At 41.9% G+C, this 72,089-nt stretch overlaps 1 pseudogene; it reads right to left on the reverse strand.

Annotated features, from left to right (window-relative positions):
- Positions 1-25,708: 25,708 nt before the first annotated feature.
- On the reverse strand, positions 25,709-27,951 carry LOC148094404 (large ribosomal subunit protein uL23 pseudogene; annotated as a pseudogene).
- Positions 27,952-72,089: the final 44,138 nt, after the last annotated feature.

Below are 72,089 nucleotides of genomic sequence, written 5' to 3' on the forward strand. Positions count from 1 at the left end.
TGTAGTGTTCATTTCTAGCAGACTGAATAGACTAAGAGTGGACACTGGATAGATACCTGACTCTGGCTCCCATCTCTGCCACCAATCAGCCATGTGACCCTTGAAAATTACTTCTCTGCACCTCAATCTTCATTTTTAAATTGGGGCTAGTAAGAGCACCTAACTCGTGGACTTACAGTGAGGATTAAATAAACAAATAAGTGAAATTCTTGAATACAGCCTGGCACAAAATATTGGCTCAATAAATGCCAGCTTTTACCATTAGTTTGGAGGCCACATACCCTTAGTCACAGGCCTCATCAGTCCCAATTGCCTCAAATTTGCCAGATTTATGCGGTTCTTGCCTGGCCTTATAGGCCTCTGGGCTATGACAGCCTCCCTTAAGTCATGATTGAGTATGCAAGCCTGTCACCCTGAGCCCTGCCAAAACTGAGTTTCCAGCTCACAGAACAAACCCATCCACATTTGAACCCAGAATTTCCCCATCATAGTCACACTAACAAGGAAAACGGGGTCCACCTTTGCTATAACATGCATGAGGGTGGAGAGCTGCAGCTGGCAGCAAGGCCTGTGTTTCCCTCTTTCCAGGCAAATCTCCTCTCTGCAACTTGCAGCAGCTGCAATGATAACAATGTCAGGGCAGAACCCAGAAGATTCTAGCAGGACAGGGGAGGCAAACCTGGGAGAAGATCTGGTCTGTCAGCAAAAGAGCCAGCAAAGCAGCAGACGCCTCCTGTCACCCGCTTCCTCTGCCCTGCGGGTCCTGTTTGATGCATTTCCATCCTGTTCCTTTCACAGGATGGAAAAGGTTTCCTCTATCATGTCCTTGCAAAGGTATCCTTTTGAGAGGGCAAATTCCCCTTTCTCCCTCCCTTCCAACACCTCACACTTCACACCTGACAATATATCTGTTTAAAAATATGTGGAGCCCGGCCAGGCATGCCTCAGTGGTTGAGCATCGACCTAGGGTCCAGGATCGCTGTTCCATCCCCAGTCAAGGGTGGGCAGGAGGCAGCTGATCAATGACTCTCTCAGCACTGATGTTTCTATCTCTCTCTCCCTCTCCCTTCCTCTCTCTGAAATCAATAAAGATACATTTTTTAAAAAAATTAAAAATAAAAATATGTGGGGGTTTTTCTTTCTGAGTAACTTAGGATAAACTGGTCAGCCTAGGAAGTTGGGTGTCACGAATAAACAGCTCTGGGCACTAACATGGGGAGCAGTGCCACCAGTTTAAATACAGAGTCAGAAAAAGATAAAAAGAAGAACCTGGACCCCCAGTCTGCAGCCTGTCTCACAATCCCCACCAAGCAAGAAACCCCCTGGGAAAAGCCACTGTTGCCATGGAGACCGGAGCCCTGGCGCTCTGCATCAGCTCATGACTCTTTTCCAGGCCACAGGTTTAAACTTGTGAGGCTTGGCTGGCACTGCCCTGGGTCCCAGACAGCAGGGCTTTGGTTTTGCTTTGTTTTCTGCCTTCTTTTTTACAAACTCCTAGGACCTTAAATGTATACTTAATGAAACACGAGCAACACAAGCCCCCACCTGGATAAACACGCTGTGGGCAGACAGTACAACCTTGAGCAGGTGTAAAGCAGCGGGCCATCCGCTCACAGATTTAACTGCTCAAGGGCGAGTCCAGCCTTCCCTTGTGGCTACTGGAGGCTCTTTTTCCCAGACGGATAGAACTTGCAGGCCATGGATGCTGTGATATTTCCTAGAAAAGTCCAGTTACAGAGACACCTGTGATCAATTATTTCTGCTGATCTAGAGCTGAAAAAAAAGGCCCCAAGTGCCTCATTGAGCCGTAATGAGACGGTGCAGTGGGAAACTGCGCCCAGGCTGTAGGCTAAGCCGGGGACACGCTGCTCAGAGCCAAGCGGGAGCAAGTGCCTCCAGCTGCTCCTGCTCTCATGCACCATCCAGTGCAACCCTGTTTTTAAAAGACTACTTTTAGAGCAGTTTTAGGTTCACAGCAAAATTGCTGTGGAGGTACAGAGATTCCCATATGCCCTCTACACATATACAGCCTCCCCCATCGTCACCAATCCCCACCAAAACGGTACATTTGTTACAACTGGTGAACCTGTACTGACAGGTCATCATCCCCCGAAGTCCATAGTTCACATTAGCGTCCCTCTTGGTGCTGTACATTTGGTGGATTTGCACAAATGCATAATGGCATGTATCCATAATTTAGATACAATAAAGAGTATTTTCACTGCCCTAAAAATGCTCTGTGCTCTGCCTGTTCATCTTTTTTCTCCTCCCAACCCCTGATCATTTTACTGTCTCCACAGTTTTGCCTTTTCCAGGATGTCACAGAGTTGGAATCATACAGTATGTAGCCTTTTCAGATCGGCTTCTTTCACTCATTGATACACATTTAAGGTTCCTCCATGTCTTTTGAGGGCTCAATGGCTCATTTCTTTGTAATGCTGAATAATAGTCCATTGTCTGGATGGACCACAGTTTATTTATTCACTTATTGAAGGGCATCTTGGTATTTTCCAAGTTCTGGCAATTATAAATGAACTGTTATAAATATCTGTGGTCAGGTTTTTATGTGGACATAAATAGTCAACTTATTTGAGTAGATACCAAGGAGCTTGATTCCTGGATCTTAGGATAAGAGCATGTTTAGTCTTGTAAGAAATTGCCAAGCTGTCTTTCAAAGTGGCTGCACTCTTTTGTGTTCCCACCAGCAGTGAATGAGAGTTCTTATTGCTCCACATATACTTGTTTGTTGGTTGGTTGTTTGGTTTTTACCATTTGCCCATCCTCTTTCCTCAAACAAAATATATGTGGATGGAAGTCATTTTAATCAGAATCATCCAAAGAGCTATGAAACTTTAAGCTCATTTGCTGTGATCTGATAATCTCAGTCAGAAAACTCACTCACCTAGGAAGGAAAATGTATTTCTTGCTAGAAATAAAAACATAAGGCATTTTGAATATCAACATCGTTCTGCACTTTAATCAAATAACTCAATCTATTACTTACAATTTCTGTATTTATAACATTCTCAAATACCTACTTGATAGCAATATAATCAGGGCATTTTAAATAATAAGGTGTCTTTTTGTTGATGAGACAACTCTGCTAAATATTATCCTGAGAGAAATGTGGTATATGATAGCTTATTGGAAGCAATGCTTTTTTAAGAATCTGATTTGAAACTGTTCCTATCTTTGCTTGGACAACTATCCACTGAGGTCAATAATCCAATGCTAACCTGATGAGGAGTTATGAATGCAGCGTTAAGAATCTCACACACAGTCCACTCCTGAACCTATTTTATAATGACAGCTGCTGTGATCCTATAAAGACCTAAGCTGCCCTGTTAAAGTAAAGGCAGTAAAACTGGGGCAGATGGGGCAGAAGTGTCACTACAATGGCCCCAGCTTCACATGACAGGACTCTCTTGGGTTATACACAGACAGTTGCACTTTTGCCAGTGAAAATCCTCAGAGTGTGCAATGAGTAGAAATGGACAAATGTAAATGGCCTGACAGAAGCACCGCTCTGGTTTGTAAGTAAACAGAACAGCAGCTTTCCGTTGGCTACATTTAGATAACACCAGGTAAGAATTTTAAATTACTCTTTAGCTGCATTGCAGCCTAACTGGAACATACCCGGTAGCTTTTTAAGTGTCTCCATTTTGGCCGTAAGTGTTCAAACCAGGGGGGTTGGAGCCCAAGGTGTCCTGAGCTGTTTCCAGGACTGAGAGAAAGGCCAGCTCTCTGTGTGCCTCCTCCAATCTGTGTGACAAGGAGTCAAAGGGAGGACGATAATGGCACACCACGTCCTGGTTGTCGCCTTGTGGCATGAACATAGACCAAGCACATGAAGATGATCACGTGATGACATTGTGCTAGGCAGGAGACTTCTAGACCTGGTCTCTAAGTTTAAGAGGGGAGGGCACAAAAATCCACTTACATGAAAATTTGAAAAATAAAATAGGCATGAGAGGGTACAGAAATAGATTATTTGGGACTGATAATAATAGGAGGAACTCAAAGAATTAGGAGGCATGAAAACATTTCCAAAGTTCCCACGTGGTCAGGTACTTCCAGAATCTGGACACTGACCAGGAGGCCCCACCCTGGGGTGCCCACCAGGGACATTCCTCAGAGAAGCAGGTCCTGGCCACAGGGCCCCTGATAGCCATGGCTCCAGACAGAGAAGATAATCCATGCTAGAAACTTCTTAACCAGTATCTGTGATGTCACAATTTCCTGCAGGTTCCAGCAAACAAAACCTCCCACCAGCATCTCCAGGGTATCTCTGAGGAGGTGACTCCAAGAAGCTGTGGACTTCCTTTTCTGAACTTACTATTTTTCTTTCCTATTTAAGTAAACTTACAAACTTTTTAAGGAATAGAGCATGATAATTTTAATTAATGCAGGCTAGTTGTTGTTGTTTTTTTGAAAACGGAAGCCTTTTCACACACATTAGATTGTCTATCTCAAACTCTCCCGATGTTCCTCACATTCTTCCTAATTTCAGAGGGACAGGATTTTTATTTCCTTTAAGTAGTTCTATATAAAAGATAACTAAGAAGGAAGTCATGTCTCAATTAACCGTTTGACCAAGATTTCAAAAGTGGTTAAATGAAGTAAAAGTAAGGGTTTCTTTCGGTGGTGAGGGCGGGAATACAGAGAGAAACTGCACACTCCTTCCAGGCACTTTATGCAAGTAATTCCACTTTTTTCTTTGTGCTAACAGTGATCTACTTAGGGGGCCTACCCTACCTCTTTCTATTCTACCGCTGGCCCTGGTTACAGCAATGCACACTTTTCAGACACTACTAAAATACTCAATTATAATCTTAACATTATCTTTACACACGCATTCTTTCGTTCCCTGTAAGTTAAAAACATTTTTCTATTTAAATCGTGTTTATAGCTCCTAACCTACAGCATCTTCCTAAATTGCTCTTGATTTCTTACCAAATGGCATTTTAAAGGTCTGAGTAGAGCCCAAAAGACAACAGCGAAGGGAAACTGCCGAATGGAAGTGGGAATATCAGTCTGGGAATGAAGCCGGTCATGGTAAAGGTAGGTCCCAAGAAACCACAGAAATGGGAAATAACAGGTTCTTCAGCACAAAATAGACTTGTGAGAAACTAGATGCTACAGACTTCATAAAATCCCAAAATAAAACATGGGGAAGATCTTATGCGCATACCACAATGCATAAAATCTTGACATTCGTGAAAAAATACTCAAAATATACACGGGGCGGTTGGAGCTTGCCTTCAGTATTTAGTTCTTTAAGTTATTTCAAACAGTTGGCCGTGTGTGTGGAGTCACGTGGACTGGGTGTTGAGAGGAAGAGAAGCAGCAGAAATAGAACTGCTCCCCCTGAAGAATGCATGTCCCAGAAGGTGGCTTTTGAGCAGCGAGGGAGCAGTGGGCGGTTGTGTGGAAGAGCCTCATTTCTCAGATGCAGAAATGGAGGCCACAACAGAGGGATTTGGCCAAAGGACCCCCTTCCTGGAGGCAAAGACTCAGGACTTCTATGACACAGCTCTCTGGGGCAGGGAGAGGCTGCTATCTGCAGTGATCACAAATGATTGTTTATTATCCTGGAGTTTGGGGGAGGCCCCTGTGAAGATTACATTCCAAAGGCTTGATCACTGGAAATGCTGGGGTTGAAACTATAATTAGCAGTTTGCATAAACTCATGGCCTGGAGCAATTCCTGAAAACAACAGTCCCCTCCTTGTTGTTTTCCTGCATGAAGAAGGCTTCCCAGGCTAAGGCTTGGGCATAAGCTTACTCACCAGCCTCTGAATGGCAATCGCCTTTTAAAAATAAGCACACAGCATTTTGTTCCTCTGTCCTTGATTACAGAATATCCAGAATAACCTAGGGCACCTGCAGAGGATATAAGTGAGGTGACGCTAATTCAGTCAGTGTCCATCGCACATGGACAGTGGTGATAGTACGATTGGAACTCACTTTATTTGAAACCAGAAGGTGGAAGAAACCAGAGCTGGGGGTGAGGGGTAAACTTCAAACAGTCTGGAGCTTGGAATCAGAAAATACAGAATTGGAAATACTTAATTGATTTATATTCTAATAAACCCTCAGAACCTTTCGTGATAGAGCATGGAGAAGAAAAGGTGAAGAAAGGTACGGACTGGGACAGCCAGAAGGATTTTTTTCTTGGTGGCCCCAAAAGACAAAGTGGAACATCAGAATTTGTCCATGACACACAGTCTTACAGCTCCCTTCCTACCTCCAAAGTCGCTGGTGCCTCAAACTTGAAGAGGTTCTGTGTGTCGAACAGAGCAGCCCAGTGAGAAGAAGACAGGTTTTTAGGAAAGATCTGGATGGAGGGGTTAAATGGGGAGAATCTCCCCTTCTCCTACACAGGTGTTAGCCAGAAGGTGATTCCCAGGTGAGATTCTCCTAGGCAGGGGCTCCTCCCCAGGCCTATCACAGTTCCCAGCTCCTAGGTGCTCCAGAGCTTTCCATGGACTTCTCTTCTCTGACTGAGGGACCTCCCAGACATGGCCTAGCGATAGCATGTCCTTTATTATAACTCCTTTTTCCAAATCCTATGCTGACACACCCAGCATTCAAACTGACTTCCTGAGCACCCCTACATTCAGAAAAGAGACTTCCAATTCTTTACATTAATGTAACATCTACTAATAATTGTTTGCTTAAGAACCCATTTGCCTCCTAATTTCCAATCTCATAAGCAAGGAATATCTAGCTCACCAGTCCTAAATGACCTGCAAAAGCTTCTGAGCTGCTAGATTAACCTCAACTTTCATCTTCAGTCAACTCGCCATGGGACACTCTTGAATGACACCAGTGGATCTACAGCAGAGTTAATTGCACGTAAATTTACTACATAAGTACAGCACAATTAAGGAAGGCACATGAGTATTTCCTGAGCTAGTGCTAACTCAGGTGTTTATCCAATGGCACAAGAAAGCCAAAGTCCATTATAAGCACATTCATTGCAATATTATGTGATTGCTGTAAAAGGGGATCCTAAAATACCCAGCGACTTAGGCTTGAAGGAAGCATAACCCACTGAACATTTTCCCCCTCTTGACTGTGGCATGTAATAAATGACCTCAAATTCTACACTCTGTATTTTAGTAAGATTTCTCCTACATCAGTTTTATTTAACCATGCATGATCATTCATGGCAGGTTTTTCAGGTTCTTCGGGGCAATGGTCTAATTACAAGCCCAGTGCAAAAACAGGGCAGGTTACAACAGGTTAGAAATTATACAAGTAAGACGCGCGCACATTTTTCTGACTGAGGTGTGATAGTAACCAAGCATCAGCTGACCACAAGAGCAGCACTCTTCCACGTTTCAGGGCCACCACAACGTGACTCCACATTCCTTTACCAACAGTCATCTCATGCTCTGCCTGACAATGCGAACTTTGAAGCTTAAATGGACAATGCTGGCTCTTATATTCCATTCATCACTGTCTGGGTTGTGCTGCTGGAAGACAGGGGGCCTCCTCAGTGAACATGGGCAGATGGCCCATCACATTCTCCTTTGTAGTCTTCTGGGGGTGACAAAGTCATCCTTGATGCTCTCGCCTGTCAGATTCCTCAGAAGAATGGCTGAAATAGGTCTTCTCCAGGGAACAGGAAGGCAAAGAGTAGACACAGCTGCACCAGACCTCCATGGAATTCCCACCGTTCCCACCTTCAGCCCACTTCCCAATAAATTTTCTAACATATTTATCCAAATCCATTAACTAAAAACTAAACCAACTATCCCAAGTAAATTATCCAATATGAGTGGTGTCCCATCAGAAGAGGAGATCAGGGCACAGACACAGAGGGAGGACCATGTGAGGACACAGGGAGAAGACAGCCATCTGCACACCTAGGAGAGAGGCCTCAAGAAAAATCAGCCCTGCCCACACCTTGATCTCAGACTTCCAGCCTCTGGGACTGTGAGACAATAAATGTCTGTTGTTAAAGCCGCCCAGCCTGTGGTATTTGTTATGGCGGCCTGAGCAATTTAACAGAAGTACCTAAGGTGTACCAGGCATTGTTAGAAATTATGGAGGTACATTGGTGAATAAGGCAATGAGAGCTCTCTCACCCCTTCCTCCACATGAGTACACAAAGAGAAGATGCCCACTATGAACCAGGAAGAAAGGCTTCACAAGGTACCAAATCTGCTGACGTCTTGACCTTGGACTCCCAGCCCCCAGAACTGTGAGAAATAAATGTCTATTGTTTAAGTCACCCAGTCTAGAGTATCTTGTTATGGCAGCTTGAATGGACTAAGACACCCTCTCCTGTGTATTTATTTTACAATTCACAAAATTGTGAGTGAGATCTTAAAAACGAAGTCACATTCTACTTGATGAGTAATTTCAGTGCTTTTGTCATTATGACTTGTGAAAGGTGGTAATCAGGTAGTCCTTTTGGGAAGCCAGATGGTTCCATTGAGTTGCCATTTTGACGAAACCATAATTCCCATGTTCCTTCTGGTTATACTGTGGACTAGAATAGTGGTTCTCAAGTTGGTTTCACTGTGAAGGCCCCCCAAGCGGGAGCTTTGGTGATGCTGATACTTAGGTCCTTCCTTCAGACACCTCAACTTGACTGGTCTGGAGTGAGGCTGAGGCACAGGAATGTTTAATATTCCCCAAGGATTTCCAACGTGCAGCCAAGGCTGAAAACTGCTCTGGAGCACTCTAATGAACCCATCGGCTTCCAGCAGATTCTGAGAGGGTGCTTTGCCCATCTCCTCAGAAACCCAAGGTGTGGCCGTTGTTAACTAATGACTGAGTGAAAATCCCATCCAATTCAACAACTGTTTCCTTAGAGCCTGTGCTAATGGACACTTCTGGGTGTGACCCAGAACTCAAGGCCTTTACAGTTTCTTTTCTGGGGGAAGAAGGAGTGTAGGCGGGTGACATGAAAAGGGGTTTAAGCATATGCAGTAAGCACTCAACAGTTTGGATGGCATCTCCAGGATGAGATTTATTTGGGGGAGATACTTGCTCTGCATCCACAGGCTCACCTCCGCTTTGATAGATGGCACTTGTTCTGTGAAGTTGCTGTCATTGTCAGTACTTCACACTGGAAAACGAAGGCCCAGGGACTTTTCCAGAGTTACATGGCCATGGTAGCAGAGCTAGGCTTGACCTTGGGTCCAAGTTACTTCAAGACCTTGCCCTTCCAGTAGGATATGTTGGTAATCATAGTAGGTTCTAGAAGAGTTCAAAAGAGAAAGTCACATGTGCAAACAACTGGCCTGCTGCATCGGCTCCTTTCTTTCTAACTACTTACCCATAAGCCTTCTTAGAAATATGTTCCAGTCCCAGAGATGGCAGGCTGGAGGCAGCGGTCATCTCCCACCTTCCTGGGTGGATCTTGATCCAATTGCACTCCTAATGTAACTAGCAAACACCCAACAAGGCATTCAAGAATCTTCTCAATGAGACTTTGTCCCCTGCTCCAACCTCCACACCTAATCTTGAATGACCTGCCCCTCAAGTCTAGTTCTTCAAGTTTAAAGTTGTGCTGGACCCATTCAAGGCCTTGCCTGTGTGTCCCAGGTCCATGCAGATGGTTCCAGTTCCACTCCAGCTACTTTCTCATGAGACAACAGTCCTATTCATAATTATAGAACTGAGCACTTTTCTGGCCTTTTGGTGGCTCTTCACTGCACTCTTTCCATAAAGTCCAAATACTCAACAATTCATGTGTACCACCAAAATGACATACCCTAATCTCTCTTTTCTGGTCTTTATAGGTTAGCCATTCATCTTCTTTCTGGGGGAACTTGCTCACTTTCAGCTTTGACTTATGACACTCTTTTCTGTCCCTGAACTTTCAAAGTTTCAGTGAAATATTAGCTGATTAAGCCCTCTACTTTATTTAACCACCTTTTAATTCCTACTCTCCCATTTCCTGGGTGGAGCTTTCTCAGGTTACCAGAAAGGACACGGTGCCTTATACAAACACACAGTCCCCATAATTATCCCACAAATTCATCCACTGTGCATCTGGTCTTAAACAGATTGATGATGGCATACAGGTAACAAAAATAGGTTTACAGTTGTTCATATGGAAAAATAATACAATAATAAATAAATCATACAAGAATAAACTCTGCTTTGCATTCTTATAACTGTAAACCTACTTTTGCCCACACCTGTATAATAGTTTATCAATGTGTGTCCTTGTTACTATGTTCAACAGGCAATATGACCTTTGTATCAGCATGTCTTAGATTCTGAGTTTAGACACAAGGTTACTCCCCCACTCTTCACAAGGATTCCTAAACTTTGTACAGAATTGCAATATCAGTCATAGGTCCCACTGGAATTCCACTCAGATCATTCAACTGAGAGGCCTTTAAACTTTAGACTCCATCACAAAAATTCTGATTAAACCTTATACCTCTCTCTGTACCAAGCTTTAGAAATATTATTGTATAAAATAGTTGGTTACACATAAATGAGATTTCCCTTGTGCTATATACCATGTAATTTACTCATATATTACATTTATTGTTGTCTCTGCCTCCATCACCACTGCTCCCTCATTCTGCTTGACACAATGTAAGCTATGGGACGGTGCAGAGTTTGACTCCTTTGTGTAATGATGTATCCCAAAGAACTAGAATAGCACCTGCCTCACTGAATGTCAGCAAGAGATATTTGTTGCACAAGTGAAAGGATTCTAGTGTTTATTCCACATGAGACGTCCAAAATGCAATTGGTACCACAGTGAGAAAGACACAGCCCGATTTTTCAAATGTGTGCAGTCTAAGGTAGTGGGAAAAAGAAGATTTGATTCTAAACTGTCCCCTAGTTCCTGCAATAAGAGAGAGGGTGAAGTAGGAAAGTCAAAGGGAAGAGGAAAAGAAAGGTATGTAGGCATTAGGGGTACTCTGGAAACCCCAGTGCATGAGCTGCTTGCTGGCCATTCCTCAGCACCAGTTCCTGGAGACCTATTGTTCTCACCTATTCGGTGTTGGTGGCAATGCTCACTGTTGATCTTAGTTCCCTCTCTCCACAGCTCCTGAACACCCCATCCTACTCATATTTCCTCTCTCTGAATCCTTGTCGCCTCCTTCACTTTTATTTACCCAGCAAACTCCTATTCATTCTTCAAAACCCTTCCTGATATGAGAGTCTCCATGCTGCCTGCTCATATAAGACCTTTCCTATGACTTGTCTTGCCTATAAAATAAAATTTTCCTTAATTCAGCTAATCTCTATCTCTAAATCTCCCTGATTCTACAAAATAAGAAAGAGTACCTATTCCAGGTTGGTGTAAAATACTCCCCTCAGACAGTAGCTCACATCAAGGTGAGAGACCTGTGTTGTGGGAACAGGGAGGAGCTCTCTGAAAAGGTGTCCTGAAGGACACTCCATTCTCACAGCTCTCCCTGTGCTCCTGTATAGCTGCTGTCGCTGCATGCCCAACAGCTTGGGAGGAAAATGAAAATAAAGAAGTACTATTTTTTACCAAAAAAATGTATAAAATGTATATGTCAGAGGTACCTGAGAAGGACTGTCCCTTCTGGTTAGCATAAGAATTCATAGGAGAAAGTTGCATTCATCCTAACAGTGGACGTAGACAGGCAGTCACCAAAATCAGGATTTTAAAACCATCTAGAGAATCGAGGATGCAGAAATCAGAAGCCCTTCCCCGAGGGTAAGATACTGGCTGGTTTCATGCCTGCACAGTAGGAAGAAGAAAGGGGAGCAACCTAGAGGTGAAGGAGGAGCCACCAGCCCGTGTCTCTGGCATTGGTGACCAGAGTGGGCTGGCCTGATGGGCCAGAATCCCAGGGGGCCCAGCCCCACCCGTGGCTCCGGCCCCAGCCCTCCACACGGCAGTGAGAAGGAGCACACTACCCAAGCCTGCAGCAACCCAGGCCCCTCCAACGCATGTGTCCAGCACGGGAAAGCCAGTGGGAAGGATGCCAAAAATGGTTTGGGGAATTTGCTGGAAAGGGGCACCGGGGAGCTTTTCTATGTCCTATATGTGGTTTGGTGTGATGGCTACACAGAAGGTAGTTATACCGCATTTTGTCACCTATTACTTACGCTTCAATAAAAATGAAGTGTTTGGGCGTCCTGACAGTTGGATGTTGAACATCTATAAAAGTACAAGTCAATTTTTGAAATTACTTAATAATAATTCATTAACTGCTCACTTGTTTGTATTCTTATAAAAATGGCATAACGATTAGGGTTTTGATGGGAAATTTTTATTTTCCAGATGTGCTATTAAACTTTCACTTCCATATTAACGTGTTGATTTCACCCTCTGACACAATTTAAAAATCCATCATTTTATTTCTCTTTTCACTTGTAACTTTGTCTCAGTAGCCTGTACTTAAAGTTAACTTAACTAACCTCCCATAAATATGAGCCTGGTAGAGGAGAGTGTGAATCCTCATAGAGCCCTCAGGCAAGTCACCCAGTAAAATGCAAAGATGTGTTTGTATGCAAACTGTAGCTGTATAACTTTGAGTCACTAAGAAATTCAGTGCTTTAATGAGAAACAAGCCAGTTCAGAAAGCAAGCTGTAAGTTGTTGGAAGAAGAGTGAATAAACATATTAAGCAACGTGACAATGAAATGGAACATGGAGATTCCTAAGCCATAAGACACTGAATTTAAATTTCACGTGGGAAGGAATCCACCAGAGATTTTTTTTTTTTTTTTTAATTCAGTATGTCGTTTTAATTAAATCACAACTCTGAATTAGACATAAATCAGCCAGACCCATTTGGGTTTCATTTTTAGCACAAAGATCCTATCATCTTTAGCATTTCATTCAATGCTAATTAAATATGGATTTATGACTCTTGGTACCTTGAAACAGAGGAGGATCGTCCAGAACTCCCTGAGCCACTGAGAAGGGAGTTATTTTGGGGATAGCAACTGAATGTCAGACATTTGCCACAGCATGCTGCTCCTGAAAGCTAAACGTATCTTCTGGATATGTAAACAAGCCTCATAAAACTCTCATTGTTTCCATCCCTGGTAACAGTGTAAATTCACCACAAACTGAGTGTCTCTGTTTGCCGCCAACACTATTTCAACACAACGTGCCTGCTCTCGCTTCCAGAACCTTCTCTCCAGCCAAGCCAATGTGCATAGGATTTCCTTATTCAGACGGTCCCGTTCCCCCGACTCCCCCTCCCAAGTCCCCAGAAAAAATTTGCTGTTGAGGATTTTCAGTTCTGGCTGTTGGTTAGTCAGTATATTTTAGCAGAGTTTATTGGATGCCTTGAAAACCAAAATGCCAGCTTCATCTCCTAATAACGATAATGTTTTCTCCGAAGGTGCTCTGCTGAGTTTAGCTCACAATTTAACACTTTCAGGCTGGAGAGAAGAAATATAGCAAATAAAAACAACAACTTACTTCTTTAAGCCATTTACTGAGCAGAAAAGCACTCTCCTGGAAGTAATGGGTCCAGGATATAAAAAGAAAAGTACTGTTTTCAATAACTAATGGAAACTAAGAACAGAAAACCATTTTTTTGAGAAAGGGTTTTGGTGTGCGTGTTGGCGTACGTCTTGGGCGGGGGGGGGGGGGTGACAGCTTTGACACATTTGGAAGGATTGTCCGTGTGAAAACAGGCAGCGAGCCCAGCTTCCGGCTTCCGCATGCTTCCTTACAGTTCTTGAGACACTCCAGGATGCCTATAAGTAAAACAGTTTTGGATTTTTAAAAACTGATTAAGAGCATAATCAAAAAACTTTTGATCAAAAAGAGAGACTTGGTTGAGAATCCATTTGAATAGGGGAAATCGCATTATGGGGCGAGGGATGCAATGTGACAGATAGTGAGATCAGATGATCTGCTTGGAAGAATATATGGACCCTGGTTTGGTCAGTGGGTGGCATTTAGTGGCGAGGCATCCTGAGCCAGGATCAGGTTGTTTGTCACTTGGTTCTGAGATACAAGGTTACCAAAAGGCATGTATTAACTGTTCTATAGTTTTGACTTCACACATACACACACACTCACTCTCTCTCACACACACACATGCACACACACACAATTTTTTTTTAAAATGGTTTTTTTGTTGGTTAATAAAAAATAAAAGTATTGATTCCCTTTTGAAACTTAACGTAGATCCTGGTGTCCCCGTTCTGGTTCTGGGGCTGTGGCACAGGAGCCCCTCTCTGGGCTTCACTCTCCAGTAGGTATGAGCTCACCCGGAACAAGTCCTTGTATAGAGTTGGGACATAAATCCTGGTGACGGGGTGTCTAGTTTGGCTTTTGACACCACCACGCCATCATAGCACCACTCCCCAGCGCAGATCCAGCGCAGCACCAAGAGTGACCTTCAGCATCCACTCTCCATGAAGAAGTTATGGTGAAATGCATGCAGTGCTTGGCTGGGGGCACGTTAGTCACACTTGTTGTTCTTGAAGCTAAAATCGGCCACCCTGAGGAGGGATTGCTGTCTTGCCTGTGTTCACAGAAAGGCAAATAGGAAAGCACAGGTCTCTGACAGCACAGGGCCAGCAACCTATTTACGCCACAGTGTGGACCACGATGGGTCATTGGGCCAGCATCCATTTTCAAGGTGGTATCTCGGGCTGTGTGAAGGGAAGATCTTTGATTTTTTTCTTTCGGAGCTAGAGACAAAGCACTTTTTTACCTTGGGTTCACGCTGTCGAAAAAACCTGTTTGTCTTTTTCTCTCAATAACTGAGGTGTTAGTATTCCTCTCCCTCCTCCGCCCACATCATGCTTGGAGCCAAATTCTTCAAATAGAGAAAGCTCTGCCAAGTGGGAGAGTTGGAGGCAGGATATGAATGTCGGTCATGGAACGTGTCATAGAATTCTCTCTGTTGGGTCTGTTTCTGTTGAACACAGGGAACAATGTTTAGGAATGGAAACAGGGACCCTCTACTCCCACCTCTTCTGGACCGGAGTGGGAAAAACTGGCTCAGCAAGTGTCTGAAATATTAGACTCGATGTGGTTTGTCCTGCCCTGTACTCTGCGGAACTTTTTTGGCTGTTCGCAATAGCATGATGAGTCATGCATTTCACAAGCATTTTTTGAAAAGGGGAAACACCTCCCAGCTTGAAATGTGACTCTCCTATGAAAAGAGACAGTGTCCAAACACCAAACAACTCATCTACTCACAGTGTTCCCTGGCCTTTCCTCACTGATTCTATTTTGATGACTAGTTTGAACGGTTAGAAGCCTGAAATCCAATCCTGTTATAAATCAAAAAGCCAAATTCTCTTTAGGCTTGTGTTTGAGCAAACAAATTAACACCTCCTCTAATCTAAGGATCAGGTCACAGGCCAAAAGAAATACAACCTGCTTTGCGGATTTAGAGAAAAAGGTGCTGAACCTGAGTTAAAAAAAAAAAAGACAAAAAACTAGCTTGGTCTGTACCTTGTGATATGATGACATAGAGATGGATGGAATGCAGCTCCCTCCCCATAAATTGTCATTTTTAGCAACAGATTCTTAATACAGTCATCTTTCCATTAGTATCTCCATTGTGGTCTGAGTCTTGAGGCCCTAAAGCCGTGGGCAGGTCCTATCTCTAGAACTTCCCCCCTCACAGTGAAAAAGCCCTCAGGTTGGAGGTGCTCATGTTCTGCTTGGGCTTTCCTGCCTGACCCTAAACCAGTGTCTGCATCCTGTTCTTGGATCTGACTGAGGTTGAGGACTTTCTCCCAGGAGACAAAAGAGCCAGATTCGGTCAGATGTGGTACGGGCTCTTTTGGGTTAGATGACTCAGCCCGTTTTTGTGGATTTCCCAAGATGCTTTCTGAAACTCTGTTGAAAATATCCTGTGTGATCTTGTAGCAAATTAAACAAAAGACAAACCACCAAGTGCCTGCCTGTTTGAATAGCGTAACCACAAAAACTGTGATTCACGGCGACCCGTTGTGGAGGAAGAGAACTGGGGCTCCTCAATTAAATTCTAACGTTCACACGCCCCTGCTCACCACATTCCTCTCCGGGGTTTAAATGAAAGATCGAGGGAGGGTTGGCTACATTTTTAATTGCCCTCAGGATCGTTACACTAAATATTTGTAAAGGTTTTAGGAAGCCTGCCCTGCCTCAGCTGGCCGCACCAGGATGTACCCTTTGGCCATTTTTTTCTTTGAAATGCATTGGGGGATAGAGGATACATGCTTATTTGTTGTTGTTTTTTTAATTTGGTTTTCATTTTAAGAGCTAAATAATCACTTCAGACACATCCTCTTTGACGCTGAAGCCGACGGTTCTCACGTTTTGTTCAAGTCCATACCCTTCCAGCGGGCACCCGCCCGCGTTTCTCTGCTGACTCACTCGGAGCAGCCCAGCGAGCAGCGGCACATGTTCTGCTCCAGCCCATCGCTGGCCGGCTCTCCCCGGCATTCTTCATGCAAATGGAATTTTAAACACACCCACTGTTCCTAGCTTCTTGTTGGTGTTGATGTTGTCGCTGGGTGTTTTCCTCTGGGCTGGAGAGGAGGGGCGCTCTGTGCTCTCACCACCTCCAGGGAAGGACCATCACAAAGGAGCATGTATTTCCAAGAGGCTCGGCCCTGCCCGGCCCAGTTCTGTAGCTGATCCAAACAGAAGACACAAACAAACACTCTCGTTCACACAGGACTTCCTTTTCTGAACAATGGCTCCCTCCCACTGGGAAGATGATTCCCCATGTCTGGGAAGTGTCCTGTCCCCAGGTGGGTTTGGAAATGAGCACTGTCTTGCCAAGGAAGCACAGGGACAGGACTCTCTGCTCATCCTCATGAAGACTGCATGGCTGCTGCTAGTATCCCTCCTTATGGAATGGGAGTTTCTGACTTAGAAGGAATGCGCAGACGGGGCAGACTTTACCACACACTGAGCGGAGGCGGGGCACCCTGTGTTTTGCCAAAAACCATCTAGAATTTCCTGTTTTCCAAGCCTTAGATGTAACTTTACCTTTTTGGGTCAAGCTGTCTCTGTTCCTGGGATTCTGGGACTTTCTATTCCTGATTCCTCTAAGGATCCCTGAAAGATATTCAATGAGCTTCTGACAAAAAGTTCAAAAGTGCTTTTTAAACACAGTTCTTTGTGAGCCAGACTCAGTGGATCTGAAACCATATGCATTTAATTTCCACTTACGTATTTGTCAACTTATCGTAACAGTGAAAACAAATCTCAAACAAGGGTATAAAGAGTTTCATTTTATCCTTAAACAGAAAGAAAGAATTTCAGACACTTAATAGTTTGTGAACAATTAAAATGTTACACTAAATACCTTATATTTAAAAGGACTTAAGTCAATAAGTCAATAGAAACTGAAATATTGTAATTTTCATTTCATATCATCTTTAGCCATGTATGAATGTTAGAATATATACTATGCATACATATTCTATAATACTTCAATAAGCATAGAGGGGAAAATAGCAAACAGTTATTTTTATGTTTTAGAAAATAAAGCGTCTAATAGTTCCCCAAAGATGTATATATAGTTAATTATCTGAATAGAGAAACGAAGGCAAAGACAAACTCTCAATGATATAAAACTGGATTCTGGAGAAACTTCCAAAGAAGTCAGTCTCAGGTCTACAGTCTGCTTACTCCTTCCTGCAAATCTCCAACCAACCTAATACTAATTTTAGTAGAAATATAGCCTTACTAGCAAGACCATCTAGTTTTACATTTTCCTCCATCACACTCAGTCTAAAATAGAAACACTGTACACTTTCCCTGAAAAAATCTCTCTCCTAATTACTCTGGGAAAGGCGCAGACTTGTCACCTATGGTTAGAGCAACACAGCCCTCGGAGAGCCCGTAGTAATCTTCTGCCCGCCAGCCTGCTTGAAAGTGGGAGATGCAAACACTCTGTGACAATACCATTAGCTGCGGTGACACAGAAGTCTGCCATTTGCATTCTATCATTCTCATCTCCTGCACGGGACCCTAGTGAAAGCTATAATCGACTTTTACAGAGACCCTATTTATACACATTCATAGCGTTCCTGTGGAGTTTCTATTCCTGAAGTTTGCTTCATGCTGAAGTTGGATTTTTACAAGCAACATTGAAAAAGGCTTCCTGCCTTAAATCTCAGCTTGCTGCTGCACGCTCTGTCTTATAAGTATCCATTTGCTTTATATCTGTGTGGCCAGGAAAAAGTCTGTCTTAAGAAACTGTTATTAAAAATGCGTATCAGCCCCGCCTGCATGGTTCAGCAGTTGAGCATAGACCTGTGATCCAGGAGACCAAGGTTCAATTCCCGGTCAGGGCACATGCCCGGGTTGCGGGCTCAATCCCCGGTCGGGGGCATGCAGGAGGCAGCCGATCAATGACTCTCTCATCATTGATGTTTCTATCTCTCTCTCTCTCCCTCTTCCTTTCTCTCTCTGAAGTCAATAAAAAAATATATATATATATTTTAAATGCATATCAACTATAAGACTATAATATTTGTCACTTCACTTTGCTGATGACAGAAAGTTAGAATTTAAAAAGGAAATCTGTTAACTTCTGATGTGTTCCATACTAGTCAGATATACAAACCAATCCGGGTAAACTCCAGAGCTCAACTGTCGGTCTGTCTCCAGGCTGCTTAGAGAAGGTGGTGGAGTGAAGCTGATGGCAAGGCCAGCACGGAGAAGGGAGGGTGATGGATGGGAAGGAAGGACAGACAGTAGAGTGAATGAGCAGTTAAGCAGCCACCTACAAATAAGGTTCTCTTTCCAGGAGACACAGAAATTCATATGTGAAGTTTCTGTGCATCACACTTTCCTTCTTGATGAAACCTTGATAACCTTAACAAGGTTTGCCTTAACAAAGCCTAGAGAGGTGTCGAAAGAAACCCACGAGCTAATGGTTATGAAAGCACTTTTTGAAAACGCTGTATAAATACAATGCTGTCACCATCTATGTGTGAGATTGGGGAGGGAACAACCGGTTTCAAATACCAGGTTGATTTAACCTTCAATTAGAACTTCATGCCACAGATACTAATAATTTCTGGTCATTAAATACACACACACACACACACAGAACTAAAAGATAATTTTCAGGAAAAGGTAAAATCATCTGAAGGGGACCGAAAGTTTTGCCTTTGGCATATTGAACTTAAGCTGGTTATTAAGAAACATAAGAATCAGAAAAATCCTTTGGCCCTCCCCTTTTTTCCTGCCCAAGAGATTTGGATAGAAAAATACTCTCCAGAAAGGAAAGCTCAACATATTCGCCTCAGCCTAATTTGCATTGCGTATGGTAGATCGGAATGTGCAAGCAGGTGCCTGGTAACCAGACGACCCCGTCTGTCCCACTGAAGGCAAAATTTGCCTGCCATGTATGTTCTGTTCATCCTCAACAACCATAAATTGCCCATTCTCACTTCTGAAATCCAAGACCTCGTTCCCAACTTTTTCTCCTTTGCCCAAAATTATATATGCCCAATGTTATGGCACCATCTTTGGAATTTTCATGCTTATGTGAATTTCCCACACACGTATTAAAATTTGATATTCTCCTGTAAATCTGTCTCTGTTTATTTATTAGCCCAGCTAGAAGAACTTAGAAGGTGGGAGAAAAAGTGTTGTTTTTTAACCTCCACCCATCACTCTATACAGATGTATTTATTTATTTTTTTAATCCTTACCTGAGGATATGTTTTCCATTGTTTTTCAGAGAAAGTGGAAGAGAGAGAGAGAAACATGGATGTGAGAGAGACACATCAACTGGTTGCTCCCCCAAACCACTAGCCCCGACCAAGGTGGGGGATCAAACCTGCAACCGAGGTGCGCACCCTTGGCCGGGATTAAACCCAGGACCCTTCAGTCCACAGGCCAACACTCTAACCACTGAGCCAAATTGGCTAGGGCTATCCAGATTTAAAATAGATACATGTTAAAACTTTTATTTAACTCACATGATACGAGGGAACCAGGCAGATCTGACAACCCATCTAAAGGAAGTCAAAACAGTGTAAATGTATGTGGAATAAAGTTGAGATCAATAGCAAATGGGGACAAAACTGGAGGGGAAGGGATGGGAAAAAGAAGTCAGTTAAATCACTCCCAGATAGAACAGAATTTACATATTGATCAATTTCCTATAATTTACAAGGAAATGCAAAAACAACTGAAAGACAATGCACAGTTAGAATCTAACAATCTTGACGGGTACTCTAGACGATGTATAGTTACCATTGAAACAGGTATCTTTTTCTACACAGACAGAATATAGATTCTTTAGGCCAGGGATCAGCAAAGTAAGGTACATGGACAAAAAAAAAAAAAAGGCCCAGGGCCTGTTTTGGTAAATAAGGTTTTATTGAAAGACAGCTACTCCCGTTCATTTATGTCCTCTCTGTGGCTGCTTTATGTGTCAAAGCACAGTAGTTTCTACAGAGACCATGTGTCTCACAAAGGCTGAAATACTTACTACTAGACCCTTTATAGAAAAAAGTGTGTTGACCCCTGCTTTATATCAATACATAAAGTTCTAAACCATATTGAACTAATTATGCACTTACTTCTTAGTTAAGGAGTATGCAGGCAGTAAAATTTTCCTTTGCAGTGGACATTTGTCTCCAGAAAGGCAAACATTTGTATCATTCTCTGTAATACTACGTAAACCCAGCTGTCACCAACCCCTTTTATTAGTTGGGGTTTTGTTAAATGTTTTGTTCTTAACAAATTGGCAGACAAAGATAAGGCTGTCTGAGGTCTACGGACATTCAGCCAAGTGTGGGATTTCTACTCTGAATGGCCATAGTTAGGTAATCCATTAATCCTAAAATGGCATAAATTATGTCCTTAAATGTATGGAAGGTATTTGAGCCACTAAACCTATCTGTTATCTTCATCTCCCTGTATTCTTCATTTTAATCAACTTTATGTTTTGCTCTACGACAAAAAAGAGGACTCTAAAATCTCTACAGTGCCTGTCCGGACGTGGCTCAGCGGCTGAGCGTCGACCTGGGATCCAGGTGATTGGGGTTCGATTCCCGGTCAGGGCACATGCCCGGGTTGCCGGCTCGATCAATGACTCTCTCATCATTGATGTTTCTATCTCTCTCTCTCCCTCTCCTTTCCTCTCTCTGAAATCAATAAAGATATATTTAAAAATAAAATAAAATAAAATCTCTACAGTAAATTGTCACCTAGATTACCAAGGACAGAGTGGAGGCTTTTGAGGAAGTCAAGAGACAATCTCGCCTTCCTGCAAGCTCTCTCCTAACCAATACAACGTACTTGTAGAAATGAGAGTAGGCTAGTTGCTGTCACAGGTAGTGTCCAAAATATATAAAACAGCTTAAGCACAAGAAAGTAACGTAACAGAATTAAGTCAGTGAATGAGTAAATGGATGTTCAACTTCCTCAAAAGACTCAGCCTTCTTCCCGTTAGCTTCCAAGTCTCCACGTGGCCATGGTCGTGTTTGCTAGCCAAAAGGAAAAAGAACATGGAAGGTGCTCATGAAGTCTTTATGAGCCAGGTCCGTAGGTGCTCATATCCCTTCTGCTCACATTCTTTCCTAAAACTCTCCAGTGTGGATGCCTCTAACTGCAAGATGGGCTAGAAAATATGATCTCGGCCAAGAACAACATCATATTCTGGTGGACAATTATCCCACTTCTACCACAGTGCCCACCATACAGGCAGGTGTCCTGGCTCCCAAAACCATTTCCATGTTACCCCATAAAGCTTGAGAGTCTCCAGTTCTACCATGAGCAATGCTGATTTTAAAATATAAACAAGCCTGAAGAGGAGAGATCATAATAAGAAAATCATTCTCATTATGGTACAAATGCCTTATTTTAGTTTCCAGTTTTGATGTGACACCATAGATTTACAGGGGAAGAAAAAAGTGCTGGGAGGCAATTCTTCATGGATCCCTTGAGTTCCTGCACATCCTGTGAGACAATATGTCCCACTGGTTCTGTTTTTCTGGACTGATCAGCACTAATGCATATGCTGGTATCTCCTGGACCTGTTCATGTGCCTCATAAGAACCGGAATTTTAAGGAACCCACACAGGAAAAATGATGATATTCAGGCAGCTGTAATTTCTGTGAGTAATAAATCGTCCTTTACCTTTGACCTAAGAATGTCACACCTTCTGCCAGCAACCATGAAGCTGTAGCAGGCTAACATTATAGCTTTCAATTTGGGTAAAATCACAGACCCTTTACAGCTCTTGACAAGAAGGAATCATCACAGAAACAGGAAAAAGTGACACAGAAGAGGCCTTTTTTATTCTAGAGCTAGACTGTCCCCACACCCATTTTAAGATAAATGTTTCGATGCATATTTTGTCTGCACACTTGGATAAGAGCTGAGATTCACCTTTTTTGCTTAAGGGCACAGAAACAAATAATGCTCCCAACATGTTATTTGCTATGTATTCTTATTTTAGAGGCAGCCAATTATACAAGATTACTTGCTTAGAGAAAGACTAGTAATTTCATTTTTATATTTCTCTATTACAGTTGTATGTCTATCAGAGACATATAAGATTCCAAATGATTCTTTAGAAGTTAATGAAACTCTGCTACACATGATGCTTCTTAAGTATGGACCTACTTAAGAGTATATAAAAATGCACAGGGACACTAAAGCCTGGAATGGCTGTAGGACTACCTCTCTTACAGAAAGAAACAAATAGCAAATCAAAATACAGGGTGTTCCCAAAAATGTACACACACTGTAACAGCTGATAATTTACTGATTTACACTCCTTTTCACGTTTAATTGATTTGAAATAATGGGTGAAGCCAAATTAAACTTTGAACAAAGAAGATTTACCCTAAAATGCCACAAAAAATTTTTATGGGGATACATAAAAGATAGAGTTTATGATACAAAACCAGCAACAGTTGATGAAGGTGCAAAAAAACAAACAAAAAAATGATTCTTGATGTTTGCCATTCCATTGCTTACAGTTACCAGCTGTGCCTGGACTTGAAGCATCATCAGTTTGAAAACAGTCATTGCCAAAAAAATGATTCATTTCTGTAGATTCTTTTAAATTTTGAAAATGAACTGTTTGTTAATAAACCCTGACTTTATAATCATTCAAGGTGTGTATACATTTTGGGGGGACATCCTGTATATCACCATCTGCCATGTATATTCAACCTTATTGAAGGTGTGGGAACTAGATTTTAAAACAAATTTTCAGTCCCAATTATATCATATGTTGATGACATCACATCAAAACAAGGATTGTGCTAAATATTAAAAGTGCAAATATAAACTTGGAGTTAAAAAATTTACAAAGCTAACATCACCATGCCTAGTACAACAAATGCCACCTCACCAAGGTGACTCCAAGAAAACTCCTGGGCTTCTAGTGACAGAATTGGTTGGCTTAGAGTAACAGCAGTAAGGAATGGCTTCTGGAGTCCTGTGGATTCAGTCAGTTAGTTAAATGGAATTCCTGCTGGGCTCGCTCCTCTAGGCAGCTACTTGATATGTGTAAGGACAAGAAAGGTCATTTTCCATCAGCAGCTTCATTGTTTTGACTTTAATCTGAAGCAAATTATCTCTCTTTAGTAAAAGTGAAGAGGTTTAACCATGCAGGGTACTTTTCAAAGTCAGAAATATTATATTATGCCAGCATATTAAAATCACATTTGGCTCATGTGTCTTGGTATATTTGGTTACAATATGGCCTTTTTCAGTGTATATAATCACTAGATAAGACAACTGTGAGCTTATCGTCAGCTAAGGAAACAGAGCCAGGACCTGTGTATTGATAAGTCTGAAGCTATGACCTCTGATCTTAAGAGTGACCAAGGCCTGCATCTCTCATTTGATGAACATTCTCTTAGCATCTCCAGCAATAATGAGCATTCATCAGGACAGCTTTCTTTCAGTGTCACCTTGAGTTTTTATCAGATCTAGTGCAACATCTCCAGTTGATCAGAGAGTCTATCCCAGTGATGTAGGGATTCTCCCACAAACCTGTGAAATCAGTCCTGGGATTGCCCCTCATTGCCAGTGGAAACTAAGACACAAAACGATGAACAGTGTGCGAAACAAGATTCACATCCATGTCTTCTGCCTCCTAAGCAGCATAGACTCCAGAAGGGGAAGGGCAGTGATATCTCTGGAGAAACCAGAGCGTGGTATCTGACAAGATGACGGAGGAATGATGGGAAAATGGGAAGAGGTTGGGAATGTAAATTCACATCCATTTGCCATCTGTGGAGTTGACAGATCTCCCTACTTGCCCATTGAGGATCACCCCATGAGAAGACAAGGAACTGAGTCACCAAAGACCAAGATGCCCTTTTCAGGCGGGCCTCACTTAGGGAATGCGTTGGGCATTGCTTTAGTGAAAAGCAACGTCGCACTGGTTAAATTCTTTAACAGTGAATGAAATGTGGACAAGTGCAGTCTGGAAATACATCTCGCTGGGATGGTGAAGACGGTTCTGTTTGGGAGTGAAGAGAGCACTGTGTCCTGAGCTCATCTCTGCAGTGGCTTAGAGTGTGTCGCCATCCCCCAGGGCCTCTCAGGCGCACCTTCCAGAGAAGGTCAGAGAACCTGGAGAGAGGATTCAGCCAGGAGATCTCTGGAAGAGCTCCAGGTGTGAATGTACTTCAGGATTAAAGAAGTAGGAGGACTGATGTTCAAAAATTTCAGTAAAGAAGGCTGCGACTCTATAAAGCTCCTTCACAGGCTTAGAGTGAAGTACCATGCAGGAAGGTTGCAGGTTGGAAGTAAAGAACAAATACCATAATAGCCAGGTTACAGTGAGGTGAGGGAAAACCCTGGTTTCTGGTGCAGGGACATTTGCCCAGGGTACAATTCAAGCTTCCTGCCTGGAAAGAGCTGTGTGGGGTTTGAGTCTGAGGCAGGGCAGTGAGGGCAGGAGTCAAAGGAAACACAAATGCATGTTACATAATGGCAGAGGGACAAGCGAAAGAGACAGGCAGTTCCCTGTTCGGGGCTCTCAAATCTCAGACTAAGCCATGGTTTGGGGAATGATGGTGCCACAGCCAGTCACAGGACTGGTCAAGGGCAAATCTCACAGCAGCTGGATTGCACCTTCCCCTCATCCTGGGAGGAAGAACTGCCCCACAATCTAAGACACTTTCTCAACTATCAGGAGCATTTTGATGGCCCTGAGCTGCTGGGAGATGATAATCAGGTTTTTACAGCTTCTTTGTTAACATAGTTCTCTTGGTTTCTTTAAATTCTTTTTTTTTCATTGGAAAAAAAAAAAAAGTCTCATTCAGATGTGAATTCCTTAATTTGTTTTAAGAATATTTCAGAAAAATACCTCTCTACACTGGTAGCAGATCTAGCTACACCCCTCTGAGGTCCCCGAATCGTAAACAACTCTCACTTGATCATTGAAGAAGATACAGTCTCTCTACTCTGACAGAGATGTTAATTTTCCTCTGTAAGAAGGTATAAAGGAGGAAAAAGCACTTGAATTTATTTAGCATTTTCTCTACTATTTTTTCCTTTACATGTGTGGAGTATTTTAAAAGCTTCATCTATAAAATTGGGGGAGGCGGAATCAGAGCTACAAAAAGCTAAAAGCATCCACTGAATGACATCTAATTTATGGGCTAAAACTTTGATTCAAAGATCTCAGGTCACTTTGAAATGTTTAAATAAATGATTATGTTTTGTTTATTTATTTTTTACAGTGAAAAATATTTATATTTAGAATTAGCCAGCTAAATTCGGTTTAGATGATCTCGATTCTGTTGGCAATATCCAAAACATCATAGTCGGGAGCCAGTCAAACATAAGCCTTCTTCTCTCTGTCAGGCCTGATCAGGGTGTTGACCTTGGCCATGTCATTGTTGTAGAGCTTCTTCTGTTTGATCTGGTGCTAACTGGCTTTGACATCTGCAATGAACACAAGTGCATTGTTGTCTTCTGTCTTCTTCATGGCTGACTCTGTAGTCAGGGGGAACTTGATGATGGCATAGTGGTCAAGCTTGTTTCTCCTGGGGAGGCTCTTCTGAGGATATTTGGGCCTTAGGAAGGTGGGTGATGCACGGATCTTTTTTTTTTTTTTTTTTTTTTTTTTGGTGGCTTCAAAACCTTTGCTTTGGCTTTGGCTTGGAGGAGCAGGGGCTTCCTTTGCTTTCAGAGCCACTTCATGAAAAGCTAAATGATTATATTTTAAAACAGCCTTTTGAAGGACTGGTGCTATCTAAGGGCAATGTTGTTAGAATGAGTGTATACAGATGTTCCTTGACTTACAATGTGTTCAGTTCCAATAAACCCATCCTAAGCTGAAACTATCATTAAGCCAAAGATTGCATTAATACACCTAATTTACTGAACATAATAGCTCAACCTCGCCTACTGTAAGCATGCTCAGAACACTTATATTAGCCCACAGTTGGGAGATTATCTTGAGTTTTATCTCTATAGTATTTGCCTTCCTCTTCTCACCAGAAGCAGGAGACACAGATGGGAATTTTGTAGACATTGTGGGATGGAAAAACACAAAACACAGTATCCAAAAAATGCTGGAAACACAGTACACTGTGGAGTATCAGTTGTTGACCCTAATTATTGTGTGGCTGACTGGGGAGCTGCTGCTCTTTGCCACTGTCCAGGATCAGGAGAGAGTATCATACCACATGTCACTAGTCCAGGAGAACACCAAAATTAAAAATGCAAAGTATGGCTCCTACTGAATGCATGTCACTTCTGCACCATTTGTCAAGTCAAAAACCATAAGTTGGCCTGGCCAGGGTGGCTCAGCAGTTGGGCATCAACCTATGATCCAGGAGATCCTGGTTCTGTTTCCAATGAGGGCACCTGCCCAGGTTTCGAGCTCGATCCCTAGTAGGGGGCGTGTAGGAGGCAGCCAATCAATGACTCTCTCATCATTGATGTTTCTATCTTTCTCTCTTCCACTTCTTTTCTCCCTCTAAAATCAATAAAGATATATCTATTTTTAAAAATCATAAGCTGAACAGTCATTAGTTATAATACAGGTCCACAGTCCTCTAAGCAAAACCCTTAAGCCCATATGTGTTTCAAAGTTCATTTTTTGTCTAATTTTAGAGAGGTAATGTGGTGTGTTCACCATATTTTATATGACATCACCAGCAGGGGCTGAGGCAGTATTCTGTATTCAAAACACATTAATATTCCTGTACCTAATTGTATACACATTCAGAAAAAAGGCCTCAAACGATTATTAGAAATATGCTCTAAATTCTGGTTGGTTTTTGCTGCCAACTTAGTTTTGACATGAAGTGAACTGTGTTTTCATGCTTGTTTTGATTCCAGGGTTGTTAATGAGCAGCCATGGTTTAGGTTTGGAATCAGAGTTTCATTCTCGCCTCCCCAGCTAATGGCTGTGTGTTCTTGGGCAATCTCTTAACTGCACTTTCCTCACATGCAAACAGGAGTTGCTACTAAATATCCCTTCAGGATCTTAAGGTGGGGCCAGGAGAGGCTAAGACGTGCCCCTGTGCAACAGCAAATGGCCAGAGCTCCAGCCTGAAGTAAAAGTGCTGTGTTTACACCGTCAGAAGGAAACAGGGCAGCTCACCCAAGGACACACGCCTTCCTGAACCAAGAGCTCTCGGAAATGGCATTTGTGTGATTCTTGTTTGTACTCAGTACTATATACTCTAGTTTTCTTAAATGAAATTGAATTACATGGAAGAAAGAGAAATTCGGTCAAGAGATGAAAAGCCTCCTGAGCATTTGCAAGGCTCTTCTAGAAGGAAGCCCTGGAATCCATGTGATAATGCCCTAAGAATAAGGCCTTTCTTGTTCAGAGTGGTCCTGCCAGGCAATTGGTATTGGAAATGATGACATTGGGGCCACTTCTATTCCTGACTTTTTAAGAATTTTACAGTTTCTGGACTTTGCAGTAGCAGGTGGCAAATTAATAATAATGATAGTAATAAAATAAAGATGATCATGATAACAATAATAATACTAATCATAATGATGAAACTAAAGACCTACCTGATAGGAGGGAATTGCCAACACAATACAAATATACATCTCAAATAGTTTGTATTGAATGAGGTGATTCACTTTGCACCAGTTTTCTGAATAGCTTGTTATGCTTATTTTTAAAATCCTTTTCCCAAAGCTGGGTGTATTTATTGTCCTACTGCCTTTGACATAGAGAAAAAAGTGCTGATCTGAAGCTGGCTCTCCTGTTGGGAAGAGAGGACAGTCTCTAAGGCAAGACCTTCCATCAAAGAGAAATTCATGTTGCCTGTGAGATGGGTTTGGGAGCTGAAGGCCTGCAGAAGCTCTCTGTAAACCTGGCTCCCTGGCTGGATTAAACATTCAGCAATGCAGAACATACCCCTAAATGTTATTGCAAGAAAAGCCTATTTTAATCTGCCCTCCTGACTCTTGGAATATTAAATTTAACTGAAGTTTGGAAGCTCCATGCCTTTGATCTCCCCTCACTGTAGACTTGCCCATTAAGTAGAAGTTGGACATCTTCCAACCTAATCTTGTACATCAAGTATACTAAGCACTCTCGCTGATAAGATAAAAGGCAAGTTTTCATCCCTTGGGGTCCCGTGTTTATACCAGGGCACAGCAGGCAGAGGAGGATGATACACAGCACAGGGGTGGGTTCCCCCGAGAGTTCAGGGAAGGTGGTCAGGGTACCAGCAGTATCTCTGAGCTACCTGCGGCGGTGAGTGTGCCTAGTGTGTGATCAAAGCCCTCACTAGCAAATCACAGATTCTGTGTGCTGAGAGTGACTCCCTTCTGTTTACAACCCATCAAACACAGCACGGCTAACAAACCACGTCAGTTGAAATGCAGGCTGGTCATTTATTGTGCTTTTCACAGTGTAGCCACTTCAAGTGCTAAGATCTTTGCTGAGATCCACAAAGGAACCCTTTTCTCCCGGGACATAGGGAGAGTTCTGAACTAGAAAAGTCAAAACCAGAACATGGCATCTGGAGGAAAAAGGAGGAGGGAGGGGAACGGGCCAGGGACAACTTCCTAGTATTTGATATGTCCTGTGATTGCCAGTCTCACCCTTGGCACAACTCCAGACAGGCTACAATCAAGCTGAGCCTCTGTGCAGAGGTCCCTGATTCTTCAAGGTTCTGTGGGTCTTTGCAAGAAGGTGCAGGATAGAAGAGTTGTTCCTCTAAGATCCTGCCAGAACCTGCCGGGGCCTTTCGTTCCTTCAGTTCCTGGGTAGTTAGGGCATGTGGCCATGCAGCAAGTGATCTCATCCAGCTCTGTGAGGTTAATCCCACTTTCCACAATGTGACTCTGTTCATAGGTTTGCGACCTTCCACGAGAAAGTGTTTGTTTTGCAGCTGTGATTACAGTAATGACTCTGTGCTCCTCCGTGGCCACTTTCATCCAAGGAACTTCAAGTACCTTCTAAACAATAATTAGCCACACCACTGTGTGGCCTTGACAATTGAATAAATGAGGCACAATCAGCCTGAACTCTCTGAACCTTAATGACTTGCATTTAGTCGCAAACCAAGAAGAACAAAGGATGTCAGTGTCCAGTCCCTCAGTAGCTAGGGACAATAGTAAATTGGGGGGAAAAAAATAGTATTATTTGAATTCTATTTTTAAAAATATGATCTAATGACACCGTTTAGAAAAGGATGGTTCATTGAGTTTTCTCTGTCTTAAATGTGAGAGAGAGGGAGACACAGGGGAAATGGAGGGGGGAAATAATTAGGAGGAAGGGAAGAATGAAAACCAAATGTAAGTTGAATAAAAGGAAAGAAAGAAAGAAGGAGGAGAGGGAGGGAGAGAGGGAGGGAAAGAAGGAGGGAAGGAGAGAGGGAGGGAGGGGGGAGGGAGCGAGGGAGGGAGGGAGGGAGGGAGGGAGGGAGGGAGGGAGGGAGGGAGGGAGGGAGGGAGGGAGGGCAGGCACCTGGTGGGGCAGCTCTACCGTATCCTGGCTGTTTTTCCAAGTTATAGAGCTTCTCTCCCATCTCAGTTGCATCATCAGTAAAATGAAAATTATAACAGTATCTTCATTTTAATGATGTTTGAAAGGTTAAATGAAATAATATAATTCTTAGCCTACTGATTGGCACACAATTTTAACCATTGTTTCTATCCATATGAACCAGAATAATAAATAGTATACTTACTAGCAGTGCCTTAGATATTATACTTCCCTGCTGAATAATTTTAACATATACTCTTATAGCAGCTAAATGGAAACAGGTGTCCACAGATAGACTTTCAGCAGAAGCAGAGGCAGGTAAATGGGGAAAGAACTTTGATGGAGGAAGACTTCTTTTTAGCATTTCTCAACCCTAGGCAGATATAAAGTCAGCCTTGAGAAGGAAAATAACATTAAACCAATGAAATATGCTGTGGTTAATAGCTCCAAGCAAAGGTTTTTTGAGCTGATATAGGTTATTGACTAAAATGTAATTCTGAGATATGGGTAGATTTTGCATAACCTCTATATGCCAGGAAATTCAAAAGCAGACAATGATTCAGTGAGTGTTTTATATATATTAATTGATAATGATAAATCTATGTAGAGATTTAGATATTCAGAGCATTGAGGCATCTTATCTTACACTGTAAAGCTTTCCTAGAATAAAAAAGACCTAGTTTTATTGTTTTCTTTATTTTAATTTTCTATTATCATTCACCTGTTTTCTAACCACCCTGAAATGATGACCTCATTGGTGTACAGGGTTTCTACTTGTCCAGGAAAGGCTAATGTGTCCAAGTTGCTCAATTCTGGGTTGTCATCATGAAGGATCTCCACACAAACATGAGGTGGGGACAGTCCTTCTGCATAGCTTCTCCTATCTGTATCTATCTGTCATCTCAATTTAAGCTTTACAGCCAAAGGTGTCCTACAAAACCCCAAGGAAAGACACAGCCAGTGTCTCAAGGCAATGGATTAATTGGACCGTCTGCACATAAAGAAAGCTTAGGTGTTGTTTTCATGACCCTTTCATTGAATCGGGGGTGACTTTTTTGTCTTCAAGGGTAGAGAGGATGGTTAGATTTAACTCTCCATTTGACCTCCAGACTGTAGCTTTTCTCAGGAGTTCACGCCCAGATATTTTCAACCAATGTTAACCCTTACATTTCAGAATGCTAAGCTATCATGGGCTCACTGCTATTCCTGTCTAAAACTGCCAATTACGCAGTCCAAAACACAAACTTACAAGGAAACACTTTCCATCAAATGCTGTCTATTAGCATTCTTCATTAAAGTCAACTTTTTTCAATTTTAATAATGCTATTATGAACAACAATCAGCTATACCGAGGCTATTTACAATGTTTGTGAAATGTTCAAAGTCTCCTCTAATAATGCATGAGCACTTAGCCAGCTGGAGTCCTGTCGACAGCAGCAATTAATGGGAATATCACTAATAAACTGCAGATGCCCGCTCTCTGGCATGCGTGGGAGTGGACTGCTAGGACCTTCCCTGACATTCTATATGGTACTGCTGGTGCATGTTTCAAACCGACGTGCCCTGCTTGCCAATGAGTGATATCTTGAGTTTGGGAGCTTTATGTTTATTTATTGTTAGAACAAAAACAGTCTCACATATTTTGGCTACTTAAAAAGAATGACTGCTTCCACTTTATGGGTGAAGGGGGTGGTGAGAAAGTGGAGATCATAGTCTCTATCCTTGATTTCATGATTTCTGTTATCCTTTGAAGCCAAATGGCCACTTCCTGTCATTAAGGCCTAAGTTGCTGAATGAGGGTCCTGAGAGGATCCATGGGAAGCCCGGGCTGCCTGGGGTTTTCAGAGCAGATAGTCATCTTTGAATAATGAGTACCCTTGGAAACCACACCAGCCTCCTTGGGCATATATGGAAAGTGGAGGTGCCCTTCCACTGGTGAAGGTCATCCTGGGGAGCCTGTGGTGCCAACATCCTGGTGTTGCGTTAGCATAGCTGTGCCAGCTTCCCAATGCCAAAGATCCAAATGACTAAAGACTGCTGCCATCTCCACCTTATTTCCAATTTATTTGGATCAGCCAGTACAAGTCACTAAGCTATGAGAGACACCCCTGAGGTCATTATTTTATGCTCTGCTTCAGCACATTTTAAGATATGTTGTTAATCTGCATTGTAAGAAACCATGGGATAAGATTCAGGGCTCCTGGGCTCGAAGTCTAGTTCCACTTTCTGACCTGGGCAAGCCTCACTCTTCCGAGCTGGAGAACAGAAATGACCACATCGTCGGGTCAGCCTTACAGGATAGTTGTGATGGGCAACTTCAGAAATGTGTATTGCTGTACATTCAAAGTGTATGTTGAAATATCATAAGTCATTAAACAAATGTGAGGTCTTGTTTATGTTCTTTCTTCTGAAGGGGGACAGAATATACCATCTTAAAGTACACCACTTGGGCATAAGGATTATTTTGAGCCATAGGCACTTAACAAAACATCAGGGGCAAGGAGAGTGCTCAGTCCTCACTCTTCTTCTCCCTGGATGCAGGAGATAAGACTCCCACGAGGAAGGTGTCTCCCCTGTACCAGAAGGAACATGGCATTCTTATCATCCAGGATAGGGAACTAAAGTCTAGAAAATGCTGTACAAACAGACCTTGTTAAAATTATGTTTGTCTTCAACCTCTCATATATTATTTTTCCACAGTTGCCTCTCTGTCCAATCTAGTATAGAAGCATTTAGGTTCTGCCACTTCTGTGAGTCTTCATTTCCCTATGAGGTCTCCCATGCCACATAAAATGTATGTTAAATGGACCTGTATGCTTTTTTCCTGTTGATATGTCTTGTGTCAATGTAATTCTAGGCCTAGGTGAAAACTCCATGAAGGTACAGGTTAAATTTTGCCTCCCCTACACTTTCACCCCTCCTCCTCATTAAACCAGCCTACATCTTTTCTCCTAATAGAGGCATGACATCCACCCATTCTTCTCTTCTATCCTACTCCTACATAGAAACTGTTGAAGTTAAAATGGAATCAGGCATGTAGGGGTGAGACTGGCACAGCCAAGTCCCCAAAGCCCTCGTGGAGCACTGTTGACTCAGGCAGTCCACTCTTGGGACTATTGTTCTGTGATGCAGGATCAGATGCCTAATCTAACTGAAGGCATCTTTCTTCAAGAGCAGACTCATGCCAACCAAACTTTTAGGGGTTGAGGTGGACTCCGGCTTACTGCCATAAATGTCATATGTGACACAAGACATCAGTTCCAGCTGGGCTGATGTACAGGAATGGACATGACAGTCAATGGGTGGTTTGGGAGACACAGAATCTGAGCAAGATGGGGGAATTGTCAGTTCAACTATAAGTGGCCTCAGGTGAGTCCCCAAGACCCCAATGGAGATATGAGAAACCACGCCCACTCCCTAGTGGTCACAGCCAGCCTGTGATGGTCTTCTCTGGAGAGTCCCCTGAACTATAGTTCCAAGGAGAAGAGACTTCACACTGTAAAATCAAAAGGTCACCCTCTTGGCCTATTGCCTTTTCAAGGAGACAAGCTAATGGGAGAGGGGGGAGGGAAGAGGGAACCACTGCCTCTTCCAATCAAATGCCACCATGTACACTTACAGAGTTATGGTCTTGTTGCTTTATATGATGGAAGTATTGATTTACTCATTACTGCCCGGAAACCCACCTTCCTCTTTCCAGATTTATGTCATCACCCAGCTTCAATGAATGTGATACTTGGTTAAAATGAACAATAATAGAGCTGTGAGTGTTGAATGTTGCCCTTGTCTCTAAATTTCGTATTGATCTCTGAATAACTACCTTCTGAGTGGGACTTTCTTGGCATTTCTTCTATTAACAAGCCTATATTTCTTTTGAGAAGAGCTTTAGAATGATCTGTATTTGATAGTAGCCTGGGTTCAATTTTAATTAAGCGATAAGTGGTGAATATTTGTTAGTAGACTTGGGGTGAATAATTAATTAATATAAGATTGCTAAGTACTGACAATTTATATGACTTAACTAATAGATCAAATCCAATAAAGTCTTAGTAAAGTAATTCTTTCTGCCCTAATTGTTGAGAATTTAAGGTAGCTACAAAACTGTTGTTTAAAATAATAATTGTGATTTTTTTCTTTAAAAATTTATTCCTATTTTAATGGCTTATATGAAGAAGATATCCCTTCTATTTTGCTTCATTATTCCAAACAGCTATCCTATTAAAACATAAAAACTAGAGTGAGACAAATTCTGTATTTTGTTCCTTTATAGTACTTGAGTGTATTTCTTTAAAAGAGGCTAGGTTTTATTTTACTCTTCCAATGTATAAAGCTTGTATAACCTAGAAGTCCAATTATTTTTTAACAGCTTTACAGAGGTCTAATTTACATACCATAAAACTCACCCATTTTAAATGTACTATTCGATGATTTTTAGTAAATTTACAGAGTTGTGAAACCATCACCACAATCCAATTTTAAAATCACAAAAGGACCCCATTGCCCATTTGCAGTCACTCTTTATTCCCACCCCAACCCCTCTGAATGCAACCAGGAATCTATTTTCTGTCTCTATTGATTTGCCTTTTCTTGGATATTTTACATAATGGGAAACATATACTATGTGGTCTTTTGTGCCTGACTTCTTTCACGCAGCATGTTTTCAGGGTTTATCCAACTTGTAGCCTTATAAGTAATTTTTTTTTTTTTTGCTAAATAATGTTCCATTGTATGGATCTTACACATTTTGTTTATCCAATTACTAGTTGATGTATATTTGAATTGTTTCCACTTTTGGGCTATTATGAAGAAAGCTGCAATAAACATCCCCATTTAAGTCTTGGTGTGAACATATATTTCTATTCTCTTGGGTAGAATTGCTGGTTCTCATGATAAATTTATATTTAACTTTTTAAGAAACTGCCAAATTGTTTTTCCAAAGTGGCATTACAATTTACATTCCCATCCACAGGATATGAGAGGTTTAAGTTTCTCCACATCATCCCCTGCATTTGTTATTGTCTGCCTTTTTGATTGTAGTCAGTCCCGTGGGTGTGCAGTGGCATCTCATTGTGGTGTTAATGCTCATTTCCCTGATCACTGGTGATATTGGACATCTTTATATATGTTTGTTAGTCATTTTATATCTTCTTTGGTGAAATACGTATTCAGTTATATTTATATAGTATTAGATAGACGTGACATTAATAGCATCTCATATTCCAGATTTTAAAACTGCACTTGATTATACCTGAATGAACATTTACTGTGTGCAAAATGCTGGGCTATTTGTAATATTAAATGAGCATCTTTTATGTGAAATGTGTTGAACTAGTTGCTTTGTCTCATACTTAAAAAAAAAAAAATCCTTAAACTCTTGAGAAATGTCTAGAAACAACCCACATCAAAAGGTAGACAATTCATGAATGTTGAGGGCTATCAGAGATAATTTTATACTGTGTTTTGGTAGTTCAAAGGAAGAAAAATATCTCTTCCATCTTGATAGGAGAGAGGTATCAAGGAAGGATTAGAGAGGAGGCAGCATTTGGCTTCTATTTGTAGAAATGTTAGAAGTTCAGACATATGGAAAGTAAGATGGAAAGAAAGTGTATTCCAAGTTGGGCAAGTGACAACACCTAAAGCAGGGAGAAAACACTGCATATACCAAAAAAAGGATAATTCAGTTTAGCTGTACCACAGAATACACAAAGGGAAATTGTTCTAAAGTTGGATAGGATATGATCTTAAAGTACTTTAAAATTCTAAGCAAAGGAGTATATTTTAGTTTCAAGAATGGAGAGCCAATCAAAGATTTTTCAGCAATTGAGGGTCCTTCCTGAGGTCATTTTTCTGGAATAATTATTCTATAACATATATAAAAACATATATAAGCAAGGCTGGGTAAGGAAGAGAGTGAAAAAAAAGATACCACCTGAAAAGGCATGACTTATGAGAGTGTTGTTGGAAAAAATAATAGAGAGACATGGGATAGAGGTTAGAGTTATTGAGTCCACAACACTCAGCAGTTGATTTACTTATGGAGACAAGTGGTAAGAAAGCCAGAGAAGGCCCTGGGGTTTGAATGGTTGATGAGAAACTGAGTGTGGCTTTGGGTTTATAGAGGGAGACATCATTAGTAGGGGTTTCAAAAAGCAGGAAGAAAACATGATGAGTTTGATTTGGAACTCTTAGACCTAAGATGTTAGTGAATCACCATGTCTCTGTTGAGCAATGCTACAATCCTGCAACCACAGTTCAGCAGAGCCATCAGGGTGGTGACACTCTAGGGAGGAAGTCACTGAGGCCATGAGATTAAGAGAGAATGTGTAGACGTAGAGCAGACCCCCAGGCCGTTCTTCATCTGAAGTCCAAAATTCCATTTATACCAGATACTCTCAACACTTTTTGCTGGAATCCTAAATTCTAGGACATTTCTAACTTTCATGATGCATTAGGCACCATGATTATAATTTTTCTCTTTACTCTTTTCATTCTTGGAGGATTGAAGTAACACTTGAATGCTCATCCATAAGCCTTTCAACAGCCTTGTCTAGTGTTTCTTTGACCTCACCTGTTCTAACAGCTTCTATTTCCTCTCTAGTTCAGCTACCCATTGCACACAACATCTTGGAATTACTATCCTATGTATTTTATTCTGTCATCCAGGACACAATCTCCTAATATCTTCTGGATCCAAGTAATCAAACTAAAACCCTCCCTGGTCTGTCAGTGTTTGAAATATAGCCATTTGTCTTAAAATGTTTATTGTTGCTCACACGTGACATGAAGATGAGGATCTATGAATATATATACAGTATAAGGGTCCACTGTGTGCCAAGAACATGCTAGAATTTCTCATAAATGTGGCCTCCATTGCTCCTGATAGCAGTCCAATGAACATGTGACGTGATGCATTTCTCATTCATTCATTTAAAGTGTGTGTGTGTGAAACTATTGTCAGTTTTCCTGCCTGGAACTGCTTACTGAATCTGGTCCTGGACTTCAAGGTAATATAGGATCTAATATTATCCTCAGTAAAACCCTGAGGAATCAAAGGGGAAAATGGGCTCATAAAGTTACTGTGGTGTGACCCTGCAGAGCTCACCTCCACTGGTGATGCTGCTCTAAGGACATGGAGATGAGTTTCTCTCTAGCACAGGGCTTCTCAGGCTTCCACCTCTGCCAAGCAGCTCTGTCTGTAGCACCAAGTTTTCCTTAGTCATCCTAGTTATCTTCCTAATAAAGCCCAGAGAAAAACAGAACAAAGGAAAACCAAGAGAGACTTCTGAGTCTCGGTCCTACCTCCCAGAGTTGTAAAGATTACTTGTAATCTGTAAGTTGATAAAATGCTGTAACAAAATTGCCAAGTATTATTCATTGCATTTGATGGCAAAACAGTTACCCTTGGTACCAATTTCTATATCAAGGTCGTTAGTTGCAACCAATAGTAACTCTGAATCGTTTGAGAAGAAAATAAATTTTTGAAGGGCTATTTATGGTTAGGCAATGGGCCAGGGTAACAGAGGCTTAGCAGCCAGAGCTGCGGCCAAACTTGTCCCACAGATGGGTCTATGGAGGCACTTCCCACACCACCCCAACCCTTGGGTTCCAGGCTCAGGGTCCAGCACCACCAGCACTGCCCACAGGAGGCTGCTGGTGATGCTGCGGCTCCAGGACTGAGTGTTGTCACTTCTGCTTCTACTGAAATTCCTTCTCCCTTCTCCACCTTGCATCATTAGCTGTATTATTCTGCTAGGGCTGCCTTATCACAGTGCTGTAGTCTAAGTGGCTTAAACACTTTTACTGTCTACACTTGGAGGCCAGAAGTCTGAGATCAAGGTGTCAGCAGGGTTGGCTCTTTCTGAGCATTTTGAAAGAGCATCTGGTGCAAGTCTCTCCCCTTGGCTTGTAGATGGCCATCTTCTTCCTGTGTCTCTTCCCTCTGCCTTTCTGTGTCTGAATTTTCCCTTTTTACTAGGACATCAGTCATATTGGATTAAAGCACACCCTAATGACCTCTTTTAATTACATTTATAAAGACCTTATCTCCAAATAAAGTGACATTCTGAGATACTGGGCCTAAGACTTGAATGTGTGAATTTGGGGGGAGAGGGGGTACAATTCATTTGGCAATACGACTTCCAAATACAAAGTGTCAAACAAGGCTTATGTAATCCTGGTCCACTTCTCAGTTTGGGGAGGCTGGAGTTAAGAAAGAGTGGATGCAGGCTTTGGGGCTTCTTTAGTGTCCCCAACACTCACACAGGGGGAATTCCCCAGCCATGGAAGGGGTCAAGATCCTGGATGGCTAAAATTGTATGTTTGTGTGTGCTAATGGGTATAGTGTGTGCGTGTGTGTGTATAGTGAGTGTGTACATTGCCATCTAAAAGAAGAATGCTCTAACATAAAATTCCTAATGGTGGTACACTATATCCCTTTATTTCCATAACCCAGGTACCATTAAATTACCTTTCACCAATAGTTGGTAAAAATCTGTGAGATACGCAGGAGTAAGATTTATAAAGCCACTGAATAATACAGCTATTAAAATCAAGTAAAGAAATATCATCTAATAAAATGTGCTCTAGACAGCAAAAAGTGTGGGCCAACTTTATGGATGCTTCATAAATGTCATATTATTTTTTGCAACTGTACTCTAGGTAGCCTAAATTTATTGTGATCCTAATACCTTTTTCAAAAAGCATGTTTAGGCCCTTTTTATATCTTTGATATTACTGCCAATCTCAGCCTGAGCTGGTCATCTATATGAGGAATTTATCTTCCTAAAAAGCTTTCAAATTGTTAACATGATTTTTCAAAATATCGCTAGCATTATGATTCCAGTGAAAGCATTATTTTGGCAAAAAATAATGTGCTTCATCATATCTTCAGGAAGCATGTATTTTGTGCACAACTGTGGAACACTGACCTTGGGTTATAGTTATCAGAGCAGGAACTTCATGCCAAACCAACATCTTGTAACCAATGCTTTCATCAGAAGTATACCTGAGGCATGACAAAAATAAATACCAGATAACATGGTACAGAAGGTCACTCACATGTCAAGGAAATGTGAGATTGGTCCAGGAAGACTTGTAGAAATTTTGAGCTGGATTGTAATAAAACATGCCACTGATTAAATGAAAATTGAGGGCAGGGAGAATCATGGCTTGTTAAAAGAACCCCATTTTTGACCATTCTGAATCCCACCTGCCCCTGAGAATTCACCTTCTCAGGCTCTTCCTGACAAAGTTAAACAAAATCCCAGAATAGTATTTGATATTTACAGATTTCATAATCTGGTCATTGCCCAGACAAATATTGACCACCCTTGTGGGACACTGTCAACTTTGCTTCTCAAGGAGACTTTGCAAAGTCCCCATTCTTGCCCATTACCTCCCAGAAATGCCTTCCACATGGCCTCTGGGGACTGGGATGCAGGCCACCTTTTCTGGCCCCTGGAATGTGACAGGAACTGCCTGGGTGGTAGCTGATCCAATTTTGAGAAACCTAATGTGGGTCAGTAATTTGAGGCTAGTTTCAAACCTCCCAGTAAACATCATTCCTCCCAACTCCAAGAGAGAGAGATACGGTTTCAGAAAAATATGTAAACATGTTTTTCCCTAAGATTGCTGTATTTCCTGTGTCCAGCCAAGCCAGAAATACTGAAAGTGCAGCCTTTCTCTCAGTATTTTTCCACTTCTTGGCCTGGTCTCGGCCAGAACACAGCAGAACAGAAATGAGCAATAATAATAAAAACTGGGCCCCTTCCAGAAAACGTGTGAAAAGAATGCAAACTGTTCCCACTAGTTCTCTAGCAGTAATGGTTATAGTAGAACTGGTTTGTGTCATCTGAGTCAGAATAGCTGGGAAAAGTGACAGCAGAGAAAACAGACCTCTTCTTCATGCTCTTCAGATCCTTTGTAACTGGAACCATGGGCTTTGCAGGTTTCTAAGTCTTAAACCATGCATTCTGAGGGAGGTGAGGTCCAGAAAAGTGGACCCTAGATCAAAGCCAGGACAGGGAAAGAGGCCAGAGCTCCTGGCTAGGCATCCAGGCCATTCTCCACTCCTCCACTTAGCTCCTGACTCAGACCTGCAGGAGCCAAGGGTGAGGAAGAGCAGCCTGTAGCTGCCGGGGCAGCCACTGCATGTCACCCTCCTTGAAGCCCTCTCCTAAGATGTCCAGAATGGATAGGGTCTGTGCCACATACTGCGAGCAACGGAGCCTACTGGCAGAATTCCACCTGATCATTTAGAAGTTCAGAGGAGTTTTGGACCAGCAGCAAATGTTTGAGCACTTCTCTGTTTTCCTGTGATTACCAGGCCATTCAGCCATGATGGCATTACCATGAGCTTGGCATCAGGCCTCCGTTTCTTAATCTGTAAGATAGTGATGATGATGGCAGGTGAAGTGGCTCAGCACAGCGCCTGCACAAATCACCAGTAGTATTAAATCATTAGTACTAGTACTAGTACTAGTACTAGTACTAGTATTAGTATTAGTATTAGTATTAGTATTAGTATTAGTATTAGTATTAGTATTAGTATTAGTATTAGTATTAGTATTAGTATTAGACACCGTTGGTATTTTTCCATAGATAGCATTTGCACATAAACTGGGAACAATGAGTCAATGATAGAAATGCATAATTACCAAATAAGCAGGAAGAGTTCATTGTCCTGGGTTCATTGGAGATAGTAGGTAAGGAGTCAGTAAGAGGTGGTGATGACTCGTGTTGCCTTCATTCAGCTCTGGGCACTTTCTGGAGAATCTGGAATTCCCATGGCCCATGAATGAGTTCAACAGAAATCTCTTATTAAGCATTTGCTTTTGTATTTCTGGCATTTAAAAGAGAACTATCTGATTAGTGTTTCAGGATTCTTAGGATATATTCCTAGAAGTGGAATCCCTGGGTCAAAGGCAGCTCCATTTTTAATTTTTTGAGGAACCTCCATACTGTTTTCCACAGTGGCTGCCCCAGTCTGTACTCCTGCCAGCAGTGGACTAGGGTTCCCCTTTCTCCACACGCTCTCCTGCACCTGTCATTTGTTGACTTGTTGATGGCAGCCATTATGATAGGTGTGGAACGATACCTCATTGTGGTTTTAATTTGCATCTCTCTGATGATTAGCAACGTTGAGCATTTTTTCATGTCTTTTAGCCATCTGTATGTCCTCTCTGGAGCCCAGTGATCCCACTTCTAGGAATATATCCTAAGAATCCTGAAACACTAATCAGAAAGAATATATGAACCCCTACGTTCATAGCAGCAAAATTCACAATAGCTAAGATCTGGAAACAATCCAAGTGCCCATCAGTAGATGAGTGGATAAAAAAGCTGTGGGACATTTACACCATGGAGTAAATGCAGCTGTAAAGAAGAAAGATCTTGTATTCTTTGGGACAGTATGGAGGGACGTGGAGAATATTATGCTAAGTGAAATAAGCCAGGCAGAGAAAGACAAACATCACATGATCTCACATATATGTGGAATCTAAAGAACTTAATAAACTGGTGAACAGAATAGATTCAGTGACATGGAAGCATGGATCAAACTGACGAATCTCGGAGGGAAGGAGGGGAGTGTGGGGAAGAGATTAACCAAAGAATTTATATGCATATATACATAACCCAAGGACACAAACAATAGTGTGGTGAGGACTGGGGAGGGGGTGGAAGGGGTGGAAGGAGTCAATGGGGAGAAAAAGGGACATCTGCAATATTTTGAACAATAAACGGAAAAAATAAAATAAAATAAAAGAGAACTATCACGAAAAATGGGTTGTATACATGCTAATCTTTTTAACACATTTGAATGCTCAAGAAAAAAACAAACAAACAAACACCTTGCAACCTTTAGAGCTGGACATTAGATATTTTCAAATGCCAACAAAACAAAATAAGAAACTTTGAAACTTCATATTAGTGTGTTTGAGGCAATCCTATTACTGCTGAGACTTCAAAGCACTTGCTTTGAACAAAAGAAAAGCCACCTGTCAGGGAAGTTCATCTATATACACTGAGCTGAAGAAGTCATGCTCTTTCTCTCATAAAATTCTAAAACAGATGATTAATACAGCCAAGAACTGAGCTAGATTAATTAATTTGGCTAATTTGAAATAATACGGCATTTTGACAGCATAATTTAGTCTCAGCTCAGTGATGAAAAACGGAGATCTTTCCCCAAGTGTTTCGGTTCTGGAATCATTTTAATTTTATGTTCACCTAATTAGTAATTCCAATCACAGGAGGAAGGAGAAGAAAATGCATTTCCTCAGTTCATGGTCAATAATTTTGTGCCCATGTGGACATTCGTGCTCCTGAGTGCTCGCTGGGGGCTGGACTGCTTCCACCCGATAATGGGCGATAATGGATGGATGCGGCTTTCACACAGCCTGCCGTTCTCAGGGGAGATGGCAGGGCTGATGACTCCTAGAGTGGGAGAGCTTTGCCCAGCACATTGCTGTGCCTCTGGGAGCCCTTCCGCCTGAAAACAGGCAGCTACGGAGTTTATTTATGATCCAAATGAGGTGTTTCCACCATCTCCTTCCATATTGTATGAAAAACCAAGCAGAGGTCCTGTCACAATCCAGGAAGGAAGGGCACAAGACCTGGAAGCATGAAGCAGGTCACACATGGAGGGGTCCCTTGCTCCCAGGCTCACACAGTGACGCAGGAGAAAGAGACTAGTGTGAAGCTGCCACTGCCAAGGTCAGCAGGGCCTACAATGTGTCCCCCCGGCCTGCTGGGTGTGGGCCACACCCCACACTTCTCTGGGCCCCACCAGCATTTCACTACCTCCTGATGTTCTGATCCCTTTCTGTCTAAAACCAGAAAGGAAAGGAAAGAAACGTTAAGTCTCATTCGTGACTTCAGGGGTGACCTCTCATTTGAACATTCCCAAGACCAGGAAGGCTGGAGCTGTTATTATACGGATGTTTGCTTACAATGAGGGAATTGTGACTCATAGAGGTTAAGGAATTGGTACAAAGCTGCACAACTAAGTGAAAAGCTAAGCTTTGGGCTCAGAACTAGGTAACTCCCATGTCCATGCTCCTGCAGCTATGGGCCAGCTGGTTAGGACAGCCAGTGAATTCCCCGTGAAGGCATTTTCTGTTCCCACTCCAGGCCCACACCACAGGCCACAGGCACTTAAGTATCCCCAAGCTCCACTCCATCTCATCTTCATGTGATGGCTTCCGCTGGCCTTTGGGAATGTGACAGACATACTGATGAGGCTGCAGGCCTTGCTATGAACAGAGCTGAGGCGCTCTCCTAACCTGCAGCCTGGCTCTGGCTGGAGGAGGCAGATGCTCCACCCACAATTCACACCAACCATGCCAACCTACCCCACGGGCACCTCTTCCTCTCACTCCTCCAGCAGATGCATCAAGAACCAGATCCAGAAAATTTAAATTTCTTACAAGATGTGACCTAAATTAAAGAAAGGCCAGGAGTGGAGATGGTACCAGACTGGCAGCTTCCCCTGAGAGAAGACCCTTGTGAATCAGGTTGTGGCCACACACAGTGGGTCCCCACTGCAGAAAGCATCAAGTAGGGCTGTGTGAGGAGCTAAGTCCTGGTCTCTCCTGTAGATCCAGTGAGGCATTTTTCCCACAGCAGCACAGGCTGCTGGTCCACCCTGCCTTACGCTGCGTAGCCACCATTCAGGACCCAGCACTGGTCCCACAGCTGAGGGGCCCTTCATGCCATGCTCAGCCAAAAGGACTGTGTTCCGGGGAGCATCGCCCAGTCACCACTGGATATGGCGTGCAACCACTCCCCTTACCTTGGTGAGGACCATCCTCCTTTACCCAAGCTCCCCTGGGAGCTGTGGCAACTGAATGGCCCCCTGTTATCTCCTGCAGCCCAGGCGTACATCCCTCACCCCTTTCCAGGTGTCCTTCCCCAGGTGTTGCCCGTGGACCAGCAGCAGGGCACCACTTGTGAGCTTGTTAGAAATGAGGACCTCAGCCTTCACTCCAGCCCTACTGAACCACAACCTGAATTTTACCAGGCTATGACTCGGGCCAAAGCTCAGGAGTTACTTAAATACATTCTTGAAAAATGCCACAAATAGACAGAGCAAGATAAAATAATGATAGCATCAGGGTTTTGTTATGGGCATCATTTTGAAAAACAATTATCTAGTGTTTAAAAAAAAAAGTAAGGCAGACAAAGCACACTGCAAAGTTTTTCTTAATTTAGGTGAAAACCCAATTTAACTTTTTATTTATTTGCATGTCAAGCAGATCCACAATAATTTCTGCTTGGCCAGTGTGGGATTCTCACAGTAAAAAAAAATACTGCAGTAGTAAATTATTAGCGTTTTAGCTTCTATACAGCAGGAGAGGAAAGCTTCACTATAAGAAAAGCCTGCTGCCATTGTGTCCAAGCCATCAGTCAAGTCCAGTCTCGCTGGGGTTTGAGTTCCTCATGCCACTGGAATATTCCACTGCATTATGAGCTCCTGGGAAAGGACTACCAGCTTGGTGATTGCTTAGGGCTATGAGAACAACTGAGATTCCAGAGGAGACTTCTCTGTGAGCAGTATCTCTGCCCAACTACTCAGAATCTACATAGGAGTTAGAGAATATCTGTGTGTGTAAGAAATTCACAGAGTGGGGAGATTTGAGCAATTCATTCCTGTCTCAGTTTTTATTCTTCAAAACCTATCAAAGAAAACAATAAAAACTCTCACTGTGACATTACCACTTCTGCCTTCCATCTCCAAGGGATAGACCAGTGACTTTAACTGTTTTCATCTCATGGCACACAGAAACTAATTACTAAAATTCTGTGTCATGCCAAAAACAAAAAATTATATTTTTTGCTGATATGACAAGAAAAAATAGGTGTAGTTTTTATTCACTCACACCGGATGGCTATTGTTGTGTTGGCTGTGGCCATTTTTATTTTATTTTATTTTTTTTGACAATCTAAGGAAAAAAAGATCAGTGCCCCTGACTAAATAGTCAGGTATTACATGTTTTAAAAAATTCTGTGGCACACTGGTTGAAAATTTCTGGGAACAATAGAGCAGAGTAAAAAGTTGAGCTGAAAAAGTGGAAAATGTGACCTTATAATGATAAAATTCATCCCCCATCATCCCAGTGGCTCAACCCATAAACATAGGAGTCATTCTTAGTTCCTCTTATTTTTCCCTCTCCCTCCATATCACAAGGCCTTGTTGGACCTACCTTCTCTCCAGTCCATCTCTTTCTCAGGTGCCTCACCCTCCGTCCCCGGACTGCCATGTTTAGCATACAAATATCAGGACCCTAGTTCATGCCCCTGCTTCCACTTATGTCCCTTGGAAGTTATTCTTCACACAGTTTATAAAGCTTATGAAGAAAACCCAATTAGTCACTTTTTCAAAAAGTATTAAAAAGAGACCATCAAGCCGGAAGAGACAATAAGCCTATTAAGAAATATTAAGTGTGTGACTAAGCAATTCCTTTTAGATGTGGAGAGAGATTTTCTTGAGTTGTGCATATAAGATGTGTCTGTCCCTTTGGGATTCTGCTATCATCTTACTGGGAAAATAAGATTCTAATTCAAACAAAATAGATTCTAATATAAGACAGTACAAAATAAGTGTCAAGGTTAACAGGAGATTAGAAAGACATTTCTCACCATGACTATGAGTTGTTCAGGCTGAAGTAGAGGAATCGGATACCAAAGTGATGCCCGTGTCCCCACATGGATACCTAGGGGACTGGGGCCTTACTCCTGTGTGGCTCGGAGCCTGGCCTTGGAGGCAGCCTGTGATTCTACACATTACGTTAGCCTTGCACTTTTCAGAGGTCTTAGTTAGGAACATAGTATTCTAAAATTCCTCAGAGGCCAACAGAGTCTGGTGCAGAGTCTTGTGTTGTTGCATGTCTGCGCTCCTGCAGGCAGGGGGTGGTCTCAGCTACCTTAGCATGCTGTCCCCTTTCCCACCCCTTTCTTTACCCCAACATCTGCCACACTCTCAGCAAATGCACATGGAAGGGAGAGAATGAGCCAGGAGGGGTCATGGTGGAGTGAGACACAAGCTGCAAGTTACTCTAGAGAGTCATTTCCACTTAATTTCACAGTATTCCCGGAGCAGTAAGGACTAGATATTGACTTGCTTTCCCTCTCCTTTTCCGATTCACCCCCCCCACACACACACACATTTTTATTTCTAGCTGAGAGAACATGTTCATATGCTCCAGAAGACAGTATTTTTCTCAGGAAAGAAGCACTGTCCTCCAGGCTTATGATGGTGAGAGACTGATGTTACTTCTCCCCTTTTTGTGGTCACTCAATGAACTCATAAAGTAGTTATTAAAGGTCTGATTCATGCTCTGCATTAACTGGCTAATTCAACCCCACCCAGACCAACTTAAGTGATTAAAATGGAAAGATTTAGAACACCATATCAGTACCGTTATTTGTTAGAGCCAACTCATTTTTTTGCGGGTAGGTAAGATGTTTCAGTAAAAGATTCACCTTGTAGAAGTGTGACGATACAAGTCCTCTAGGGCCCCCAGCTAGGGCATCCCTCCAACTCCCAACACCCACTGCTACTAAAGAGAACCTCCCAGAAACAGCCATGTAGGGTCCAAGCACCCAGTAAATTGGAAGATAAACTTGGTCTTCTGAAATGCATGCTTTTCCTGAATTATTCACCAGCATATAGGAAATCACCTGTAATAGCCACAGAAAGCCAGAACTGACATCAGGGGAGACAACATCCTTCCCTAGCAAAATTAGACAAAGAGTAGAAACAACCTTTGTTCCCCGCCAGGCTGATGTGCAATGCTGGGAAAGGTTTGCACAGGCTTGTCACGAATGCCCTTGGTGTTTTCCTGGAAGATGTGGCCCTGGTGGGGCCTCACCCCACCACCAAGGAGCAGGCCTCCATGAGAGGAACACAACTGTAGTTACTAGAGATGCCAATCATCCTGCCTCCGACTGATCTCTGTTACCAAAGGAAGGAGTAGATGAAGGAGGGTGAAGACCTCATTTGATGACAATGTAAAGGCAGAGTGTTCATGTTATCTTTGTCACTCTCGAAGGTTTATGATGTTCTTTTTAAAATGAAGAGCAGAAGAGAAGCTGTTATGAGCTGAATTTTGTCTTTCCAGAAATCATGTGTTGAATCCTCAATCCCCAGAACCTTGGAAAGTGACTGGATTTAAAGAGGAAATTAAGGTAAAATTAGGTCATTGGGGTGGCTGGTGTTCTTATAAGAAGAGGAGATCAGGATAAAAATATGCACAGAGGGATGACCAAGTGAGGACACATGGAGAAGATGGCCATCGACCTGAGAAGAGAGGCCTCGGGAGGAACCAACCCTGACCACACCTGATCTCCAACTTTCTGCCTCTAGGACTGTGGGAGGATAAGTGTCTGTTGTCTGAGCCCTTAGTCTGTGGTATTTGTCATGAAGCCCAAGATGCTTAGAACACCTAGGTTGGGCACAAAGACTGGATGGTCTAGAGTGGCCAGCAGGAAAAATGTCCTCAGCCTTGGTATCAGCACTGATGAAATAATGATAATTCCTACCTCATAGGGTGGCAATGGAGATAAAAATAAATGACATGATATTTGTAAAAGATTTGATTTAGTGCTCAACAAATTGGTCACATACCATAGGATCCAAAACACAAGTGACTTGGAAATTCAACCATAATCTAATGTCACAAAATGGTCTATTTAACTACAAGCATGATCAAACTCACGGTGCAGAGTCCCTACCTGCAAGCCATCAGAAATAAAAATAATATTGTTTCTAACCAAAAGTAGACATTTATCATCGTGCTTGAGTTACAGACCTGCTAGCCCCAGCCCCCTTCTTAATAATTCAGTCTGTTTTAAACAAGGGTCAAGTTTATATCCTGTGTCCATCTAGCTTAACAGCTTTTTAATCCTCATTTTAATTATGATGTGTTTCAAAAACAATTCTATCAAGAAGCAGGAGATAAAATGCATACAGATGCATGTGTACTTGGACACAATTATTCACCACATGAAACCCATCAATGCCAATCCTATTCTAGATTCTCTTTGGAAGAGTAGACACAATGGAAGTTAGCAATTGGTCATGAGTAAAATGTATGTTTCTCATGCTGTTAATTTTCTAAATCAGGAATCCACACTAGAATAAAAAGAAAACTAGCAGTGGAATGAATCAGAGCAGATTTGTGTTCAGCTCTGCCTCCATCCCTCTGGTAAGTTCTTGAAAATCAATTAGCCTTCCTGAATTTAAGTTTCTTCATCCCAAACATCCCTTTAATGCACACACAGTGTTGTTAGGATAAAATAAAGTAACATACACCAAAGCACTTTGAAGACGTAAAAACTATAGAGATATAAGGTGTTTTCAACTATATGTGTGCACTTCAGCTATAAAGTACCCAGGCAAAAGATATGTTTAATATTATAAGAAAAAAAGCAAATACCAGGCTCTAATTCCCTGGCTCTTTGTCTTTTACATACATATTATAAATGGCATGAGTTCAGCAGCTAGCTTTCCTAATGAAATATCATATCTGGCAATTACTTTAATAGCTGCCCCTCTTGATGACCGTAAACCTGCACCTTCAGAAACACCTGGTTGCTGCAGACTGATACAGGCTGTGATGAAAGGAGGGCACATCCATTTCAAAATCTCCCTCATTGAAATAACTCACAGGCTACTCAACACTGTCCTTGTGTTCTTCCTTCTTTAAGTGCTGATGAAAATGGGAGAGGGAAGTAGTGCTTATATATATCTACTTGGTGCTAGATACCACACCATTCATTTTACACAAGAGATCACACAGATCTTGTGGTAGGGAAACTGAGGTTTGGGCAGTCTCAGTCACCTCCCCAACAACCCTCATCCATATGAGTGACGGCCTAGATTCTAAGCCCCATGTGTACTCCTTCAGAGCCTGGGCTGACTCCCAAAACTAGAAATAAGTAGATACTTAATATAGGGGGTATATTTATACAGGGTCAGAGCATTTGTGAATTGCACTGAAGGTCTGTGTTCCCCCAAATTCCTATGTTGAAAACTAACCCCAATGGAATAGTGTTAGGAAGTGGGGTCTCTTGGAGGTGATGAGGTCATGAGGGTGGGGCCCCTATAATGGGATTAGTGACCTTATAAGAGACCCAGAGAATGCTTCAGCTCTCAGGAGAGGGTTGTCACCAGAACCCACCTTGTTGGCACCCTGATCCTGGACTTCCATTCTCCAGAACTGTGAGAAATAAACTTCTGCTGTTCATCATTCATCCCATCGGGGGCACTATTTTATCGCAGCCTGAATAGATTAAGATAATTTGTATTATTCGTTCAGTTTGCTCCTCAAGGTTATCTTCATTTTCCCCTAAGACTCTTAAATAGATGGTGCCAAATTTATAGTCTTAAATCTAAATCCCAAAGAGTCCTACAGCTGGACATTTTATCCATTGTCCAAACAAATAAAAATAATCCAGAAAATCCTATTTTTAAAATTCTATGAATTGTTTTTATTCTTGACTGCTTAATAAAAAAGGTGTCACAAAGATTCTTTACTGGGCTGTTGGGCCATCTTCCAGACTTTAGCTAAAGAAAAAGAGATAATTCACAATAAGTGTGAGAATTTTGAGACACAAAGTTGTGCAGTCCCCTCTTGTTGGCCTATACTCCTAAAGCCGAAAAACACTTAGGTTCTCTCCCTATTTTGGTCACTGACTAACCAAAGCCTGTGGACCTTTGGTCTGGTCGGGGGCTGCAGTAAAAACTGTTGGTCCATCTAGTCACCTGTATGGAAGAGATTGGACAAGAGTCCAGGCACACACACACACACACACTGGCCCAAATGAAGAAGCCAGCTTGGAGAGAGGGGTTTCACTCAAGACCCCCTAGTTAAGGGGTCAACTAACTCGTTGCATCAAGGAGGGTGTTCTAGTTAGGCCGATTGTCTTTTTTGGGTTCTGATCCTGTTTACTGAGGTTAAACAGGGGGCCACCCTTCTTACCAGGAAGAGAAGTCTAGTGAAAAAGTTTTCCTGGGTTAAAAGACAAGTTCTCCCTCTAACAACTGGGCTTCAGCTAACGTTATTGCCACTAGCAATTTACTGTCTTTTGAACTTAAATTAAAACTTTGATACCTATTTCTTTTTATGAAAAAGCCTCCACATAGAACATAATCACCATAATGAAGATTCATGGCTTCTCTTTGGGGATTTATGCCAACTTATTTTGTTTAATTTTCTGAGGAATGTCAGAATGCAAGGAACAGGGTAACCCCTGAAGAGAAACTACTGAAGATAATTCTTAAATAGAAGAGATGAAACAGAGTAGGAGGGTAAGCAATTATCTGCAGCAGTTAAATCTCATAGATCCCTAGATAGGAGCACAATGCTCGAGTCAGTTGAACTGGGTATCCATCAAAGAGCATTCTGCTTTTGCTTCTGTTGATGATGTCTCCTAATAAAATAATAATTTACATTTCTATTGTGCCTTTCATCCCCTAGAACTTTATAGATGCTAAATTATTTAGCTTTCTCATAATTCTGAGAGGTATGTATCTTTATACACTAACCTGAGTCATTGATAAGCTACCTGACCTCCCAAGGACATAGCTCAACACAGTCCAGGAACACCAGCTTAATCCTGCTCCATTCCTGTTGCTTCATTTGTGATGGTTAAGATCATTGGATTACTTTTCTTATCCACACAGATGGTTCTCTTTAAACTCCAGTCAGAATCACCTCATTATTATGTGACACGGGGAATTATAGCCAAGGAAATCCCTTTGGAAAATAGCATACTTTATATGAGATTTCTTTTCCCCATTTCTTTCCATTATTAGCAAAGAGATTGCTTGCCCTGCTCAGCTGCTCTGCTCCTGTGGTTGCTCTCACAAGGGTGGAGAACTGGGAGAGAGCCTGGAATCTTGTTCCAGATGGACACTCATCAGCACTCTGCACTAATCTGTCACTCTTTTTTGCATAATTTTGTTTCATTTATGAGAATAGTTCAGATTATGTACTCAAACTTTATAATCTCAATTTGGATTTCAAATTAATAATGCCAGACACAGTTTTGTATTCAACCTTCCTGCCCTAGGTTACCCCAGTTGGTCGTGAGACAGGATTTGTGAGGCAAAGAGAAGAAGAGATTAGTATATGAACGTTACAGAGGCTGAAAAAGAAGACATGCATGTAATGGGTGGACCTAAGATTACAGAACTAGGGTCTGAAGGTGAGAAACAGATTCTTATTTGCTAATATAACCTTTTCCCCAGGAGATAGTATAACATCTTTCCCAAAAATGACTTTTATTAGCTCATATTTCTGAAGAACAAATTTAGACTCTTAATGGATATGCACCAAATCCCAGTTTCTTGCAATTCTTGTTGTGAATGTGACTTTTTTGATTGGCGTTTAAGAGTAGATATTACAATATTGGGCCTACTTAGTTGTCTGAGATGTAACTGTGGACTAAAATGAACCTAAGGAATGGTTTTACCCCCCAACCTCTCTCCTTTGAGTGGCATGATCCATGTTGGCAGACCAATGGCAAGCACAAAATCTGGGGATCAATAAATCTAGTGTTCCCAGGGCACTGGACGCTGAGTCAGTATTAGCTGTTGAAGGGAATTTAGTTCTGATCAGGGTGTAATTGGGTTTTATGGGTAAGGATAATTTTACTGTTCTCTTTGAAAATCATCAAATCAAGCAAACCAAGAATAAAGAGCAGGACCAACACTCCATAGCAGCCCAGAGCTTCTGACCCTCCTGCCTTCTTTCCTCCTCCCCACCCCTCAGGAGGATAGCTGGCTCTGGAAGTGGAACAGAGTTTTGGGTGGCACAAAGCTCTGAGTGCTGGGAAATTACTTTGTTTGGAACATAGAGTTGTTCATGGTCATAGGGCTTCACTCGCCAGACAAAAATGTTTTGGAGACGATGCAATGAGATGTATTTGAATAAACTTCACAGGGACTTGAACTTTAAGTGATAAGAAGAAATTTCTTTTCAAAGGTGAGCTCTGCCTCCTCTGAGCACAACTTCAGGGCTCTTCCACATTTACTGTCTGCCTGAGCGGTGCTCTCTACCCAGCAGAACTGCACTTGGGGAAGTGACACCTCCTGAAATATAATCGTGCACAAAGGGTGCTGCTGGGTAGAGTCTGGGCATCCTGACCTCCTCAACTCCATCATTATCAGAGAACTCTATGTAAAACTTTTTCTCTACCATTCTCAGACATTTTCCTTGCTGCGGCATGTCTGAGTCCACTTTCTAAGATCTTGATGGTAGTTACTTTAAACACAAGTACATGCTGTCCTTGTGTGGCTGGATTTAGTGTTAGATTTTTATCAGGCACCTCTGCCCATCTCAGATCAACACAGCTTCACAGATCGGTATTCTAGCCTCTAGGAAGGGATTGCCCAAAACAGCATCTCTCATGTTTATTCCTCTTTCTGAATATTGCCTTTTAAAACCTTTTACCCTCTTTTTTTAAAAATCAAAACTCTCTTCAAAAGAGGGATACAGTTGAATTAGGATGTGAGAGTTTTAGTATCAGCATGGATGTCAGTCTTTCTATGGTGTCAGGAATAGAATTGAGGGGAGTGGAGCAGTTTGGGTTATTTTTGCACAAAAATCAGTCCCAGGAGCTCACATTGAGAGAAGCATTATTTAGCCCACTGGTCCTCAACCCCAAACACACACACACACACACACACACACACACACACACACACACACTACTTTAAGGCCTATGACCATAGTCTCTGTGGTCCCTCCACATTAGAAGCCAGGTGACAGCACCAGCAGCCAGCAGCCAGGACTCTGGGCTTCCCACTGGCCCTTTTCACCACCACACAGTATTTGATGTGGTGACAGAGTAGCTCCACTGAAGATATTGCACAGATGAATTATTAATTTCCCAGGCTGCTGTGTAGCAGGCAAAGGTTATCACCAGTCAGTGATTCTCAAATTATAAAAATGTCGTTTTGTCATCCCCAACCCAGACCAGAAACTCTGGGAGTGGGGCCTGCAATTGGTGTTTTAAAGAGGTCTCCAGGCAACTCTGATGCATGTGAAGTTTGAGAATAAAAGGATTAAAATTAAATTAAACCAAAAACATCTGAATAACTAGCAGGCACAGATAGAAAGGTTATCTAAATTTAAGCAGATACTCCCCAAAATACAGTTGCCATTCACCACCTTCAAGGGGCTCTCTTGTCTGGAAGAAAGCTAACTTAGCAGCTGAAAGTGAGAATTCAGCTGCCTATCAGCTTCAAGAAGCCCATACTTCCCATGAAGCCACAAACCTCTCCTCATTTAAGTTGGTGTATTAACCTTTATCTCATTACTGAGTGTTCACAAGTATACACATGCACATGGAAATCAACCTTGTATTTCTCCTCTTAATCTCTCTGTTGTCAGTTTATTTGCAAGGCCCCATCACTGAACCTAAATGGTAGAGGAAGTTTACCTATTGATAAAACCCAATAGTCTAAGACTCCATTTGTTCATATGAAATATGTTCACTCCCAATGCCCATTTTTTAAGTCAACTGATGAAAACTCTAGTGAAAGGTGGCATAAGGACCCATATTTCTGGGACGAGACAGCACTGCACTGGAAACCTCATCTGGAGGGTTTCATCTCATCCTCACAATGACCTTGAAAGGTAGAAATTGCTCACACTATTTTATTAACAGGGGAAGAGATTGGCAGAAAACAGAGCCAAGGAGTTTGGGTAACTTGTAGTTCCCTCTGCACTACTCTACAATCATATAAGAAAATTGTTAAGGACTTAAATAAACCATTTAGGCAAATCAGACTATTTGTTTCCATCTATCTCTAATGTTACTTTAGGTTAGGTAACTGATATAGATTGAATATGTCTCCTCCAATCATATGTTGAAATCTAACCATCTATGTGATGGTGTCAGGATGTGGGGCTTTGGGAGGTGAAGAGGTCATGAGTGTGGAGCCTTCATGATGGAATTAGTGTCCTAATAAAAGAGACCTCAGGGTGTTCCTTATCCCCAACCTCCATCTGAGGTCACAGTGAGAAAACAGTCTATGAACCAGGAAGTAGGTCCTCACCAGACACCAAATCTGCTGATGCCTTCATTCTGGACTTTCCAGCCCTCAGAACTGTTAAAAATAAATGTCTGTTTTTCATAAGCCACCCAGTCAGTGGTATTGTTTCCAAATTAAGAAGCCTTAATGGCTTCAGTGTCACTTAGGTCTTCTCTCCTCTGAACTGGGACCAAATTAACAGCAGCAGGAGCAATCATGGGTAATGGGGATGAGAGTCAGTAATTCTAAATGGAATAGTTATTTGAACACTTCCTCCAGAAGGAAGCAATGCTTTAGTTTATTGATGGAGCAACGCTGCATTGACACAGAGCCAGCGGTGAGTGGCAGAGGCCGGGAATCCACCTGGAGGCTCCAAACCTGCCTTGTAATTGGGAATGTTGCCTCTCACCACCTGGCTCAGCCATATGGGTTGAAATGTGCCATGCATAATTGCCTTTGCCCACATTCCCCCCACAAGGTGCTGTAACACAGCCTGGTGCTGAGCCCAAGCAGGCAGGCTTCCCTCAGGGATCAGAGGGATGGTTTCTGTTTCTCATGTCTTTTCTGTCCGCAGGGAGCAGGGAAAAATAGCTCAACAGATGTCAGAAGGCCAAGACCTGAGAGGGCATTGCTGGATACAATCCCATTCATCCCTCCTGGCACAGGGACTCACCCCTGATGGGAGAGTCAGGCACCCTCCAAGTGGGGTCATCTGAGGAGAAGCTGTACCCTCACCTGCCTCAGTGCCTTGACAATTCCCCCGTGCACAGACTTCCTCTGAGTGGAGGTGCACTTCTGACGTAGGTTATCTCCCTGAAGTCCAGGTGGAAGTTAATGTAAGACTCCCTTAATCTAGTGGTGGTCAGACGTTTATGTCCAATAAAAAAAGATGTCATTAGGATTCAGGCTCCTTCTATGCTTAGCACATATTTTCAGTCTTAGAGGGTCTTATGGTCCCAAGACAGCAGCCAGAGTACCAACAGTTACAGTGGCCTTCCAGGCAAAAGCAAAATGGAAAACCCAAGAACACAAGGGTGAATGACAATCCCCTTTAAAATTATTGTCCCAGAAGCCCTATGCAGTGCTTTCTGTTAACATTTCTTTGGCTAGGAAAAAAGAAGACAGCTCCAAAGGAATGGGTCATGGGAGGACACAGCTAAATCCCCACTTCTGGGCATGTGACGGCCACATGGTGGTTTCTTCCGGACAGTTTGCTCATAGAGAATCTACCTGAGCCATATTCTCCCTATTTTGTACAAATATTAAGCTATATTTAAAATTTCAGACCAAGGCCTAGGTTACTCACGTTTACTTCCCATACAGGAGTTAAAGCTAGATTTGTTTATACCTGGGTGGTGGGTAGGGCAGGGATCTTATACCTGAAGCATGGAGTGCCCAACGGGGATAGGTTTTAGCCTTTATTACAAAATGAAAATATATCAGAAAGGTTGGGGTAAGGCAAGTAGCCAAGCCCATCCAACAGAGCCTGCTCATTTTTCCCCAAGTGTTTTCAGAGATCCTGCGGTTTATGTAGGCTCTCACACCAATGGCAACACTTCCCCAAAAAACTTTTATCTCTTTATCCCAGAAGATGGTAAAAATGTTCTACAGCTTCCATTAGACAGAGAAAACCTTAACATTGTAACCTTTTGAATAAGGAAAGGAAGATAACCTACCCCTTCTTAGCTTAGCCAGACTCTTTAATCTGCAATCAAAGCCTCTTCAAAGTTCTGCATTTCAAGATCCCAGTGCTTTGTTGAATTCAGTCTGATGGTGCCACTGCAGCAGAGTTTGATCAGAGAAGCAGGTCCACTAAATATGCACGTATATACTCGAAGGAGTTGAGCTTAGGCCATTGTGCAGGCTGATTAAATAATCATGGTGAGGCTGCTATATCTGCATCTGTGAAATGCCTAGGGTAAGGAGTTGGGAAGGGGAGCTAAACATAAAAGAAAGGAAGCAAAGACCAGCTGGGACCTCCAAGACTAAGTTGGAGCCTCTGAGGACAGATTGGGTTCTGCCTTGGTCTTCACTGCCTCCAACCTTCTGAAGATGTGGGTGTCCTTGCAGAAGAAGTGGGTATCCTTTAACATGGAGATAAATGCACACCTGGCCTAGAGCAGAAAAGCTGATGCAGAACTTTCCATGGAGGCTGGCAGAACTGTGGGTCCACCTGCCACCCCTTCTCACCATTTGGGCCAACAGCTGAGGAGCAATGTCAAAGAGCTGCACCAGCACTTCATGCCCTGCCCTGATCTGTGCACAGAGAGAACATGCTGCTGCTTCAATGCCCATTTTTCAATCTTACTTTGAATTGGGTTCTTGCCCAGTTGACCCAACCTGGCCAGTCTTGTGAGACCCTGAGCTAGCCAGCCACAGAGGAATCCCTGAACCACAGAAACTGTGAAATAATAAGTGTGCATGGTTTCAACCTACCAAGTTTGGGGGCAATTTGTTACACAGCAGGAGCTCACTAATACACCAGCCTTTAAACACATCACATTGGTACTTTTATTCCCATACTATTTCCTTCACCAAAATTGCCATCAGCCTTGTTCAGTGTCCAATTCTACTTATTCTCCAGTCCCAAGACTGTGTCTATGGTCTCCGTGAGCCCCTCTGATTATTTCAGCCCATGATGATTTTTTCTTCCACAAAACACAGAATTTGTTTTCTTAGCCAGGCCAGAATCACCTTGAATGCTCACTCCTGGCCTTGGGTGGCACAGGCCAAAACAGAGTACAAGCTGGAATCAATACCAGACAAGTGGATTGTCAACACAAGTAGGATTCACATTTCTTTAGGAGCAAAACTGGAGAAGATTTGAGGTTGGAAATTGAGTCAACATTAGTTGACCAAGTAGGAGAAGCCTGAGCCTGGGAATAAGGAGAGAAGCATGAGCAACAACTCCTGGAAATCAACTCCGAGGAGCTGATAAAGTGGGAGCAACCCTAACTGAGGGGGTAAGCTGTGGGAGTAAGGGTTGCTTTGGTAAGGTTTTTGCTGAAGGACCTTCTTCACCTCTTCTGAGAGTACACCTCTATTGATCTCAAATCAATGCTCTGGGTCAGTCATGGTCCACATTGTGATTCTGTGTGTGTGTGTGTGTGTGTGTGTTTCTTTTAAGTTAGTGGTGGCTCCTCCAGGAAATGGTAAGCTGGCAGAAGGCAATGCTTTACACCTTCACACAGCAAACATTCATTGAGTCATTACATGAAAACACAATTCTTGTTCATCCATTTTCTTGAAAACAACAAGAATCTTTGTGTCCACTGTGAACCATTCATTCACAAAACCAGGCCAATTCCTAAAGATAATAGAGCCAAATTTAATGGGCTACCTTTTTAAAAATCATTTTATTTCAGTGACTATTTAGGCTTAGTTTATATTCCATTTAATGGGAAAACAACAAACTCAAGTAACAATATAAAGGTATTATAACTTCTAATAAAAAAAGATGTTTTCATTTGGTTAATATTAAAAGCAGATTTAGATGAACCATGCAAATTCATACTTCATAACAAATACATATGTATATGTACATTAATTTCCCATTCACAATTACATGAATGAGGTACTTTAGAATGAGGTACTTTTAAAATGATGTACTTTATTACCTGACGTAAGGCACAATTCTATTTACAGTAAGGTTCAGGAACAGCAGGCTTAGTGAAGTTACATATACAAAGGGCTTTAACTCAATTAATTGAGTCTAACAGACTTCAGTTCTATAAAAACAAATATTTGGGATTGTGCTTGTTGTTGCTGTGTTTTTCATGTCCAGCACCTGGTCTGACTAAAGTTGTCACTGTTTTGGCATCGGTTATCGCCAAACTGGGAAATGTTTATTCCAGCTGTCAGCCAGTACAGGCTCATGGTTCATCACATCCCCAATAGAACTGAGATCCAGATGTCTTAGAGGAAAGCTTACCATGCTACTGGCTGCATCCACATGAGAAGAGAAATAGCCAGTTAGTAACAGAGTCATTTTGTCAATGTTCACAATCAATCTGGAACATTTATTAACACCAAAGTACTTGGGAAATTCAATTATCTAATTTTGTGACCAATACAACTCTGACTACTTTTAATGCCTCCTCTACTATGTTGATTCTCCCACCAATTAATTAATTTAGCCAGAAATCTTAGGGAGAAACTGAACTGAATGGTTTCCTGTGTTTCACATAATGAAAAATAAGAAATAATGAAAATGATCCAGCACAGAAACAATAAAACACACAAACAGAACGCATTTTTCTCATACATCCAAAGCTAAGCCGAGTGTTTGGAGAAGTCTGGGGGTCTCAGGCTTGAATTTTCTGAAAGTTTCTCCACTATTATCATTTTCACTTGCAGCCTCCATGCAGCCTACAGCTCAAAAGATCTTTTAAATGTAGTTTAAACTTTGTGACTGTACATTCTTATTATAAATGCTTTTAGTTGAAACTATTTATCACAATAATACACTCCCCCCCCCCCCCCGTAGTGAAGACTTTTACAAGGCAATTATGTGGTGAGTAAATGATGTGATGTTCCCTTTATCTGCCTTAAATTGGGCCTTCTTCTCTTTTAATCACCTGCCTGTTGTTCCTACATTATTGAGCAGAATGAATGAGACCCCAGAACAACCTTGCTCAATCATTGTTGTTAAGTATGTATCCCATTATATCTCTAGATTAATGAGCAAAATTTAGTGTTTACCATCTCCCACTTTATAAACATCAGTTTCCATTGTTGTTGTATACAGAGTGGAAGAATTATTGAGCCCAGTCTCCCTTTGAATGCTTTAAAGATTGCTTTGCGGAATATTCCTCTGGTGACAAACTGGAGAGAACCAGGAGATGCTCTCGGCTCCCTGAGGATGACCCAGTATGGAGCCAGGAGTGGCTCAACTTTGATTTTCTTTTTTTTCCTCCCTCCTTACATTCCTCTTCCTTCCCTACTTCCCCAATTCCCTCCTCCTTTCCTTCTTTCCTTCTCTCCTTTCTCCAACATTTATGGAGCACAGTTACCACAAAGTAGATACTATTTTTAATCCCATTTTTGTTGGTTTTTTAAATATACTTTTTTTAAATCTTTTTATTGAATTTATTCGGGTGACATTGGTTCACAAAACCATACAGATTTCAGGTGTACAATTCAATAAAACATCATCTGCACACTGCATCATGTGCCCATCGCCCAAGTGAAGTCTCTTTCCACCCCCATTTGCCCATCTCCACCTACCTCCCACCCTCCCTCCCCTCTGGCCATCACCACACTGTTGTCTGTGTCTGTGTGTTGTGCATATATGTTTTTTGGTTAATGCCTTCACCTTCTTTTATCAAGTCCCCCATCTTCCCATCCCTTTGCCAGCTGTGAGTCTGTTCCACGTATCCATGCCTCTGTTTCTATTATTTTCATCAGTTTATTTTGTTCATTAAATCCTACATATAAGTGAGATCATATTATTGAGATATAATTGACATATAACATTATACCAGTTTCAGGTGTATCACATAATGATTTAATATTTGAATATATTACAAAATGATTACCACAATAAGTCTAATTAACATCCATCACCACACATAGTTACAGGGGGTTTTTTTCTTACGATGAGAGCTTTTAAGATCTATCATCTTAGCCACTCAAAAAGGCAATACTGTATTATTAACTATAGTTGCCATGCCATACATTATATCCCTATTATTTATTTTCTAACTGGAAGGTCCTCATTTTTAAAATGAAGAAAATGCAGTTGTAAGAAGGTAGATAACTTATCTGTTGTTATGATACATCTAACAGGTGAAGAAGCCTGAATTTTAACCCAGAACTATCTGACCCTGTAGTACCTATGTTACCCATCCCTTTATGGCTTTCAGAAACCTCTTAGGATGCCAATCTGGCATCATTTAAGCCAGGGAAGGTGAGCAAAGCCTCCTTGGAGACTGGGCAGCACCAGCTAAGGGGCTCTCCTCACACAGCCCCATTCTCACCCCGAACACCTTTGACTGCTCTCTCCATCCACAGGTGCCATCCTCTCACCTATACAAGGACCAGTAGGCTTCCACATTTACAACTGCCTCCAGGGATGGAAGGGAAGGTTGATTCCAAAGCTCATTTCAGGCTGCTGTGCAAATAAGAGTGGAGCAGACACCACTGTTCACTTTTTCTTCCTGTTTCTTGAGGATTCTGCCATCCTCAGTCCCCAGCTCTGCTCTCCCTCTTCTAAAATGCAGAGCTCAGCCTATCTGCCCTCTAGGAAAGAAAAACCTTTCACTTTTGTTGTTAGAAGGTTTCTGATGATTTAAGCCTTGGTTTTTATGAGCCATTGAAGCTGAGTTGTTCAGATTAGAAAGGAAGGGAATGGAGTATTTCTTGAGTGCAGGTAGAAGAGCGAGTAGGGTCTGGACCAGGAGAGGCAGGCTGAGCAGTGAGAGAATGGCCAGGGGAAGTTTTACAGGGCCTGGCGTGGTGTTGAGGGAGACTTCCATGGGGGCAGAGGCCACCGCCTAGGAAATACTAAGGATGTGCACAGACAAAAGGACAAACGTAGGATCTTTGCTCAAATACCCAGCAACTTCCAGAATCCCAGACTCACATGACCTAGCCCATCACCACTTACCTTGCAAATGAACACTCCCATCTCTGGAAGGGCTCCGTGTCTGCTGGAGGTCATCATGGGTTGTCCACTAGGGTGGCCCTTGGCTGAGCCATAAGTTACACAAAGTCTCATATAACCCTCTATGTAGCTGCCCCTCACTCTACAGTGCCCCAGAACACCCAAAGCAGGATGCCAGGGCACCTGAAATGTGGGCATGGTGGTATTCCTGAAGCCAGCAAGCATGAGACCTCAGTGCTAGGCCACTGGGAAGTTAGAGCCCCCAGAGCAGCAGTGTTTGTGAATTACTAGAGTGGGAACAGAATCATGTCCAGCCTGCCTTCAGCTGTGTTGCCCAGGTGTTTTCTCATGTGCCACAAGGTTAAGTGAAGCAGTGCCAGGTTTCATGACACAAAAGTGTGGGTTTCTCAGTCAGCCTATAAAAGCTGTCCCTCCAAACCTTTCTTGTGGACCAACACTCCAGAAGGCAGAAGGCCTGTCTCTACAAGCAATGTTGTTCACTAGGTCAGCTATGTGTGTGCATGTGTGCACATACCTCTGTGTGTATGTGTGTGTATGTGTGTGTGTGTGTGTGTGTGTGTGATGATTGGGGGGTACTTTTTGAAAACTTCTCAGGTGATTTGCAGTCCCCGCTCTCCTTGGGAACCTATGCTTTGTGACAAACTTCAGTATAAGGAGCTCGGGTCAGAGATATCCAGATAAGGTCAGTTTAGCTCATTAAACTGCTATCTTGTGTCAACTAAATGCCAAATACTGTGCTAAGTATCACAGACATATGCAGAGAAACACTGACACCCACCATCAATTTCAAATGGGAGGACCCTTCTTTATCTCCAAATATACACTTCATATAAATGCAGCCTAATTTCTCCTATCCGAATGTTAATTGGCACAAAGAGGTCCCATTGAATACGGTGTTAACCATGCCTGCCCCTCGTGCCCCACTCACCCTAGACTCTGTTTGCACACAAAGGTTTCCAATTGAGGGTTGGAGGACAGTGTGCAGGGGGCCAGCCCAGCTCTACAACTTTTGTTGTTAATTGTTTAAAGTGAATGTTTGTGAATTACTACTATTGTCAACATTTGTATAAAAGCTTTATCTCCTGCTTCAACTATTCTTTCGTGCATTCACTTAATAAATTCTGAGCATTAGTCTGAGGTGCTGAGGGAAGTTCGAAGATGTTAGGAAATGTGACAACAGGTCTAGCCATTGTCCTAGAAGAGCAGGATTTGAGCCCCTGTCCACCTGACACTAATACTGTGCCCTTAGTCCCCAGGCCACTAGAGCAAGGACTCTCCCACATCTCAGTCAAATCAGTGTAACCACAATTATCAGACAGACGTCATTTGATTTACTTGCCATTTTAAAGACCACCTTATTATAGAACACTTTAAACATACATATATTAGGAAAAATAATATAGTAAATTTCCATGCTCTCATAACCTGTCTATGACAGTTTTCAATGTTTTCCTTTCCAGTTTCATCAGTCCCTACCACTTTTTAACTAAAAAACTTCAAAGCCAATCTTAACACATCACTTTATCCATAAATGTTTTATTATGTACCAAAAATCATTTTTTATACTTAACCACATTCCATTATCACTCCCAATAAAACTGGCCATAATTCTGTAATAATATCTAGTGCCAGTCTGTGTTTAATTTTCACTAATTGCCTCAAAATAAATGTCTTTTTACCATTGGTTTGTTTATATCAAGATCCAAAAAAGGACCATGGGTTGCATTTGCTTGGTAGGTTTGTAACAGTACCCATTCCTCACTTCACCTTTTATTCACAGCATTTATTTGCTGGGTCACTGAAGAAACTTGCTCATTTGTACCATAAAATTTCCCACAGTCTGAGTTTGGCTGATAGTATCCCTATGGCTCTATAACCAACTGGGTCCAAGTGTAGGTCTAATACCTGATCACAGATAGGTTTCTCCATGGTAAGAACTCTAAGGCATTTCTACCTATAAATATTACATGTGACGTATTTGATTTACATTTTAGCAGAGGGTGTGCTGTGATTATCTTATGAAGATAATCTGTTTTTTACTGTACATGGGCACTAGATAAACATCATCCTTCCTCAGTTTAAACCTTAAAAATATGTAAATAAAATCAAAGTGTCTTTATTTCAAATTCCAGCTTCCACTTTAGGGCTGGAAGGTGAGATAGGTAATAGGGCTGCTGAGTGATGTGGAGTCTCCCTAGAATCAGCTGTGCATCCTCTTTTTCTTACATGGCCTTTTCCCTTGGAGATCTATTCTACCTCACCTCTATACAGCACATGCTTATTTTCAGAACTGAATTCCCTCCAAATCATGTCCACTTTCTAACCACCTTCCTGACTCCTCCACTGAAACTTAAAGTGACTACAATCAAACTCAAGACTGATCTCCAGGAACCAAGTTTCACCCTAAAATTCCCTCTGGTAATCAGAGTCACCTTCTTCTAAAGGCCGAAAACCTTCAAATAATGTTTCCTTACCACACCAGTTGCTCACCATTGCTCAACGAGCCCTTCCTTTGTGCACTGGAAATACGTGCACCAGGAACAAAGCAAACACAGACATTGACAGGGATGTGGCCTGCCATGCTGTGTGCACGCGTTAGAGAAGACCCCGACTCTGAGAGCCCCTGGAGATGGGGAAGAGCCCAAAGGTCCCAGGCTGCTCATCGCCAAGCCTGTCGGAGCCCAAGCATCCAGATGAAGGCCACCTTTTAAAATAGTCAGTTGCCCACTTATTTCAAGAGACTTAGCTCTGAATGGCTTCTAACTATTTGCAAAAACTAAACTCATTTTCCAAGACGAAGACTTTCTATTATTGAGATGGTTCAGAAGAATGTACTCAGAGTCCTAAAAGTAACTTCAAAAAATAGTTCCAAAATATTCAGACTAATTATTTGGAGTAACTTGTCCCAATAGGACAATTGTAAATAGCATATATTCTTCCTTAGCATTTTGTGATTCAAGATACAGCCTCACTATTATGCATATGTTCCAAATTATGATATTACACCTTTGAATGGTTTGATCTCAACTATAATTTTTAAGTGTACCTTTGAATATATTTTGGTAATTCCATAAGCTTGTATAACCATCACCACAGTCAAGACAGAACAGTTCCATCACCCAAAAGTTTTTGGTTTCCCTTTACAGTGGATTCCCTCCCCCAACCCTACCCCAGACCAACACTGAGCTTCCTTCTGTCATTCTAGCTTTGCTCTTTATAGAATTTTCTATTAGTGAAATAATACGATATATAGTTTTTGTGTTTGACTTTTTTTAAATCCTCACCTAAGGATATGTTTATTGATTTTTGAGAGAGAGAGAGAGAGAGAGAGAGAGAAACATTGATCAGTTGCCTTCGGTAAGAGCCCTGACCAGGAATTGAACCCACAACCTAGGCATGTGCCCTGACTGGGAATCAAACCAGGAAACTTTTTGGTGTATGGGATGATGCTCTAACCAACTGAGCCAGGGCTGTGTTTGACTTTTTAACTTTGTAAAATGCTTTTGGCATCCATCAATGTTGGGGTGGTATCATTATTTTACTCCTTTCTAGTAGTATTTTATTATAAGGATGGATATTGCAATGTGTTTATTCATTCACCAGCCGTGTGTGGAACAGTATGTAAAGGGTGTGTGCCTGCGAACTGCTGTTCAAAGCACCTGCACCATTTTATATTCCATCAGAAATATACTAGAGCTTTAATTTTTCCATACTCTTCAACTTTATTCATGCACACTTGACTTAATAATACCTAAATTTAATTAGTTTGCTACATTTCTCAAAAGTAATTCAAGAATCAAAATAGGTTGCCTTAAATAGATAACCCATTGCTTTCTTACATGCTGTGGTTGGGTCATAGTTTTCTTTCACCTTGCTTTCAGAACCCTCATAATCAGAATTTGCTATTCTTATAAGAGTCAAATTATGTTTCAATTCTAGTCACATGTTTGCCACTTTCTTTGATCTTTTTTTCCCCCTCTCTTTCATTTTTTTCCTGGAATCAAATTCTTTCCCCTTTGATAATTCTTTCATCAATAGTCTGACAGTGGTAGAGCCCCTTCCTTCCTTCCTTCCTTCCTTCCTTCCTTCCTTCCTTCCTTCCTTCCTTCCTTCCTTCCTTCCTTCCTTCCTTCCTTCCTTCCTTCCTCCTGCCTGCTTGCCTTGCTTTCTTTTTTTTTCCTTTTTTGGTCTAAAAATATATTTATTATATGCTCATTCATAAATGATAGTATAGGGAAGCACAGAAATTTGAGATCTTAGCTATTTTAAAATTCAGATTGTCTCCAGAACCCTTTGAAAACAAAAGAACTCAGTCTATCACCCAGGTGGCTTCCCATTGGTAAGACATCCCTCACGGTCCTCCTCACTTGTGGCTTTCTTGTTTCTGCTGGTCTTTTCCATCAATTAACTACTTGAACTACATGATTAACAAAGCTGCTCTCAAGTTTCCTCACCCCAGTGACTTGTTGACCTGGGGCCACTTCTCTACAGAAACTCCTTTGTAGTGGTGGCATCTCCATTCAGGTCCCACTGGTGGATGAATCAGATCTTCCCACAGTGTAGCCCCAAACCTTGAAAGTCAGCTAACCGAGAACCCGTCCTGAATCTCTGGGAGAATTTGCAACCTTGAATCTGTTTTTCTGACCTAACCTGAGTTTCACAGCAGAAGTGATTCTTCATGAGGGGATGACCAGTGACGCTTCTGGGTTTTTAAGGACTTTCCTAGAAAGATTCTGCATTGCATATGGTATTTGTCTCCCAGGAGAACTTGAGGTCTTTCCCCAGGAGAGTTACAGAGTTATCAAGCTTACCAACAAGACTGCATAACTTTTAAAAAGAAAGATGCATTTACCATAATCTTTTCTAAGCTTAAAATTGGCACCCTAGTTAGTGCTTTATTTAAACAAGGATATCAAGGTTCTGAGGATGAGAAGTTGGAAAATGGCAATGCCTAGAATATGCTCTAAAAACACGTTCTCATAGAAAATGATGATTCTGTTTGGCACCCACAACCATAACCCAATCTGTTAGGCAAATATAATTTAACGGTTTGACTTTTTTTTCTTTTCCTAAGAAAATTCAAACTGAAAAAGAACTATTTTAGAGCATAGAGATTAAATCTGAAAAGCAGAGCCTCCCACCCAAAAACCTATGCTTACTTAAATCTTAATAATTATAACAAATTGTTGACAGTCCTATTTCTTCACTCTGGACCTCAAATTCCTTTTCTAAAATTAGTTTGGTCACATTTATCTCTTTTCTCCTGAAATGTTTCTATTTGTACAAAAGCAAGTACACTATGTGGTCAGTTGGAAAATGTAATAGAAGACTTAGGCTTCTGCTTTGCTAGAAACTTGGGTTTGATGTCATAGGGAAGATCCCACTCAGGAGAGAATAAGAGAAGCATGCAGAGGGCTGCCTCAAGTTTTCACAGAGGGACGTGAAGATATGCTACCTGAAGTCATGCCCAAACATGCCCTGCCCTTCTCCTTCCTTTGGCCACACTAGAACTGTTACCTGGAAGCCAATACGTGCCTGCCTCATTGCTCCTTTCCCACAGGCAACTTCTGGGGACAAGCTGGTCTGGACTTTCTGTCCTTTGTATTTGCTCCCCCAGAACTCTGCCCAGGGTAAGTGCCAGCATGGCCATTGCCTGGAGCATCAGACCAGTCCTCGCAATCTTTCCTTTTGCTGGACAATCCCTCCAGTTTCTATAGGGTCATTCTCATTTAGCTTCTGCTGGGTAATGAATGGACCACTCCCAGTGTTGTCCCTAAAGCATACCACCCACCGGGGGAGGTCTTCTCACTCCTAGAAAGTGAACAAGGAAAGGATGTCTTCTCTTCCAGTCTCTGGAAGTTGTGGTGTGAGAACGTGATGCTTGAAGCTGCTACAGACATGGCATAAGGATGTCCTGGGGCCTAAAAAGGAGAACCCACAATAGAAGTCAGCATGGTGGAGCAGAAAGGTGGAGGGTGCTGACAGCTTTGGTGCTGTCATGGTGCTGTGGGTCAGCCACCCTTGCGGTTGGCTCTCTGGCTCATCTTTCTTGAGGCAGTGCATTTGTTCCCTGTACTATCTGAACTGGTTCTAGTTTAGTTGGTGTGCTATTACCTAGAGAGCCTACAGCTTTTGGAGTCACTCAGCATGGCAGGGTCTTCTTCTGAGAGCAGACATCAGGACTACCAGGATGGAACATCCTGCCTAGAGGTGCCTGCTACCCCTTTCACTCTGCTGGGAGAAGACAGGGGATCACAGGCCAGCATCTAGTAAGACCTCCTTCCGCTTTGTTTGTAAGGCAGAGATCTAAGTTGATAGGTGATCTATTTAAGGAGGTGATCATCTTAATTTTTTTTTTTTGAAGCCTAAATCAAAGGCCTTGAGGGAATTTGTGCCTGGTTTTCACTTTCCATCCTCTGCAGCACACATGGTGCCTAACTTAGTGGCACGGGAACCTCCTTTCTTGGGAACAGTGGCTGATCATTCACCCATCCCCACCCTAGGACAATCTTCATGTAGGGGCTCAAGGAGTGCAGGTCCCATCCAGACCATGTTGGGCCTTGAGTGGAAGCCACAGCTTCTAGCAATGGGACTGGTGTAAAGAGGTCAGGCCTGGGGCCAATAGGGTCTGTCAGAGTCAGAGAGGGAGTGGAGAGACTGGAATATGTGTCTGCATCATTGGGTCTCCACAGGATTGTCCAGTTATTTTTTTAAATTTCTCAATAAAATACACTTTGAAGGTACAAAATTGTTTTATTTTTTATGGCCAATGAATTTAATGTCCAGCTCCCCTTTCCCAGGAAGATTAACCCCTGAAATTACTGCAGGAACACAGGTATTCTCTCATCACCTCTTTCTATTCTCTGTTCCCCCAAACACAATAATTATTTACCAAAATATGGGTGTCACAGCAGGCTCCATTGACTAAAGAGTTGAAGCCAAAGTCTTTGCAGCAGAGCTGGGCCCTGGGCCAGTGATCTGTCTCAGGGATAAAGAAATGTCACCCTCCATGCACTAAGACCCAGGGGCCCAGCTCTGCAGCAGACCCAGGTTGTCTCCTGCAGGCTGTAGGATCCAAGGTGTGGTGTGCATGCTTCCTTTGCCTCCATCCATTGCTGTGGTTTCATAGTACAAGAGAGTAAGGAGGCCCTGGCTGGCTCAGTAGATACAGCATCAATCAGTGAACTGAAGGGTTGGATATTTGATCCCCAGCCCAGATCAGGGCACATGCGGGAGGCAACCAATCAGTGTCTCTCTCACATCAATGTTTCTCTCTCTCCCCCTCCCTCCTTCCTTCCCACTCTCTCTAAAAATCGATGGAAAAGTATATCCTCAGGTGAGGATTTAAAAATAAGAGAGAGAGTAAGGAGAATTCAGCTGAGAAACCATGAGCATCCCTACTGGAGAGGAGCACTTGAACCTGGGGAGATTTCATATCCCAACCTCTGTCTGCCTTGTACAAAGGTTCCCAGATACACTGTCCCTCATCTGTCCAGTTGAACATTCAGCTTGACAGAGTACAAGTGGAATATTAGTTGGCAACAACCAAAGCCCTTATCTCCATCACTCTTATTAGCATCATTAAAGGAAATAATTATCCTTGAAAGTAATTTGTTTTTAAAAGTCCTGAGGCTCAAATTGCTCTTATCCAGTAAGAGTGAAATTGAAACAACCACCTGAATGTGTTTGCCCAATTCTAAGGGGCATATTAGTATTGGTTACCACGAATCTCACTGTGTTAGAATTTTGGTTTTATCAGTTGGAAGATGTTGGTGTTCAATTGAGTAATGACATCTTTGGGAAAAGTGGGCTATGCTCATTTTTATGAAATATTATCCACTGGTGGGGAATGCTGGTCTCACAGACAGATTCTTACCAAGCTACTCAAGAACAGGATATGATCAACAAATTGGATGACTTTCTCTTTAACACAGAGTTATCTGTCTGCTCCCGTAGAAATGGCATTCCATTTTCCCTGGCATAATGCTTCCTCTTTAGATGAAATGAGCCTTTTGTGTTTATGAAAAATGTGTATCATTTTGGCTGCTGGCTGAGATAACTTCACAACGTTCTGAATTCAGATATTTTTAGAGTGCATGTAAAACTGTGGCTCGTAATTAATAGGATATCGATTGGTCCAGCCTCATGTAATCATAGGCTGCATAATAAATCATAAGGTGTTTTGCAATTAGGAAAATCCATACGGAATAACAAAGTGCTGTTATCTTAGTAACCTTAACCAGTGTGAACTACAACATCATGGAATAATTGCTGCGGAACAGACGTACGGGTGTAGAACCACTCTCCATTCATCACTGGCAACGAGCCTCTTGTTTTTGAGGACATAGCTGTACTGGCTAAAGGTCACTGGTGAAATGCTTAGCTAATATCCCCAAAATGCTTGTTTGTCCTCCAGGGGTTTTCCATATCATCTTTCTGTTTCAAATACCAATGGAGCATTCCCTCTCCCTCTCTCCACAGGTCGTGATTAAAGGCTGTTATTTCAAGGGTGCCAACCAGCAGTATGGCCTTACAGGGTTTTCAGCATTCCTGTTACCAACCCCTAATAAATGACCAGCTGGGAAGTAAAATCGAACCAGCTGGGGATAACACTGGCATTAAAAGATTTCCACCTGAGAGCAGATATTCTTTTTACAAAGAGATTTTTCTATTTACTGTTAAAATACTGAGAATGCTTTTATTTACATTTGCCATCTCTTTCAGAGAAAAAATATGGAAGAGAATTGTGTTACTCTTTTTATTTTGACTTATAATGCTTCTAAAAAAATAAGACACTGGAAACAACTTTTATCTTGGATGACTGCTTGGTTATGAGGGGTTTTTTTTCTAATGTTCAATTTGTATCCATGAAAAGTTAAAAGGCTCTGAACTTAATATCATTATTTGGTTCACTGGCACCTTTAAAATATTTATCACCCCTCTCAAGAAGAGGAATATAGTTAATGATATTGTGATAATTTAGCATGGAGACAGATGATTACTAGAATTAGTGTAGTGATCACATTGTAAGGTATAAAAACTTCAAATCACTATATTGCACACCTGAAAGTGATATAATGTTGTATACCAACTACAGTTAAACAAAAAAGTTAAATACTTATTTTAGAGCTGTAAGGGAACTTCAGGCCATTTAATCCAGTAGTCATTTGCGAAAAGAGGGAACTGAGGAGAAGATAAGTAAATGAAGGCATTTATGACACCCATCCCCCAAATATGCTGCTTTGGTGTATTGAGCTGAAGGCACTTGAAGGGCAGCAGATGCAGGGAGAGGCTTTCTCTGAACTCCCCTCATCTGCCTAAACACAGATCCCAAAAAAGGAACTCAGGTGACACAGGTCCTTCCCGGGGAGTTTCACCAACCAAGAAAGTTGACTCTCACCACATGCAAGGGGATTGGAAATCAGCACCACGTGCAGACAAACTATCACCATACTATTTGTTCTTCTAAGGTCCCAGTTATCTTTCCTAAGTCACTCAATCTCTGCAGATGCCCACACCCTCATCCTCTCATTAAGACAATATATAAGGCCTCAAATCTCACTGCACTTTGAGACCTTCACTTTTTTTTCTGTGATGCCCTAGAGCATGTAATGTTAAAAATGAATCAATTTGTCTAATATTCCCCCTGTTAATCTTCTGGTTGTTGGTTTATTTTATAGCCCCAGAGGAGGGTAGAAAGAACTCTTTCCTCCCTGACATAATTTCCCAAGGTCATTAGCATTGTAACTACAGAGCTGAAATTCAAATGCAAGTGTGTGGATGAGGTCCCAACTCTAAGTTATCCCAGCCCCCAGCACATCTGGAACTCTTCTCAAAGGCATTTCTCAGTTACAGAGCATTCTGGGTAAGTAATCCAGTCATATCAAGGAGGTTCTCTCTGGTTCGTCAAGAATTACTTTACAAATACCACTGTTAGGTTGTCACTGTTCAATTATTGAGGAGACAAAGCACTATAACTCCAAATATCTTGCACAATTCAGTGTTGTCTTCATGATGGAGTGAGGGAATATATATAAAGGTGTTTAGTAATGTGCTCTATACATCTCTGTGTATGATTCCAATGACTCAAACCATGTGTCATTTCATGATGATCTTTATTATCTTTGCACTAGAGGTTGATCCATTTTACTGTTCCTGTGTTTGCTTTCTAATGTGGCAGCTTATTATTGAGTGTATTAATATTTGTAAAGTTGTGTTTGTTTCTGAAAACAAATCTAGGAGAACGATTTGACTGTCATTTCCAACCTCTGGATACAATTTGTTATGTCAGATGCATTTCCTATAATTCATGAATAATTCAGCAGCATGAAAATACTTCTTTATGCAAATAACAAAGATGTTACAAACACATGCCACCGATATTGAATTTTTGAAAAGTTTTACACCTATTATCTTATTTCTGAGATAAGTATTTTCATCCCAAGATGACTAATAATGAACTACAACAAAGAGAACTGGAGATAACACAGATATTTGGTGCCAGAGTTGGAACTGAAACCTGCTTTTCTGGTTCATCATTCCTTATTTTTCAATAAGATGGTCACAGTTTCTTTTTCCTACTGAGACCAGAGACCCACTAAACACAGCCATCTGGAAACTCATATGTGAAAGACACACGTTGTTCCTAAATTAAGAACTTTGGTAAATCTGGTACTTTTAAATCTTACATATATTGAATTTGCCACTTGGATGTAAAATCATAACTATACTAATACACTATAGAACTATACTAAGAAACTTGATTGCCTGTGTAATTTTTCAGCTCATTTAGGAAGCAGGTATTAAGAATCTGTGCTAGCACCGTGGGGGACACAAAAATGGCCAAAATACAGTTTCTAAGTACTAGACATTTACAATCAGGGTGGACCAGATGGATCCTGGGAGGAATGAACCCTAATTTACTGTCAAGTCATAAGTCTACAGTCCTATTAATAAAAGTACTTAAAAACTGAACTATTCGTTTAAGTAAGCAAAGACAAGCTGTATTCTTTTTTCACAGGTTAAGAAATTAGAAGTTGAAGACTACCATGGACATTATGTAGGAGGTTAGTATTATTGCTTTGTTTCTGTCTACTCCATTTAATAGTAATAGGAGTCACACTTGAGTCTTGGAAAGAAAATTTTCCCCTCTAGAATTTGCACAGAAAATCCTCAAGGGAGTAGTATTTCCTACAACCCAGTCATTACTCTATCAGGACCCAACAAGTTACTCTGCACAGTAATTAAGTAAGCACAACAGGCAAATTCAGATTTCAAGACTGGATTTTATGGTTACAGATGTTCTCAACATAGTCTGTTCAGCAGTTCCTTGGGTCATAAATGTTTAATTTTTAATCTGTTTTTTATCGGTTTTGTGTAATGCAGACTGCTGGTATACCAAAATTTTTACTAGTGCATTTTATGTGAGGGAAGTTAGTGGTAATAAAAGCTTTGGTGAAATAAAATAAGGTATGTTCCCTTAAGGAAATGAACATTGTTTCAGCTGAAAACACAGGTGAGTGTTCTTTGCACAGGACATGGACTGTATGGACCTCATTTACGATATTGTTTGCCAGGGA

This window comes from Miniopterus natalensis, chromosome 1, assembly GCF_054644295.1.
Source record: "Miniopterus natalensis isolate mMinNat1 chromosome 1, mMinNat1.hap1, whole genome shotgun sequence".
Classification (NCBI taxonomy): domain Eukaryota; kingdom Metazoa; phylum Chordata; class Mammalia; order Chiroptera; family Miniopteridae; genus Miniopterus; species Miniopterus natalensis.